The sequence below is a fragment of the Onychostoma macrolepis genome, chromosome 22 (assembly GCF_012432095.1).
Source record: "Onychostoma macrolepis isolate SWU-2019 chromosome 22, ASM1243209v1, whole genome shotgun sequence".
In the NCBI taxonomy this organism is placed as follows: domain Eukaryota; kingdom Metazoa; phylum Chordata; class Actinopteri; order Cypriniformes; family Cyprinidae; genus Onychostoma; species Onychostoma macrolepis.
In genome coordinates, this window is record NC_081176.1 from 32,953,387 (window position 1) to 33,022,811 (window position 69,425).

The 69,425-nt window shown below is 40.9% G+C and overlaps 1 protein-coding gene across 8 annotated transcripts; it reads left to right on the forward strand.

Moving 5' to 3' along the window:
* The first annotated feature begins 8,759 nt into the window (after positions 1-8,759).
* Positions 8,760-59,668, forward strand: LOC131529980 (NACHT, LRR and PYD domains-containing protein 3-like). 8 transcript variants are annotated; one of them, XM_058760030.1, is made up of 11 exons: positions 8,760-8,843; positions 9,099-9,270; positions 9,351-9,455; positions 9,762-9,860; positions 9,966-10,026; positions 11,152-11,344; positions 11,516-13,277; positions 35,868-36,041; positions 55,439-55,612; positions 58,188-58,361; positions 58,446-59,668. In XM_058760030.1, exons 2-11 carry the CDS (start codon positions 9,212-9,214, stop codon positions 58,450-58,452), a joined length of 2,808 nt encoding a protein of 935 aa, XP_058616013.1. In that variant the 5' UTR covers positions 8,760-8,843; positions 9,099-9,211; the 3' UTR covers positions 58,453-59,668. The 8 variants fall into 8 exon arrangements, with proteins under 8 accessions (XP_058616013.1, XP_058616015.1, XP_058616012.1 ...); XM_058760029.1 differs by having other exon boundaries at positions 8,804-8,843; positions 9,204-9,270; XM_058760032.1 differs by lacking the exon at positions 9,351-9,455.
* Positions 59,669-69,425: the final 9,757 nt, after the last annotated feature.

The window sequence follows — 69,425 nt, forward strand, 5'->3', positions numbered from 1 at the left end:
TATTGTGGACTGAATAGTGGCTCAGTGTTTAGTGCTGTCACCTTACAGCAAGAAGGTCCTAGATTTACTTTTCTCATAAATGTGGTTTTCATCTGGGTGTCCCCCAAAACACATGCACCTCAGCCTATAAAGCAGGGCGCTAAACATGAAAACTAACCTAATAACAGCAGGCTCATGGCAAAGCCAACACAATGGCTGACCAACAGCCTCTTTTGCAATAAGACATTTTAGACATATTTCTGTTAAGAACTTGGTAATGTCTTCTACTATAGTGCCACTGAAAGGTTTATGTACTTTTTTAATGTCTTTTTTGATATTGGAATATTTTAAACTCTCAACAATCAATTGCAGTGTTCTAGTTTGATTCGGTCCAACATTTACATAGTAAATTCCTACAAATGTAAAATAATTCAGCTTGGCGTCGCCCTCCGGTCTGTGGCGGGTCTCCTGCAGAGCGTGTAGATTTTCCAATTTCCTGTATGACAGTTAAAAGGCATGTAACATGCGTCTGGGGTTCCTCGTCCCACATTTAAAGGAAACTTTATGTGCAGTAACTTTAGGCAAAGTTATATTGTTATTACTGACACATTACAGTGAAGTTGTGGGTGACCCACAATGATCGAGAGAAGATGTCATCGTCTAGAGCTCACACAATAATGCAGAAGTTACTCTTCAGCTGATATAACTTAAACTACACTTAGCTTTTACTAGTAATCATTACTAGGATGATTTATTTATTTATTTATTTAGTTGTTTATAGTAGTAAAGTAATAAGTAAGTATTACGTACTTAGTAGTAAGTACTTTATGAGTAAACCATTGGTCGGGTTTTAATTGTTGTTCTAACAGTTAAACCATGTGAGTTTAATGGCAAAGAAAGGCATCAATTACAACATTTAAATAAAACGTGATTATTAGTAATGAGCTTGTGAGTTACCTGGACAGTGGTTTGACCCGCGGCCAGTCATGTGACAATGTGTGCATTTTTTGTTGCCATGGCGACATTTCCAAAATGGTGTCCTGTCTGGTTAGCACACGTTACAGTGTCAGTAATTTTTAAAATGCTTGTTTTTGGTACTAAAGGTACGTTTCAACTCATGCGACAATTATAATGTTTTAATAACATATCCTAGATTACTCTTAACCTGATTTTAATACATTTCTTGAACAAATTGATATAAAACATGTTACAAAGATATTGTGATGACATATATGTCACATCGGGCTCGTAATCTTATAAAAATAGGAGGAATTGTGATGTGACGTATTTGTCACATTAAGAAAAATGGTAAAAATGGTAATGAGCTGCTCAATTAATTTAACTGATTCAATTATTTTAGTGTTATATATTTTCTGCTGCTCATTTTGTTTTTATTTTATCTTCCCATAAAAGTAATAATTTTGATATCTGTTGTGGAAAAGCAAATAAACATAAAAAATAACTGTTATTTATCAAAAAAAAAAATTGAGGATTCAATTGAGGAATAAACGCCCAATGTGTCATATGTGTAACATTACAGATCTTTCACAATGAGGGGTTGTATTTTAAAAACAACTGCAGAAACATGTTATAAGTGGTCCATTCGGTCTGTTTTATATGCCCCATAAGTTTTCTATAAGTAGAAATTGGTCCGGGTTCTTATGGGTTTTAATACAGCGCTATCTGTTCAAGAATAAAGTACAGCATAAACATATAGTCTACTAAATACCAATAAAGTGGGGGGTATATGCTTTTATCAGTGTTTTTGATAAAAATGACTCAATATAATAGTGCGACTACACTAAAAAAGCTTTACTGTTATAAAAACACAGATTTGTGAGCATTATTGGAATTGAATTGTTAGAATAAACACACCTCGTGCTTGTCATCACATAATCTAACCAATCAGAATAAAGTGCGTCGTCATCAAGGCTCTCGTAGCTGGTTTTGTCAGGTAGCTGGTTTTGCTCTCGCGGTACTTTGATGGCACATGTGATCGTAAGGCAGCTGCAGCGCCGCTCAAAGTCGGACAAATGTTCAAACCAGAATGCATTGCTTTTGTCAGGCGGCAGGCGATCTTTGCGGCGAACAAGCCTATAGAGCTCCGGCGGTTGAGTCACAATCTAAACTCAGACATTTTGGTAGGCGACCAGGAGAGCGCTAGAGCGGCCATAGCATTGCTATCGACAGTTGTAGAACAATAATTTAAGACCAGACTATTTAGACCTTACACACCTTACACCATTTTAATATGGTGGACAGCTGCTGTGCGCTAGGATGCCAGAACATGCAGAGGAAAGCTAGGGTTGCCAACTGCCCCGTATTAGCTATTAGCCCGAGACGTCCCGTATATTGGGCTGAATTTATGCGTCCCGTACGTGACCCCCCTTGGCCAGTTTCTCGCCCCCTCATGCAGTATTCGTTAAGCAAATCAGAAAGTCCTGAACCAGTGGCAGCTGGTGGCAAATTTTCTAGGTGGTGTGGCACATCCAAAAATTTGAGCATACATCCCGATACGATTTATCAGAATCAGAATCAGAATGAGCTTTACTGGCCAGGTATGTTTACACATACGAGGAATTTGTTATAGTGGAAGAAGCTCACCCAGTATAACAAAAAGAAAAGGATTAAGACATGAAACATTTTAAATAATTTAAAATTTAAATTTCACCAAATTCAAGATTGAGGATGATTCTCACAAAACTATATTTTCTGCAAGCTTTTTTCAAGAAAAACGAAAACATTTTGTTTTTAATTTTAATAATAATTCAGAATTGATTTATACAGCAAAATCTGTGAGAAAAATAAATGTTACACTTGTTTAGACTATTTTCTATACATATATAAATAACTACAAGCTGCAGTACCAAGCAGGACCACACGGAGACGCCAACAGACCACTATCCCAGTCACTTAAAGTTATATAAATATACACGGATCTGTATTCAGAATTATTAAACAGAGCAAAACACAAATTAAAAAAGTAAATAAAAACATGATGAATGTGTTGAGTGTGGTGATCTGAAGGCAGCTCAACATGAGCAGTGAACAGTTCCTCTGTCAGAGTGAATATTGATACACCACTGTACATAACAAACTCCTATAAAAACACCTTCTTCAGCGAGTGTCCATTATAAACACCTGCCAGACATGCGATCATACTGAAATGTGCTCATAAAGCTATCAGAGAGCACACATACATGGTTTGTTTATTTGCACACTAATAATAACAGACTCGCGCGCGTCTAATAATGTAAGTTATGATTCATGTATGTCTGACTGTAATCGTCTTTACCTCCATTACAGTCATCATCCATCAACACTTCTCTGGTAATATACTGGTTTGCTTTATTCAGCCCATACAGACTTCATATTTCTTCTTATTAGCGGTATGTTTGTTCTGACCAACATAGAGATTGCATCGCAGTGCCTGCGGTTTGAAGAAAAAAAAAATGTTTGTCGACATTTTTAGTCTATGGTTTTAGCCGCAGACTCCTGAATATTCATCAGAGGCTTTTGTAGGCTTTTAAAGAGTCTCCGGAGTAACGTTAGGAGGGAAAGTTGATGAGGTAGTTGTAGAAATCAGGATAGTGCAGGTCAGGAAATCCATCCGTTCATATATTAATACATGTTAAAAGCACCCCGGGGGCATTATATGGATCTGTTATGTTTAATCTATTAAGTTTTGCTATGTACAGGTCTATGTCTTTTGAATTAAAGTGCACAGTGAACTCTGTTGCCTTGAAGCTTATGCTGGCGCCATTCATGTCATATTCGCTCCCGGCTGTTGTCGCCTGCCAGCATGGTGTTGTACACAGAACGGGTCACGTGACGTCCAGAGCTCTACTCTCGCGTCCATGCTGCAGCACTGTTGTAGTGAACGGCAGGCATCACAGGATTAAAGCATCTCTGGTTGCGAGCAGGAGCACTTGAAGTAGACCATGATCTCCTGGAGAGAGTGAATGAGTGTGTTAGAGAGATGACATTTAGATATTGATTACACCTGTGATTTTTGTTGAACAAAAAAATAAAAATAAACGATTGCCTGTCTTTTTTTGTAATTGTGTAGACAGCAAGTTTAGTTTTTTGTGTAGACATTGAAAATTTTGTCAGAAGGAAAAGGTATTCATGTTAAATAATTATGTTATTATATTATATATTATGTATACATTGTGTTGTTTTAATAGTAATGGGTTGATATTTTATGCATACAATATGGATATAATTTGTTATAGTAAAGAAGACAAATGTAGATTTCTTTGACTGCCATCATGCATACTGCACCATATTTTATTTATTTCTGTATGGTGTTTCTTGATCATCTTTACAAAATTACATTTTGAAAATACATTTCTCATTCATTTTAATCTTGTTTGTAGTTATTTTCCACCTTTGAAATAAATGAGTAAACACGCATGCAAACTTGCTGCGATTCTTTTTTATACTTTTGTCTTCATGCATTTTTTTTCATTATTCAATTCATTATGCTTTGATTTACTATTTATTTACGACTACATATCTTGGTTATTATGTTAAATAAAAGATAAAATATAGACAAAAAAAAATATATATATATATATATATATATATATAAAACAAAGAAGTACAGAGATAGTAAATAAAAAAATTAAAAAATACGTAACATGCAGCAGATCATTATAGTTTCGCAAATTTGACACTTTTTTTGGTGTTAATATTTTTTAGTGTTATAATTTGGTAGTTAAAGTCACAAAGAAAATTATGTAATTTTGGGGATGTTGAAGAAAATTTACATTTATGAATATAACATTTTCCCAACAAAATAAATATATTTCCTATATATTCTGTGTTATGTTTACAATGAGAAAAATAGCAAAATATATCACACATAGTTAAATCAATGTCTACATTGGATTTTGAAGAAAATAATTTTGACACTTTGAAAAAAAGATGATCAATAGACTCAATACTGACATTACAGAAATTATTCAGATGAGGATTACCAAATTTGGATGTAATCTCATTTGTGGGGTATATACTATGCAAATTCTTTAAATTTATTTCTTTAACTTTATTGGGGACACAGAATTTATAAAGTAAGAGCCATGCTTTTTTTTTTTTTCTTTTTTTTTTTTTTAATTAATCTTATCTATTAAAAATTCCCCTTGGAGTAATTATTTTCCTTGACTGAAACACATTTCTTATAATTTTTATTACTACATTTTGGGTCTTAAATACACTTGTCTTCAACCAAAAAAGTCAGCTCCCTTTTTACAATCACTTCAAACGATAGACGACATTTCATTAAATGAACAAGACCATTAGTTATAGCTTTATAGCTTTAACAATTGTAAGAAACTCCTTATAAACAACAGGAAAATTGTATTTAAACATGAAATCACAATAAAAATAAACATTCCCCTGTGGATCTAGTATATCGCAAAGATAAATAATACGCTGATCTCCATGATGGTGGCATCATTTTAACCAATAAAACATCAACAGCTGATCCTCTGTGATTCTCAATAACAGCAGGTGTTCATCACTAATGCACAGTCATCATTTAATTAGTCTCTTAATTATCTCATTTAACTCTTTGAGGACTTGGGATTTGACTCGAGACTCGCTTGTGACTTGAAAGGAATGACTTGGTTCCTCCTCTGGTGAAATCAGCTGCTGAGTTCATGGCTGGAATAAACACATGGCAGGACTTTTACTTTCTGACCCCTGGACTTTACTCCTCTGTCTGTAATATATCTGCTTGCTTTACACTCTTTGGCCACCAGGTGGTATTGTGAGCAAATGAAGCCTCCAGAAATGAACCCTTTTGTGAACCACTTGAAAAGCTTAAAGCTTCATGAAGCTTCATTTCACCATCACTACTCTGTAGTATGCATGCTGAGCAGTGTTCATTTCATTGTTTCATCTGGGCTGAGCATGTGGGGCCCTCATGAGTCTGCTGGCTGGGTTACAAAACTAGTAGAGCAACAGGAAAAAAATAAAAATAAAAACACTTACATTCTGACATACATCTCTAATCACACTGCACAGAATAGAGAAACGAGACTCAGGAAAATGTGAATTTTGCAAAAGTTACGAGTCATGAAACTCATTTTTCTTACAATATCTGACAGCAACAGAGGAAGATAAGATGATATAGTTTAGTCCACAATTCAGTTTATCAGTTACTCTTTAACTCCTTACAATAAAGAAGAGGTTTCTGGTCTAGGTACGACTAATGCCGAGTTCACACTGCACGATTTTCAAACTCGTCGGATCGCTGTTGTTTTCACACTGCGTGACTATCTGGGGTAGCATTCAGTCGCTGCTGTGTTCACATTGCACGATGGATCGGCGACAGGGGCTTTCACATTGCACGATTTCACAATAGGAAGAATCGCCGACAACTCTGTCTGATCCGCAAACTGCGTTTCTCAAGAAAACCCACGCGAGAAGTGATAAGGAAATAACGCGAGAACCTGTGTGCGTCAGACCGTTGTTCTCGAGCGAGACTGGAAGTATTAAAAAAATGTAGCAAATTGTCTGTGCACTGAAAAACAGATTATGCAGGAGGGAAATGCAGGGAACAGGGATTGTGTTCTGCAAAGAGTGGTAAATAATTTTGCAGTAACTGTTATGCTGATGTTGCGGCTGGTCAAGCGTTTGTGCTTGTTTCTGTATGATATAATTGTACATATTAAAATACTGATATGGTCCATAACTCCTCACTGAACTTCCCTCTGCCCTGTATCTTTGTCTCTCATTGGCTGAAGGTCATCGTGATGTAGTTTTCAGTCAGAAATCATTGCACACAGCGTGATTGTGAATCGCCGACAGCTCCAGATATTTAGCATGCCAAATATTTCGCGGGCGTCGGCGATTCTCTGATCGCGTCTTTGGTAATTCACACTGCGCGATTGTCACCACGTGAACGAGCTCCGATTTGCCTCCGATTAATGCCGAGTTCACACTGCACGATTTTCAAACTCGTCGGATCGCTGTTGTTTTCACACTGCATGACTATCTGGGGAAGCATTCAGTCGCTGCTGTGTTCACATTGCACGATGGATCGGCGACAGGGGCTTTCACATTGCACGATTTCACAATAGGAAGAATCGCCGACAACTCTGTCTGATCCGCAAACCACGTTTCACAACAAAACACACGCGAGAGTGATACGCGAGAACCTGCGTCGTCAGCCCGTTGTTCTCGAGCTAGACTGGAAGTAGCTATTAAAACAATATAGCCCGCAAATGGTCTGTGCACTGATTTCCAGCTACAAAAATAAAACAGATTGCAGGAGGGAGATGCAGGGAACAGGGATTGTGTTCTGCAAAGAGTGGTAAATAATAATTTTGCAGTAACTGTTATGCTGTTGCGGCTGGTCAAGCGTTTGTGCTTGTTTCTGTATGATATAATTGTACATATTAAAATACTGATCTAACTCCTCACCGAACTTCCTCTGCCCTGTATCTTTGTCTCTCATTGGCTGAAGGTCATCGTGATGTAGTTTTCAGTCAGAAATCATTGCACACAGCGTGATTGTGAATCGCCGACAGCTCCAGATATTTAGCATGCCAAATATTTCGCGGGCGTCGGCGATTCTCTCTGATCGCGTCTTTGGTAATTCACACTGCGCGATTGTCACTCACGTGAACGAGCTCCGATTTGCCTCCGATTAATGCCGAGTTCACACTGCACGATTTTCAAACTCGTCGGATCGCTGTTGTTTTCACACTGCATGACTATCTGGGGAAGCATTCAGTCGCTGCTGTGTTCACATTGCACGATGGATCGGCGACAGGGGCTTTCACATTGCACGATTTCACAATAGGAAGAATCGCCGACAACTCTGTCTGATCCGCAAACTACGTTTCACAACAAAACACACGCGAGGAGTGATACGCGAGAACCTGCGTGCGTCAGCCCGTTGTTCTCGAGCTAGACTGGAAGTAGCTATTAAAACAATATAGCCCGCAAATGGTCTGTGCACTGATTTCCAGCTACAAAAATAAAAACAGATTGCAGGAGGGAGATGCAGGGAACAGGGATTGTGTTCTGCAAAGAGTGGTAAATAATAATTTTGCAGTAACTGTTATGCTGTTGCGGCTGGTCAAGCGTTTGTGCTTGTTTCTGTATGATATAATTGTACATATTAAAATACTGATCTAACTCCTCACCGAACTTCCCTCTGCCCTGTATCTTTGTCTCTCATTGGCTGAAGGTCATCGTGATGTAGTTTTCAGTCAGAAATCATTGCACACAGCGAAATTGTGAATCGCCGACAGCTCCAGATATTTAGCATGCCAAATATTTCACAGGCGTCGGCGACATGTCGGCGATTCTCTCTGATCGCGTCTTTGGTAATTCACACTGCGCGATTGTCACTCGCGTGAACGAGCTCCGATTTGCCTCCGATGTGGGGCATTTGTCGGCGATTTATCAAAACCTGTCGGCGAGTGAAAAATCGGGCTAAAATCGTGCAGTGTGAACTCGGCATTAGGGCATTTGTCGGCGATTTATCAAAACCTGTCGGCAAGTGAAAAATCGGGCTAAAATCGTGCAGTGTGAACTCGGCATAATGGGATACATGTGCTCACATATTAATTTGCTGATTTTACTACACTTACATCCTGTTTTTTGATAGGTTTGATTTATATAACTCTTTGAAATAGTTATGTTTTTAACTTATAGCCAGATTATTATTGCTTTCTTTGCTTCTCACATTACTAAGGAAAATAACTGCATGGACACTGCTAATATATTCCACTCGTATCCTGAAGGAGGAGCAAGTGATGAGGAGCTTGACAGAGAAAGTGAAACTATTACAGCAGGATCTGTTTTGTCAGACGAGGAAATAAACTACATGAAGAGAGAAAAACACGGTGAGTATCACGATTTTACAATCATCTTTGATAGTCAAAATCAATCCTGACTGGTTTAAAGTGAAGCACAACAGCGTATCAGATATTTTGAAAGTAGTTTAAATGACATTAGAAGATAAAACACAGAGTCTGTAAATCATCAGATTCCAGCTTTACTTTTATTTTAACACAGTGCTTGTCTGAGTTTATGCAGTTGGTGAATAATTTGATTCTGTGTAAATAATGTCAGGATTAAATAGTTTTTCATGTGTGCAGGTCATTACTGAGGACTGACTGTTGAGACAGAGCTGGATTTGAGAAAATTATTGCTGAGATGATTCATAACTCACACTGAGGATCAACATCTGTATCTGCTTTTAGATGAAACCATGGCCTCCAGAATGAATCTCTCTGAAGAACATCACACACAGATAAAGACAGTCAAGAGGTGAGAAAAACTGAAATGTTTCACTTTTTTTAATGTTCAGAAACAATAAATGCATACTACAATAGCATTTTAATTTATAGTCAGATTCAGGGGGGTGAATCAGATTTAGCTGAACACATCGATGTGTCTGTGAGGAAACATCCTTCAGATCTCTGCAGAGAGGAAGACTCTTCTGTTGAGTCCAGGTGAGATATTATGAGTGTCATATATACTGTAGGTGAGGTGTGTTATTGTCAGCAGTGTCTCTGTTGCTGCTGGATGTTTCTGTGTCTGTCTGTATCTATATGTGTGTATCTGTCTATTTTATTCTACAATACATGAATGAAAAGGGCACATGAGTGCAGATTCCTTTTATTTATATGAAGAGAATACTTTAATATTTCACTCAAGTGAAAGAGATGAACATTAAAGGGAGGTTGAGACAGTAAAGGTGTTTCTGTCGGAGCAGTGTGAGATTTTCAGAAACAGTTTGTATTGCTGTTGTGTTTCAGTCTGTGTGAGAATGAATCTCCTGAACCCAGCTGTGTGTCCATGAAGAGTGACCGATCAATGACTCAATTCAGCTCGGGAGACTCATCTGCTGATCTGAGGTGTTGTTTAGTTTACAGTATAAGAAGATATTCATTCATTTACTGATGTGTACTGAATTCATTAATACATATTTACAAAGATATTCAATATTTGTTTAACTACAGTCAAAAACATGAAGGACCAGAATCACATTCAGCAAAGAAGAAATTAGACTCCATTTTCAAGGTTGGTTTTGTGTGTGTGTGTCTGTCTGTGTGTGTTTTGTTTGTTTGTTTGTTTGTTTGTGTGTGTGTGTGTGTGTGTGTGTGTGTGTCTGTGTGTGTTTTGTTTGTGTGTGTTTGTGTGTGTGTGTGTGTGTGTGTGTGTGTGTGTGTGTGTGTGTGTGTGTGCGTGTGCGTGTGTGTGTCCCAACACAGTCACCGTGATTTTGCGAAGTAAGACAGTTTCCTGGATCAACATTTTTTGCTTATCCTGGATCAACATTACTGTCCAGAAATATAAACTTCCTACCCCTAAACCTAACCCTACCCATAATTTATTCCTAAAATCAAAACGATAACTGATTAACAAGGGTGTATAAGCACCTAACCGCGATCATAAGCCTAAAACAGATATTTCCTGAAAAGATATCCCTCAAATCTGTTTGGTTGCGTGGAATGTTGATCCAGGAACATGTTGTACTTGATAAAATTACGTTTACCATTTCAATTCTTACCAACATAAGATAATTTGTTGGTCACTATAAAGCAGATCAATGATCACTAAAGTAGAGAAGCTGAATCCATATGTAACCTGACTGCTGCACAAGGATGAACATCAATCTAGCAAACAGCCAATCCAGTCAAACTCCCTCTTTTAACCTCAGTATCTGTAGACGCTGATGTTTGAGCAAACAGTGGAAGTTATTAGCAGGTGTGATATAATTCAGTTATGTTTATTCATGCCTTTGACTAATCTTCAAAAAAAGGTCACAATTTATTTTGATAGTCCATTTCAGACATGCTACTAACTATAAGTAACTTTGTAACTATGTGTCAACTACATGTCTACTAACTCTCAGTAGGGTAGGTTTAGGTTTAGTAGAATAAGTTGACACTTGCAAAGTTTCTCAAAGTCAGTATGTTGTATGTTGTGGAGCCATCAAAATAGTGTTTGAAGATATTAAACAGACAATCTACTACTACTCTAATGACTGCTAGTTACTTACTGTTAGTAGAATGTCTAAAGTGGACTATCAAAATAAAGTGTTACCCAAATAAATCACTCTTGACTCTTGTGTGTTGATCCTTTGGTTCACCTTCTCTGTGACTGAATGGAGGTTTATTGTTTGAATATTCACTATGATTTCAGGAGCTTGAGCACAAAATCATTTCTGAGTTGAAAGGTTTTAAGCGACTACTGAGTCCAGATTACCCAGAATGCTCTGAAAGAGACCGTTATGATGACGAGGGTCATAACAGAGTCAGAGAGGGGCTTCTGAAGATCACACTGTTGATCCTGAGGAAGATGAACCAGACAGACCTCGCTAACACACTACAGACCAGTAAGAGCTCTGATCAGCAGATTATAGCCTGTGTTTTTATATGAATCTTCTGTCTTCAGTCACTAATGTTCCTGAATCTCACGACACAATCTAATATCTAACATATCAAACCTAAAAATACATTTCTAAAATATTGTTCTGCTAATAACAACAATTATTTCCTTTGCTCAGAACTGATGCCTGTGTATCAACAAAAACTCAAATCCAGACTACAGGATAAACATCAGAGAATCAATGAAGGAATGTCCAATCATGGAGACTCAACACGTCTGAATGAGATCTACACAGAGCTCTACATTACAGAGGGAGGCAGTGGAGAGGTCAATAATGAACATAAGGTGAGACAGATTGAGACAGTGTCCAGGAGACCAGAGACACAGGAGACACCAATCAACTGCAACAACATATTTAAACCCTCACCTGGACAAGACAAACCCATCAGAACTGTGCTGACTAAAGGAGTCGCTGGAATTGGAAAAACAGTCTCTGTGCAGAAGTTCATTCTGGACTGGGCTGAAGGAAAAGCCAATCAGGACGTTCATTTCATATTTCCACTTCCTTTCAAGGAGCTGAACCTGATACAGAAAAATCTCAGTTTTGTGGATCTTCTAAACCACCTTCACACAGAAACCAAAGAATTTAATTTAACATATTATAATGACTACAAAGTCATGTTAATATTTGATGGTCTGGATGAGTGTCGACTACGTCTAGATTTCCAAAACAATCGTAGCTTGTCTGATGTAACAGAATCAGCCTCAGTGGATGTGCTGCTGACCAACCTCATCAAGGGGAACCTACTTCCTTCTGCTCTCCTCTGGATCACCTCTCGACCAGCAGCAGCCAATCAGATCCCTCCTGAGTGTGTCCACCAGGTCACAGAGGTACGAGGATTCAACGACCCTCAGAAGGAGGAATATTTCAGGAAGAGAATAAATGATCCGAGTCTGGCTGATAGGATCGTCACACACATCCGATCATCAAAAAGTCTGTTCATCATGTGTCACATCCCAGTCTTCTGCTGGATTTCAGCTGCTGTTCTGGAGAGGATGATGGGTAAAGCAGAGTGTGCAGAGATTCCTAAGACTCTCACACAGATGTTCACACACTTCCTGATCTTTCAGACCAAACTGAAGACACAGAAGTATGATGGGAAATATGACATCGACTCTGATCAGGCTAGAAAGACTATTCTGTCTCTAGGAAAACTGGCTTTTGAACAGCTGGAAAAAGGGAACCTGATCTTCTATGAGGAGGACCTGAAAGACAGCGGCATTGATGTCAGAGAAGTGTCCGTGTACTCAGGAGTTTGTACCCAGATCTTCAGACAAGAGTCTGGACTGCAGCTGGGGAAGGTGTACAGCTTTGTTCATCTGAGTATTCAGGAGTTTCTTGCTGCTTTATTCAAGCTGCTGTCCTTTTCTGAACAAAACACAGGACTGTGGAATATATTCAGATCACCAATGACCAGTTTACTGAAGAGAGAAGTGGACAAGGCCTTACAGAGTGAGAACGGACACTGGGACCTTTTCCTCCGGTTCCTTCTAGGTCTCTCACTAGAGTCTAATCAGACTCTCTTACAAGGCCTCCTGAGAAAGACAGTAAGCAGCTCTCGGATCAATCAGGACACAGCTGAATACATCAAACAGAAGATCAGAGAGAATCGCTCTCCAGAGAAATCCATCAATCTGTTCCACTGTCTGAATGAACTGAATGATCGTTCACTGGAGCAGCAGGTACAAACATACCTGTGCAGAACAGATGACAGTCGTCTCTCTGGAGTCAAACTGTCTGCTGCTCAGTGGTCGGCTCTGGTGTTTGTGCTGCTGAACTCAGAAGAAGAGCTGGATGAGTTTAAACTGTGGAAATATTATCCATCAGAAGAATGTCTCTTGAGGCTGCTGCCAGTGATCAAAGCATCTAGAAAGATTGAGTGAGTATTTTACAGTGTCTTTGTTTTTTTGACTTTATTGTGTACAGTAGGCCTGTGTTTCTCTACACTGTTTCTGTATATTTTGAGGTCTTTCTTATTTGACACTCAGCTAACATCACAGAGCGCTCTACTAATGACCTGAAGTGTTGAATCAAGTGTGTTTGATAAGAGAGATTCATCCAAACTGTGCAAAGTTGAGGTGTCTCCAGGAACAGGGTTGTGACTCTCTGATATTACAAATATTGGATTAGAATCAAAAAATGTTTCTTTGAGTTTGTGTGTGTGTGCGCATATGTGCGTGCGTGAGTGTGTGTGTGAGTGTGTGAGTGAGTGAGTGAGTGTGTGTGTGTGTGTGCGCGCATTTTTGTGACAACTGAGGACATAAATATGTAGCTATAATGACATGGGTATGACAGGTATTACAAGGAGAAGGTGATTTATGAGCAGTGTACCCAGAGAATGAGTCGCTGTAGAAACTGAATACTTCAATGTTTGCTGAATAAACAGCTCAAATCGAGAGCCAGCTCCACGTCCTCATGTATTAAAGAAGAGTGGCTTGATTAAGTGCTGGAAATAGCGGAGGATGGGCGCAGAATGATAGCAAAACTCAGAGACAATTACAGTCACACACAGCTGTATTGTGCAAACTGTTCATAGCGATGATAGATAACTAGATAAGAATTCACATGATCACGTTTTTTGAAAATACCCAGCAAGCGATTGCATCCCCGGATGGTCTACTGTTTCAGGCAGATTTTTGAAGTGTGGATCAGAGTCCTGCACGCGGGCGGGTACCCGACAGGTGAACCGCAAAAATTGACGTAACAGGTGGAATAATATTGACGTGTCGGGTGCGGTGCGGGTGCGGGTCGGACTGGTGACAGGCACGGGCGGGTTGCGGATACAATTATAACCAAGACTATTTCGACTTAATCCAGTACACGCTGATAAGCAGCTCCTTTCTTTCAAATTGTCCCGTGCTTGTGTTCGCGCGCTCTCTGTCTGAAGACCGCCCAGTCAACAATTTGACCTCACAGTGATGTCACCATGATCTCCCAGGATACTCGTGATGAGGTCACAATGTGAGGTAACAGTGAGCTAAAAGTGTAACCTCACAGCGCCCTCACTGTGAGCTCATACTATGGTCACAATGTAAGGTCAAAGTGCACTCACTGCAGAGAGACTAGATACCCAGCATGCATTGCAGCATGAAGCTTTTGACAGTCACCATTAATGAGATTCATACACCGATTCTTGATGTCTCTTTTTGTTTTTAAATGACACCATAGTTCAAAATGTTTGTGAGTTATGCTTTTAAAATTACTCATAAATGATTACACTGTTTGACCCTACACTGTATAATCAAAAAGCTGTTATAATTAAAACGTTCAGATTAATAACACTTCACAAAGACTGCATACTGAATCTAGGTGATTATTTTTTTGTTATCAACAACAACAAACCAATATTACCTGGTTGCAGTCTGTTTTCGGTGTTGCTTACCAAAACAAACGTGCTTTACAAACACAGTTCCCTTTCAGTCGGTCACTCCGAGTCACGTCGGATGACCGACGAATTGGGGATCTCGCCAGAGAGACCAATCCACTTCGTGTGTAACTAAACGAGCCAATGGACATTGGCATGCGATCATTGCATCCAGCTGCCGCTGATCACAGCGTGAGTATAAGAGGCAGCGGGTGCACCGCATTAATTCATCCTTTCGCTTCGTAGCCGAGCGGCAGTGAATCACTGCTGCTCTCCTTTCCTGCGAGTGAGAAGAGCGAGCGAGTGCGTGCGTTACAGTGCAGCAGCGGTGGTCGCGGTCTCAAGGGATCAAGAGGAGACGATTCCCGTGAAGACAGTCACACTAGGAGTGTGTGGTGGCCAGCTACCCTGCGTGCTTCAGCACTTAATAAAGAGCAAATTTCTCTAAAAGAGCAACACGGGTGATCGTGTCTTTTTAAAGATGTCTTATCACCCGTGCGTTTCTGGCCTCAGGACGGTCACGATCGCTGCCTCACGTGTCTGGGCATTCAGCACGCTGAGGAAGCTTTCGTGGATGGTTCATGTTCTTCTTGTGGGGACATGACCATCTCGGAGTTGAATAATAGACTCAGCTATGTCAAACACGGCGGAGTCCCTCTGCCGTGATCCAGTATTCATTCCCGGGGCGGCGCTGTATACGTTGGAGTCAGAGGTGATCTGAGGGTGACAGTGAGGGCTTCCCCAAGAGGAGTTACTGACCCCTCAAGCACTCCGCAGCCGGTGGAGCAGCCGGTGGAGCTGCCGAAGGAGCGCGCTGGGTCCTCTGCTGGACAGAGTGCACCACGCGTTTCCTTCGGTGCCCCCTGTGACGACCAGATGTCGGTCGCTGCATCGGAGGGCGAGTCCTCTCTCTCCGGGGATGACGACCCGGCTGCGTTGTCCCCTTCGGGTGTGGTAGCGTTGTCCGAGCCAGACCCAGAGATGACGACTATGCTTTCCCGGGCCGCCGAGAATGTCGGGCTCGTGTGGAATCCTCCACCGCGTCCCGATCCTTCGAGGCTGGACGAGTGGTTTCTCGGCGGGGGTCGTGCTGGTTCTCAGCACCCCCCTCTGGTGCCATTCTTCCCGGAAGTGCCTGAGGAGCTCACAAGATCGTGGAAGGCACCTTTCACTGCCCGAAACAAATCTTGTGGCTCCTCCCCCCTCACCACCCTCGATGGTGGAGCCGCTTTGGGGTACGTGGGCATCCCCTCTGTTGAACGGTCTGTGGCCATGCAACTATGTCCAACAGCCGCTACCACTCTGCGGGGTGACCCGTGTCTTCCCTCGCGGGCCTGTAAGTATTCGTCAGGTCTAACTGGCAGTGCTTATAGAGCCTGTGGGGAGGCGGCTTCTGCCCTCCACGCCATGGTGTTACTGCAGGTCCACCAGGCCAAAGCCCTGAAAGACCTGCACGAGGGTGGTCACGACCTGGCGATTCTACATGAGCTGCGTGCTGCGACGGACCTTGCGCTTCGAGCGACGAAGGTGACCGCACAGTCTCTGGGTCGTGCGATGTCCACGCTAGTGGTCCAGGAGCGCCATCTCTGGCTGTGTCTCGCTGACATGAAGGAGCAAGAGAAGGTACAGTTCCTGAATGCTCCCGTGTCGGAGACCGGCCTTTTCGGGGACGCTGTCGAGAGCTTTGCCCAGCAGTTCTCGGCAGCCCAGAGGCAGACTGAGGCGATCAAACACATCATGCGCCCGAGGAAACCTGCTGCTTCCACTCCGGCTGCAGCCCCTCAGCCTGCTCGTTGCCGTGGGCACCCCACTGCGGCTGCCCCCGCTCCCGCGCAGCCGCAGCATCATGGAGCCGGTTGCAGGCAGGACGCCCAGCCCGTCCAGGCCCCCGCCAAACCTGGCGGCAAGCGCAAGTGCAAGAGGCCCTGAGACGGGCGACCCAGGGATGGAGGAGACTGCTCGTCGGGAGATGGTGATTGCACCACTCCCTCCCCCGGAGGAGGGCCGGGTGGAGAATCTTTTGTTTAGTTTTGTTTTTGTTCCGCCGCTGGCCCAGCAGCCAGCGGTACCCAAAACATCAATAAAATAGCGGTTTCCTCAATCTCTGGGTCTCAAGAGGAGGAAAGTGGTGAACCGTGCATCACGGGATCACTTCCCTTCTCCTCTCTCGCCACCAGGCAGCAGTGGGTTGCCCAAGAGCACCCCTCCTGCCCATTCGTGGAACCAGGTAAGGCGGTAGCACTCGAGTCCCCGCCTAAGTCGCCACACGCCAGGCTGTCACAAGCCTCAAGCCGGGTCCCTGTGTTTCCTCCCTCACGAGGAGGAATCAGGTGAGTGTTACACTGCACACCCAGACCCCGCCCCCGTCGTCACAGGCTCCGGGCCGGGTCCCTGTGTTCTACCTCGCTGCCCCACCGCGGGTATGTAGGTGGCCTCGTTGGTCCCGCTGGCACGGTCTCTCGGAGCCTGGCTAGTGCTCCCCAGTCCGTCTCGGTGGCTCCTGCGGACCATCAGACTCGGCTACGTGATTCAGTTCACCCGGCGTCCCCCCAAGTTCGGGGGCATCCGGTTCACTTCAGTCAAGGCCGTCGATGCCCCTGTCTTGCGTGCGGAAATTGCAGTCCTGCTGGCGAAGGACGCAATAGAGCCGGTCCCTCCAGCCGATATGAGGTCGGGGTTTTACAGCCCTTACTTCATTGTGTCCAAGAAAAGTGGTGGGTTACGACCGATCTTGGATCTGCGAGTTTTGAACCGTGCACTTCACAAGATGCCGTTCAAGATGTTGACGCAGAAACACATTTTTGGGTGCGTCCGTCCCCTAGATTGGTTTGCAGCGATCGACCTGAAGGACGCGTACTTTCATGTCTCGATTTTCCCGTGACACAGGCCATTCCTGCGATTCGAGGGTCGGGCATATTAGTACAAGGTCCTTGTTCCCCTGAGAGAACGTGGTGTGCGCATCGTGCCAACGCAGAGTATCTCTTTTCTCGGCATGGAGTTGGATTCGGTCAACCAGACCACGCCTCACCCAGGAACGTGCTCAGTCGGTGCTGAACTGCCTCAAGACTTTATCAGGCAGGACGGCGGTCCCACTGAAACTCTTTCAGAGGCTCATGGGGTATATGGCTGCAGCTGCGGCGCTAGTTCCGCTCGGTCTGCTCCATATGAGACCGCTTCTGCACTGGCTCCATGGCCGAGTCCCTTGGTGGGCGTGGAAACGCGGTACTCACCGGGTTCAGATTACACCGGCCTACCGCAAAACCTTCAGCCCGTGGACAGATCCCTCGTTCCTTCAGGCAGGAGTGCCCCTGGAGCAGGTATCCAGGCATGCTGTGGTATTCACGGATGCCTTGGCCACCGGCTGGGGAGCCACGTACAACGGGCACGCAGTGTCAGGGATGTGGACGGGTCCCCAACTGCGTTGGCATATCAATTACCTCGAGTTGCTGGCAGTACGCCTTGCCTTGAGCCGCCTCAGAGGTCGCCTTCGGGGCAAGGACGTTCTGGTCCGTACGGACAACACTGCGACCGTTGCATATATCAACCGGCAAGGCGGTTTACGCTCCCGTCGCATGTCGCAACTCGCCCGCCACCTCCTCTGGAGTCAGAAGCATCTGAGGTCCCTTCATGCCATCCACATCCCAGGAGTGTTCAATCAGGCGGCCGACGAGCTATCTCGAGCAGCACTTCCTGGGGAGTGGAGACTCCATCCCCAGGCGGTCCAGCTGATTTGGAGTCGGTTCGGAGTTGCTCAGGTAGACCTGTTTGCGTCTCCAGAAACCACCCACTGCCAGTGGTTCTATTCCCTGTCCGAGGCAACGCTCGGCACGGATGCACTGGCACACAGCTGGCCCCTGGGCCTGCGCAAATATGTGTTCCCCCCAGTGAGCCTGCTAGCACAGACACTGTGCAAGATCAGGGAGGACGAGGAGCAGGTCTTGTTAGTGGCTCCATATTGGCCCAACAGGACCTGGTTCCCGGAACTCATGCTCGCGACAGCCCCTCCCTGGCCGATTCCTCTGAGGAAGGATCTGCTTTCTCAGAGACGGGCACCTCTGGCACCCGGTCCAGACTTGTGGAGACTCCATGTGTGGTCCCTGGACGGGACGCGGAGCTTCTAGGTGATCTGCCCCAGGAGGTAGCTCTCACTATTGACAAGACGGGCCTATGCGCTGAAGTGGAACCTGTTCGTCGAATGGTGTTCCTCTCACTGTGAGGACCCCCAGAGATGTTCGATCAGAGCCGTGCTTTCCTTTTTGCAACAAGGGTTGGAGCGTAGGCTGTCCCCCTCCACCCTTAAGGTTTATGTTGCTGCTATTTCCGCTCACCACGACCCCGTAGAGGGGAGGTCGGTGGGGAAGCACGATCTGGTTGTCAGGTTTCTTAGGGGGGCCAGGAGGTTAAACCCTCCTAGGCCTCCCTCCTTACCCTCTTGGGATTTGGCATTGGTGCTAAGAGCCCTACAAACTGCCCCCTTCGAGCCTTTGCCGTCAGTTGAGTTGAAGTTTCTCTCTATGAAAACCCTACTCCTGACTGCGTTGGTCTCGATCAAGAGGGTGGGGGACCTGCAGGCACCTGCAGGTCGATGAATCGTGCCTTGAGTTTGGGCCGGATGACTCCAGTGCAACACTGAGGCCCCGGCCCGGCTATGTGCCCAAGGTTCCTACCACTCCCTTCAGGGACCAGGTAGTGAACCTGCAAGCACTGCCCCTGGAGGAGGCAGACCCAGCCCTTGCTTTGCTCTGTCCTGTACGCGCACTGCGACAGTACGTGGATAGAACTCAGGACCTCAGAACAGCTCTTTGTCTGTTACGGAGGACAGCAGAAGGGGAAGGCTGTCTCCAAGCAGAGGATGGCCCACTGGATAGTGGATGCCATCACCTTGGCCTATGAAGCACAAGGTGTGCCCTGCCCGCTCAGGTTGCGTGCTCACTCCACTAGGAGTGTCGCATCGTCCTGGGCGCTGGCTCATGGTGCCTCGCTAGCAGACATCTGTAGAGCTGCGGGTTGGGCGACTCCTAACACGTTCGCTAAGTTTTATAGCCTACGTGTCGAACCGGTTTCCTCCTGTGTTCTCACCTCAAACGGGTAGTGGCACTGAGAGGCCAGGCTCAGAGTCGGCTTGCGGCGTTCTTTCGCCTAATTCTCCAGAGAGTTCCTTAACCAGGCAAACCCTGTCGAGTCCTCCAGCACTCCGGCGTCTGGACGTGGCGGAGCGTCCGGCTCCAGGCCTTTCAGCCAATGAATTCTGATTGAAATCTGATGTGAGGCTAGTGCCCATATGAGAGACCCTGCCGGGATCCCATATGTGTATTCCATGGTATGCTTATTAGAGCGGTGTTTCCCCTGGCAGACCACGTTCTGCCATCTCTAATGATGCAGCCTAAGCCATCTCAGAGACTTCTATGTGCAATAGGGACCTACGGGGTTACTTCATATGTCTAAATGCCACTTAACCCCCTCGGGGAGGAGGTGACTCAGCAGTGTGCCTCTTCCAAACGGAAGGGCACGCTTCCCAGTGTTATCCAAAGTCCTACTGTCTGGGTTGCCCAAGGAACAACAGTAGTTGACCTTCTCTGTGTAGAGCCCGGTCCTATCGTCTGCCTTATAGGAAGGATTAGGAGGCCTACACAGGGCACTGGAAGGGGCAGCTCCTGTGGCGTTTTGGTAGGGATCCCAATTCTTCGGTCATCCGACGTGACTCGGAGTGACCGATTGAAAGGGAACGTCTTGGTTACGTATGTAACCCTGGTTCCCTGAAGAAGGGAACGGAGACGTCACGCCCGTTGCCACAGTCGCTGTACCACCGCTGAGCGGCCGGGTCACCGGCTCGGCTCCTCGGCGAAAGCATGAATTAATGCGGTGCACCCACTGCCTCTTATACTCACGCTGTGATCAGCGGCAGCTGGATGCAATGATCGCATGCCAATGTCCATTGGCTCGTTTAGTTACACTTGAAGTGGATTGGTCTCTCTGGCGAGATCCACAATCCATTGCGCTTTAACAAAGGATTTAGTTCAGAACTACAAACACGGATAAGAAGTATTAAAAAACTACTAACTTAAGATATTTAAAAGAAAAAAAGCATGTTATCACACTTAACATTAAAACATTCTGGATAAATGACTACATAAAAAAAAAGATTAACCCTTTTGTTGGTTTACTTATTTTAACAAATAAAACAACCAACAGTGAACTTAAAGGAAGTTATTAATTATTGGTTTTATTTCTTGTTTAAAGTGCTTCCCGACTGCATTCCTCAAGTCCAGCTCTGTTGCTGCCGGGAAGCTGGTCATCACAGCATCTGCCAAATTAGCATAAAAAAAATTAGCATAAGAAAAGCTTTTTTGACAATTTTTACTTTAATTACTCTAATTGTGACACAGAGTCATTCTCTTTTGCTTGGATGCCTACTAAAATCAAAAAAATTAGATATATATTGTGTATCACCATTCAGTGTATTAAAAAAAAAGATAGAAGCTCTCTGGTAAATGTTGTGTGTTTTATATACATACCTCTAATGATCGAGAACAGTGCAGTCTTTTCAAATGCGTCAGTGTACAAGTGTTTACCAACCTTAAACCACACTGATGCCATTGACCTGCAAGTTTTCCGTCACTAACCCTTTAAAACTCTTTATTCCAGCAGTTTAAGTTTTCCCCTGTTAGTGCCCCCCACAATCTGTCTCTGCCTCCAAAACTACTTATAATTGATAACTTTATATTGCCATTTGTATTGTTAAGCTTTACTATCAATTTGGAAGTTTCAAAATAAATCTTATTGTACTTGAACAACAACAAAGATATTCTATTCAACTAGCTCATGCTCTCTCTGTATGTAACAAGCCATTGTTCAGTGATAAATTCAATATAATAATTAAAATAAATGATCGACTTTGTCAAAGATGCGAGCTTTAGTGAGGAAATGTTGTTTTGGAGAGGTTTTTTTTTTTTCTTTTCATTTTTTCCACGGATCTCCTCATTTTCCAACCGCTTTTCCAGATGTTGAAACTCCTCCTCAGTTTGTCCAATTCTTCTGAGTGTGTTCACTGTATAAATTAATATAGATTCATCTTTGTCAAAGCTGTGTTTGTTCTGTTGTTTGCTCTTTCGCCTCTTCTTGTGCTGTTTTAAAATCGCTTGAGTTTGTAAACACGTACAAATGATAAAACTTTTACTCTATTGTCTATTAAATTTAGCAATTAATCCTCTGAACACATGCTGAACCGTGGGCCTAGTCACGGCTCACAACCACGATCTGCTCCCTTCACTAAAATGTCACGGTTCCTAAAAATGATAACAAATAATACAGATAAATAATAAACACATGTAAAAACGAAAACACAGATACTTACAAGACCAGGTAGGAATGTCCTTTATGGTTTGTTGTTCGCCCGCTGATCTCCGGCTGGTAAACTTAGTGCTCTCTCTCGTGTAAAAACAACATTCAAACTCTCGCGCTGCCTCGTGTCTCAGTCGGGCTACAACTGTCGTCTAGCGGTTGGGAATTGTAATTGCATTTTTATTTATAAAATGAAAGACAGTCGAATAATATCAATAATATATTATAGTGTGTATGAATGTTACATTTAACAGTTTATGGGATGCATGTCATCATATTATCAAATGCAAGTAAACTTTAAAAACTTTAAAATTATTTTTGGCATAATAAATAATGCTATTATTTTGTGACACTGTGAACATGACGGGATATCAACCATCTAATGCGCTGCCTGCCAAAAACTACAGTGAATCAGTTTTGACTATAAGTGGTCTACTAATAGCTGCTCTGACTACAAGCTAAACCGAGGCTACACATTGAAAATGTCAAAGAAATGAAACCAAACACCTTGCAATCACTGCTGACTTTGCTTACATGATTGAATATCATACATCTTACAAGGTTTTCTGCCAAAAAATGACATGTATCCAAATTCAAGGTTATTTGGGCTAGAAGTGGGTTACACGTAGCCAGACTATGTCAGGTCTATAGTTAACAGAGACGGTGAAATGACGGCTATTGCTATTTAACTTACAGTTCTCCGTTTAAGTTTTGCTTCAGTTTTCTATTCTATTCTATTCTATTCTATTCTATTCTATCAGTTTAAATGCTTTAGTTTGTTTTGATATTATATTATGTTTGGCCTATATTATAAACCTAATAAATAATTGACCTTGTTTTTTAATGGAGTCTCTTGCTCATCAAGGCTGTATTTATTTCAAGAAAACAGTGATATTGTGAAATATTATTGCAATATCTAATATTGGTTTCCTATTTTAATACCTATATTTTAAAATATAATTTATTGCTGTGATCAAAGCTGAATCTTCAGCATCATTACTGCAGTCTTCAGTGTCACATGATCCTTCAGAAATCACTCTAATATGCTGATTTATTATCAGTGTTGCTGATCTAATGTGCTGATTTACAGTGAAACTGTTGTGCTGCTTAATATTTTTTTTGGAACCTGTTACTTTTTTCTTTGATTCTTTGATTAATAAAAAGTTAAAAAGAACAGCATTTATCCAAAATATTTTTTTTTCTAACAATATAAGTATTTACTATCAATTTTATCCATTTAACACATCCTTGCTGAATAAAGTCTCTTTAACTTTCTTTAAACTTTTTTAAAGTTTCTTTTTTTTTTTTTGACCCCAATTGATTAAAAATATTATAATGATTTGTGAAGGATCATGTGACACTGAAGACAGGAGTAATGATGCTGAAAATTCAGCTTTGATCACAGCAATAAATTATACTTTAAAGTAAATTAAAGTAGAAAACTTTTATTTTAAATTGCAATAATATTTCACAATATTATTTTGTGAAATAATATTCAGTATTTTTTTTTTTTTATCAAATAAATACAGCCTTGATGAGCATAAGAAACTTCTTTAAAAAACTTTACTGATCCCAAACTTTTAAACGGCAGTGTATTATACTGTAAAAGATGTTTTCTCAGGTAACCTAAAGTGTACATCATTTAGTTACATCAAGGGTCAAATCAAATATAAATAGCACATTAGTTAAAAGTCACCCACTTTTTTGTGTGTGCGCTGTACAAGGTCGAAATGCCCGCCCAATAGAGAAAAGTTTTGCTCAGCAAGAAAAAAAAAATTAGAGGAAATATTGCTTATGAAGACATTTCCCCATGTCGCCATTTTTCAAAACGCTTATAAATCATACAGAATTAGGTTTTTTTTGAGAAAGTAAAACTGCACAGTTTCCTGTAAGGGGTAGGTTTAGGTGTAGGACGATAGAAAATACACTTAGTACAGTATAAAAACCATTACACCTAAGGGATGTCCCCACAGTTCACAAAAACAAACGTGTGTGTGTGTGTGTGTGTGTGCATGGGGTGTGATAACTATGATAACAGATTTCTATGTTGATGATGGTTTGGTATCCGTACCATCCGAAGCTGAGGCAATCGATTTGCTCCAACGAACACAGGCTTCACTAGCTGAGTCAAACCTCCGTTTGCACAAGTTTGCTTCGAACTCTCAAACAGTCATGGAAGCTTTTCCGCTGGAAGATTGTGCTCCAGTAATCAAGGACCTAGATCTGAGTGGAGAAACTTCACCCACACAACGGAGTTTAGGTCTGCTATGGGAGATCACGACCGACACATTCACCTACTCCGCATCGACTATTGCCAAACCATTCACCCGTCGTGGAGTCCTCTCCATTGTCAACAGTGTTTTTGATCCTCTGGGTCTATTGGCACCTGTCACGATCCAGGGAAGAGCCCTTCTCAGAGAACTTACCTCTGAACAGTCAGACTGGGACACATTACTCCCGGAGGACAAACTAAGTAAATGGGAAGCCTGGAGAGATTCTCTCCAAGACCTAGAACAGCTTCATGTTCCACGTACATACACAACAACCTCACTAATTGAAGCAGCGCACACAGAATTGTGTGTATTCTCAGATGCATCGACTAAGGCCATAGGTGCCGTGGCATATCTGAAAGTAATTCAGAAAGATGGGCCAGTCGGTAGGATTTGTTATGGGCAAGGCAAAACTAGTACCCCTGTCCGAGCCTACAATCCCAAGGCTCGAGCTGTGTGCTGCTGTCTTAGCAGTAGAGATGGCAGATCTCATTGCGGATGAGCTAGATCTTGAGTTAAATGACATAAAGTTTTTTACCGACAGCAAAGTGGTGCTCGGTTACATTTATAACGAGTCAAAACGATTCTATGTGTATGTTCACAATAGAGTCCAACGCATCCGTCAGTCCTCGAGACCTGAGCAGTGGCACTACGTACGTACGGAAGAAAACCCTGCAGATCATGCGTCGCGATCTTTACCTGCATCTTGCCTGGCACAGACTTCTTGGTTCACCGGCCCCTCCTTCTTGCGTCAGCCACCTGCAGAAAAAACACAAATAACTGAGACGTTTGAACTAATTGAACCTGAAAATGATTCAGAAATCCGACCACAAGTACAAACATGTGCTACTAACCTGGAAGAACCAAAGCTTACCTCTAACTGATTCCAACGGTTCTCTACCTTCACCTCCCTAGTAAGAGGAGTAGCATTTCTAGTTCACATAGCAAAATCCTTTAAGCACACGAACCAAAACAGCAAATGCAAAGGTTGGCACAGATGTGACTTACCTCGTGCTCCAGACGAAATTGACCATGCAAGGAATGTTATCCTTAAAGCAACACAAAAGGCTGCATTTGCAAAAGAACTGTCAGCCCTCCAAGCTAACCAAGCTGTATCCAAAAGTAGCTGCTTGCGGAAACTCAGTCCGATCATGGAGGACAATTTCATTTGTGTTGGAGGACGACTAAAGTACACTGAGGTTGCAACTGCGGAAAAAAACCCAATAATTCTCCCCAAAGATAGCCACATATCCCTATTGCTCATTCGACATCACCATGAGCAAGTGAAACATCAAGGGCGTCACCTGACAGAAGGAGCAATCAGGGCAGCAGGACTGTGGATCTTGGGAGGCAAGTCACTAATCAATTCAGTACTCCACAAATGCATAACCTGTCGCAAGCTGCGTGGAAAGCTCGAAGAACAATACATGGCGGACCTGCCATTTGAACGTCTCAAAGTCTGCCCTCCCTTTACATATGTGGGGCTCGATGTATTTGGACCCTGGTCTGTCACAAGCAGACGCACCAGAGGAGGACAGGCGGAGAGCAAGCGGTGGGCCATCATGTTCTGCTGTATGAGTTCGAGAGCTGTGCACATCGAGATCATTGAGTCTATGGACACGTCAAGTTGCATAAATGCTCTCAGGCGCTTTTTTGCACTCAGAGGCCCTGCGAAACAGCTCCGTTCCGATTGCGGTACCAATTTCATCGGAGCGTGCAAGGAGCTTGGAATGGACAAAACAGTGCAAAGGTACCTCAGTGAGCAAGGATGCAGCTGGGAATTCAACCCACCACACAGTTCTCACATGGGAGGCTCGTGGGAGCGCCTGATCGGCATTGCCAGAAGAATCCTAGATTCAATGTTTCTGCAGCTGAATACTCGCTTAACCCATGAAGTCCTTTGCACACTAATGGCAGAAGTGACTGCTATCATTAATGCACGACCACTCCTACCTGTGTCTGCAGATCCAGAACAACCATTCATACTTTCACCGTCAATACTCCTTACACAGAAGACAGGAGTGCCGCCTCCTCCCGGAGACTTCTCGGACAAGGACCTGTACACAAAGCAATGGAGACAAGTTCAGGCTCTTGCAAACCAGTTCTGGACCCGCTGGAGCCGCGAATACTTACCTTGCTTGCAACACAGACAGAAGTGGACAGTACCTGCAGAAACCTTCAAGTGGGAGATCTAGTTCTGCTCAGAGACAAGCAGATAGCCCGCAACTGTTGGCCCATGGCCAGAATCTCTGCCGTATTCCTGGAAAGGATGGGCATGTAAGAAAGGTTGAGGTCACAACAACTGACCAAGGCAATATTAAAACCTTTCTAAGGCCAATTGCAGAAGTTGTTCTACTTCTACCCAAAGACTGATCTAGAGACTAAGGTTTAGCACGCTCACTGGTTCATAGTGACCTCACATAGGTCAGGCGGGGAGTGTGTTGCCCTTTAAGGAATGTAACTTTCAAATAGTTCTTTAAATATTTTTAGTACATATTCTCAAGTGAATATGCGAAGTTCATAATTACTTTTCCTTTATCTACCTCGTTTGTAAAGAAATTATATTATTTGTTTCATGTGATGACATCACTTCCTGTTTAGTCACTTCCTGTGAGTGATCCGTTCTTCATGAAAACAATGAGACAGACATAGCGTGCTCTCTAATAATCCATTGCATCCTCTAAAAGCATCACAGAGGCAATGCTGTAAGTTCATTGATATTACATTAGACATGTAAAAGATCATATATTAGTAATGATTTTGTTAAAAATATGTTTGATAAGTTGCTAAAACAGTTGTGTACTATTGTGTACAAGCATTCAGTGATACTAATAGACATTGTAACTGCTGCTACAGTGAGAACAGTAGTTTATGCTTATGTTACAGTCATTCATGATGCGATGTTAGTCAAGACACTGGATTCTGAAGATTGTTGTATTGTTTCATTACAGTTTTCACCGCAAATGTTAATGAGGAAGAGTGACAGTAAATGATCAACCTTACTACGACTCTGTCTTCATTGGCTACGGTTTAACTTGGTGTTTAGTCAGAGTTTCAACACACTGCACGAGAACACTACAATCTACTTTTCAGAAGTTAGGTCTACTGTGATGCATTAATTATTACCAGTAAGTTCACATGTGCTCTGATTAACATTTATTATATTCTAATATTTTATTCATATGGTTATTGTGAATATATTTGGGGAAAAGCTGCATGTTAGTCACTGAATAGGGCTTCATGATTTGCTTTTGATTTTTAGGTGATATTTCTTGGTAAGTGAATTATAAACAGTGAAAAAACACTAATAGGTAGTTATTTATGCCGTTTATTTTATTATCAAAGCCTATGTGATAACATAACCTGAGGCTAAAAGCTGTAATATTAATGTTGCCCACTAGAGAGAGCCACATGATACAGAATAGGACTATTTGAAGCTTATTTATAAAAATCAATTTCCATACTTTTGAACAGAAATAAATGCATAGAACACTTTCATTTAACTATGATGTACTGACAGTATAGTTTTATATAATCAGTGTACATTGAAATAGACCCAAGATGGCGGCGCGATCAGACGCGGCGGCTGCTCCAGGTCCCAAAGACGGTGCTTTTTTGTCTTTTAATGTCGTCTGTTCGTCTCCAAATAGTGTAAATTTACCGCTAGTTCATAAGGAAATCACTCCTAAACTCAAATATGTTCGCCAAAGACTTTTGGATATCGGCAACGACATACAAAGACCAACTCGCCGGCGGCTACTGAGAAGCTACGAGGCCTCTGTTTACTGCTGAAGCCGGACCTCGAGACCGCGGCCTCGCCTTACTGTCGCTACCCGCACAAGGCGGCGTCGCAAGCGGTGTGAGAGAGGACGGAAGCGCGGTAAGCGCGGAGGTATACGAAGCTAGGCTGAGGAAAACCCCACAAGACCGGCTCTTCCAACACTCATGCTCTCAAGCGTTCGCTCTCTGGAAAACAAACTGGACTTAATTCAACTCAGTCGATCTACACAGCATGAGACAAGGGATTGTTGTGTGTTTGTTTTCACTGAAACATGGCTGAACTACAACATCCCGGACTCCGCCATTCAGCTGCACGGACTAACTTGCTACCGCGGACAGAGATTCATCACTGTCTGGTAAGACTCGCGGCGGTGGCTTGTGTGTGTACGTCAACAAAGAATGGTGTAACAATGCTGGGGTAGTGACAAAACACTGTTCATCGCTGGTGGAGTTTATGTTTGTGAAGTGTCGACCGTTCTATCTGCCGCGGGAGTTCACGGCCATTGTTATTGTCGCGTATACATCCCACCGTGCGCAAACGCAAAGGACGCGCTCGCGAGCTGTACAGCGCCATCAGCGAACAACAAACAAATAACCCCGACGGCTTTTTCATCATAGCCGGTGACTTCAACCACGCAAACCTAAAGACAGTTTTGCCAAAGTTCTACCAACATGTGAACTTTGCAACAAGGGAAATAACACACTGGACTTTGTTTACACAACAGTTAAGAGCGCATACAAAGCTGAACCCCGCCCCCACCTCGGGTACTCAGACCACATCTCTGTTATGCTAATCCCAGCATACAGACCACTTCTGAAACTGGCCAAACCGGTTCACAAACAGATCAAGGTATGGCCAGACAATGCCACCTCAGCACTGCAGGACTGCTTCCAGGACACAGACTGGAACATGTTTAAAGAGGCGGCCACCTACAACAACCACACAGACCTGCAGGAGTACACTGAAACTGTGACTGCTTACATCCAAAAGTGCACTGATGATGTGACAGTCACCAAGACCATCACCACACGCGCCAACCAGAAGCCATGGATGACAGCAGAGGTTCGTGGGCTGCTAAAGACCAGAGATGAAGCATTCAGATCAGGAGATAAAGCAGCCCTCAAAACAGCAAGAGCCAATCTGTCCCGCAGCATCAAAAATGCAAAACGGTCATATGCTCAAAAAATCAACAATCACTTCACAGACAGCAGTGACACACGGAGCCTGTGGCAAGCTATTCAGACTATCACAGACTACAAGCCCCCGCCACAGGCCTGTGATGACGACACATCCCTCCCAGATACACTCAACCACTTTTACTCACGGTTTGAAATGCTGAATGACACACCTGCACAAAAACTGCCCACACCTCCCAACGACCAGGCGCTCTGTCTGTCTCCAGCCGACGTAAGGAAGTCCCTATCTAGGATCAACCCACGCAAGGCTGCGGGTCCCGACAACATACCTGGCCGTGTACTGAAAGACTGTGCTGCACAGCTGACAGATGTCCTAACAGATATCTTCAACACCTCGCTGAGCCAGGCAGTCGTCCCCACATGTCTCAAATCCACAACAATCATATCGGTACCAAAGAAATCACCTGTGTCCTGTCTAAATGACTACCGTCCCATAGCACTGACTCCAAACATAATGAAGTGCTTTGAGAGGTTAGTCATGCACAACATCAAAACCAGCCTCCCCAACACACTCGATCCGCTCCAGTTTGCATACCGTCCGAACCGCTCTACGAACGATGCAATTTCCTCCACTCTCCACCTGGCTCTTACCCACCTAGAAAATAAAGACTCCTACGTTAGAATGCTGTTCATTGACTTCAGCTCAGCATTCAACACAATAATCCCACAACAGCTCATAAATAAACTCAACCTGCTGGGCCTTAACAATTCCCTCTGCAATTGGATCCTGGACTTTCTAACCGGAAGACCTCAGTCAGTCCGTGTCGGCCACAACACCTCGAGCACTACCACACTGAACACAGGTGCCCCACAAGGCTGTGTGCTCAGCCCGCTGCTCTTCACGCTGCTGACCCACGACTGCACTGCCAAGTCCAGCTCCAACCACATCATCAAGTTCGCTGATGACACAACAGTGGTAGGCCTCATCAGCAACAACGATGAAACGCACTACAGAGAGGAAGTGGCACAGCTGGCTGAATGGTGTGGCACTAACAACCTGTCCCTCAATGTGAGTAAGACAAAGGAGGTTGTGATGGACTTCAGGAGAAACTCCGTGATCACCCCCACTGACCATCGACAGCTCGCCTGTGGAGAGAGTCAGCAGCACTAAATTCCTGGGGTGCACATCACAGAGGATCTCACCTGGTCCACCAACACCATGTCACTCTCCAAGAAGGCACAACAGCGCCTACACTTCCTCCGCCGGCTGAAAAGAGCAAGTCTCCCTCCACCCATCCTCACCACTTTCTACAGGGGCACCATTGAGAGTGGGCTGACCAGCTGCATCACTGTCTGGTACGGAACTGTACTGCAGCAGACCGCAAGACCCTACAACGGACAGTGAACACCGCTGCAAGGATCATCGGTGCCCCTCTCCCTCCATCCTGGATATTTTCCTCACACGATGCTCCAGCAAAGCCAATAGTATCGTGAAGGACTCCACACACCCTCCCACAGTCTCTTCCAGCTCCTACCATCAGGAAGACGGTACCGGAGCATCAGAGCCTGCTCTGCCAGACTGCTCAACAGCTTTTTCCCCAGGCTGTGAGAGCCCTGAACTCAAATCACCCCGCCTCTCTGAACCCCCATACAAACCCCTACCTCCTGTAACATGTAACGTGCAATTCAAGTGTGCTACACACAGGTGAGTGGGCCTGTACAAACCACCTGTAGTAGTACACTCTCCTCCTCTATGCGCACTAGTCACTTTTCACACACACTGCTGTGTGTACACAAATCCCACAAAAGACTCAGTAATATATGTATGTTTACATGCTCATGCACTACAAATCATCCTGCACTGTTCCCCAGCCAGCTGCTTGATGTTTCTCCTTGCACATGTACAGTACTTATCTGAAGCATTCGTATAGTTTGTATAGTTTGTATTTTTTAGTTTGTATAGGTACTTTTTTATAGATAGTATATTTATATTTATAGTCAAAATCTATCAGTAGGATAGTTTTGTATAGGTTTATATTGTCTTACTCCATTGTTGTATGCCTGTATTTATGTAGCACCGTGGTCCTGTGAGGCACGACATTTCGTTCCACTGTATGCCCCCGCATGTAGTGGAATGACAATAAAGCTCAACTTGACTTGACTTGACTTGAAATCTGTGAATCTTGTCCCAAATATTTTCCAAATGTTTTTGTTTTCTAATAAGCTGTCTTACAGTTTTTCTCGAATACTAACAGAATTCATGAAACAATTCACCATTTTCTATAAACACAATCTCTATAAACACATTTGGATTATACTGCCATTCTCTTAGCAATATATGCTGCTTACAAGAGAGCCGTGAATTGGTTGTTCCTGGTTGTTGTTTTACAAGTTATTATACTTCTTATAAATAATATTGCAGTGTAAATTTACTCGTTATATTTTAGTCAAAATATTATGACTGTAGTGGTAAAAACAAGCTTCAACTTTCCAATTTTGTCCCTTGTTTCTTGGTCACTGTGGGAGGTGTTGATGCAATAATCCGACGCGTGCAAAGTAGCATGAATAGATCCAGAAAGACTTGTTGAAGTTCCAAACAATAACTGAAGTTTATTAAACCAAAATTAGCTTACAAATACAAATATCTTAAAGGCTAATTGCAGGCTTGTTGCACCGTGCCATCTTAGCTCCGTGCGCACAGTCGAAAGACTGTATGCTCTCACACCAGCACCCCTCTCCTGTCAGGGGTGACATATCCTTTTAAACATATGTGTGTTAAACACAAGTGTGTGTGTGGGCGCGTTTTTGTGACAAATGAGGACATAAATTTGTATAATGACAAGGGTATGACAGGTATTACAAGTAGAAGGTGACTTTTCAGGACATTACCCCATGTCCCCACTTTTCAAAACCATTACGCCTATGGAGAGTCCCCGTAAACCACAAATACCAACGTGTAAGTGTGTGTGTACTGGTTTTTGTGGTTTACGGGGGACAAAATTTGTATAATGACATGGATATGACAGAGGTATTACAATTTGAAGGTGGTTTGTGAGGACACTGCCTGTGTTCCCGTAATTCAAAAGGCTTAAAAAACATACAAAATGGTGTTTTTTTGAAAATCTAAAAATGCACAAAGTTTCCTGTAAGGGGTAGGTTTAGGTGTAGGGTTGGTGTAGGACAACAGCACATACAGTAAGTACAGTATAAAAACCATTACGTCTATGGAGAGTCCCCACAAGGATAGCAAACCAGACATGTGTGTGGCTGTGTCTCATTTAGAAGGCTGCATCCTCCGGAGGTCGAATCCTCTGGAGGTTGCATCCTCTGTAGGATGCGTAACGTATACGAAGTGTCCTCAACCTAGAATTAAACAAGACGGCCTTCGTAGGACGGGCGGAAAAGAAAACAGGAAATATCACGTTGATTTGCCAACACATTTAGAGCATCGTTGCACTCTCACACTACTTAAATGAAGGAAAAATATTTCTAAATTTGGAAAGTAATTTTTAAAAAAAGCTTGTTTTATTTCGCTCAGTGTTTGAGGAGCTGCAACGTTCGTACAACAGACAGCTGTTAGAGAAAAAAAGGAGGAGGATATTAAGAACAAAGTTTAACTTTTGTTCTTAACCCTCTGGGGTCTGAGGTCATTTTGGGGCCCTTGAGATGTTTTGACATGCCCTGATATTTGTGCTTATTTCAGCTACTTAAAACATACTATTGACCAACATGTAATTTTTTTGTATTCAGCACAAACTGTGCTACAATAATATGTGACCAAGATGGATGTGCATGTTTGCATTTTTTAGAAAAAAAATATTATGCGTGGTTAGTAAGTTTTGGGGAAAAAAAAGTAGCTGAAATAAGGCCTTAAAACCCACACTAAATAGTTGTGAATAAGACTTTTGAGTAATCAGTCTTGTAGGCTAGAATATTTACTTCAGAATTATGTGAAAATCATTCTGCTTACTCATTCACAGAAAACAATATATTGATTTAAAATTTTCAAGACATGTTTTGTGATCGAGGGTCTATATGCGAGGGAGTGGCAATGGCCATGAATATTAAGTGATTTTCACCTGAGAGACAAAGGGCCATCCCCTATGGGCCCCTAATGGCCCATCAGTGTGACTGTGACAGTGAGGCAGGTAAGAGAGAATGTGAGGAGATTGAAAAAAAGGTTTTTTTAAATTATTTGTATTTTATTTACAACACAGTATAACCAAAACATACATAATGAAGGTCAAAGACACATTATTGTGCACACTGATCTAACCACAGAGATGTGAACAGACTTTGAGTCATTCCTGCAACAGATTCTGTTTAACAAGTGAAACAAGTAAATCATACCTGATATTTATGCGTTTTATTTAAGTGTTTCTACTTCTTTCCATGGATTCAAGAAGAAAAAAAAACAATCAGTAGAGAAGGAGCTTGTTTTAACATAGAATATCGGTGTAGTTGAACATCTGATGTTGGTACAGCGCTCTCAGAGGAAAACAGTTTGAAGAGACATCAGGATACATCTGGTGCTGGTATCTGATTCAATAAAATACAAACAAAAAAACATTTGTGAGCATGTTAATATCAGGAACATCTGTATATATATATATGTTTTGTAGCCATAGACTCACACATGCTTTGTACTATCATAAAAAAAAGAGAAAGAAATCTTATATCTGAGAAACTAATTATTATTGTTTAGCACTTTATTAAAATCTATTTCTGAACAGAGTAGGCTATTAATAATAAACATGTACTAAACATACTTAAGACTCATAGCATTCATCATGTTACAGTGTACACTCATATTACTTTTATTGTTTTATATAGAGCATGAAAACATCATCGCTACCATAAGAAATTTAAATACAATGAATTGCCCATCATATTCAAAATGTTTTACACTATTTCAAACACTGTAGTCAGGAATTATAGTTTGGGAAAAACCCAACTATGATTTTGTAGTCATATAGTCCAGTATGAATTATTTTATAGTAGTCTATGATATGATTATGTAGCCACAGACTCAAGCATGCTTTGTACAATAAAAGGATGTACTTTGTATTATAAAAAAATGATATTTTATATCTGAGAAACTAATTATTATTGTGCACGCTATTAAAATATATTTGTGAACAGAGTAGTAATAATAAACATGTACTAAACATTCTTAGACGCGTAGCATTCATCATGTTGTCGTTTGGGAAAAACCCAACTAGTAAAATGTGTTTAAGTTTGTCACAATAAAACATTAACTAATGCAAAAAAAGAAACATTACTTACTCATCAGATTGCTCTCCTCTTCTGGATGAAATCGTGTTCTTCTTCGAGGGAAATCCTGCTTTTACTCAGCGCGTCTTCATCCAGAAACAAACAGTAGCCGCCACGAAGGACCTCCTCTTTGTTTGTGTTGTTGGGCGTTTGCACGCGCGCACTTACCACGTGGCTATTTACATATGAACAGCGCGAGTCGCGCGAGGGCGGGGTCGCATTAGAGATAATGAGTCAGACGGGACAGATTGAACATCGTGTTGATTTCATACAGATTACTTCATCACAGAATGTTTGTTGCAAAGTATACACTTCAAGCTTTCCATAGATATAACCCTCATGTCTGTGTGCTGAGTATTCGCTGAGTTACAGTTCATTTTAGTGACGCGTTTCTAAAAACAGTTCGCGGAGACGGAGAAGACAGAGAGCGCACCCTGTTTGTTTTATTATTTTTCCAAAAGCACAAAGTTGTGTTGTTATTGTGAGTGTACCCAAAAAAAAGTAGACACTTAACAGTTTCGATTGATGTATAACACTTATTTGTGTGACCAAAATCAACAGAGTATTTTTAGTGTCTTTTGCACTGATCTTAAAAAAAACGAGTTTGTCTCGCCGGCGAGACAGCCGACCCCAGAGAGTTAATATCAACCTCAAAGTTTTTACTGGAGGCAATTTAAGTTAAGTTGAAAACACCACGTGCGCTTGTGTGTACATCTGCCGGCACCGGCATTTTTCAAATTAACGACAGTTGTTTATTGACGCAAAGAATTGTGGGTTGTCTGTTGCAGCGAAGGATACACCTGATGCATCCTCCGAATTCCCGTGAAAGAAGGTCGCATTCGAAGGTCGCATTCGGAGTGTCCTACTTGCTTTTCTGAAATGAGACAGCCTCGATGACGTATGCACCCTTCGAATGAGACCTCCGGAGGACGCAGCCTTCTAAATGAGACACAGCTTGTGTGTGTGTGTGTGTGTGTGTGTGTGTGAGAAATAATGTGTGTGTGTGTGTGTGTGTGTGTGTGTGTGAGAGAAAGAATGTGTGTGTGTGTGTGTGTGTGTGAGTGAGTGAGAGAGAAAGAGACAGTTGAGATTCAAATTCATGAACATTCCGCCATTTTAAGTCTATGGGATTTTTTTGCCTGCTTTTTCGTCTGTTGTGCGAACATCGTAAGTCCGATTGCTTAGAAAAGATACAGCACTCTTCTCCTCAACGAGCCGGTTGATTTGACACCTCATTCATGGGTCTGTGATAAATGGTGAATGAACTTAGCTCATCTTTATTTTTTCTGTGTTTTCTCTGCAGTCTTTCCGGCTGTGGTATTACACAGAAAGGCTTTGCTGCACTGAGTTCAGCTCTGAGATCAAACCCCTCACTCCTGACAGAACTGGATCTGAGCTGTAATACACCAGGAGACTCAGGAGTGAAGCTGCTCTCTGCTCTACTGGAGGATCCACACTGTAAACTGGAGAAACTACAGTGAGTCTCTTCACATCTCAGTAACTATAAGGTTTTGAGTAAAAAGTAAAATTATACAAATGTGTTTTCTGTAGCAGTGGTTTTGTTTGTTACCCTCTCACCCTCAGTTCAAACCCTTAAAAAAATAATAATAATAATTTACTTTTGTTTACTGAGTACATTGCAGAACGCATTTAAAAAAATACAGAAAATGTTCTTTTAAAAAACATTATTATACTGCTTGAAAATCCTATTATAACTTACTCTCAATGAATGTAATATTTTATTATATATTGTGAGTGAAATACGATGTTTCATTAAAAATATGGTGATTATCTCTAAGGTGGCCAGTAATGAACTTAATAAATGCTGTTGACTACATGAATATAATCATGCCATGTCAGCAAATGGAAAGTCAGACAGCTATTTATCGCATTAGCTAACAGTACAGATGCTTTTTTACCCCAAATACCATCCTTTTTATATTCTTCAGTCATTAAAAAAACTGTTGAGTTAATGAACTTGAACAAAACTGAAAACATTAACAAGACCTTTGTCTCAAAGTATATTCTGTAATTTTTTGATGCTCATTTGCTACATAAGTCTGTAATAATTTTAAATTAGCCTTTTACATGAGTCCACCTTTAGCCCCATTGTAAACCACACGCGAGTCCCAAGTCGCTCTTTGCCTAATTGTTTATTGCGATTGTGACTGACGATCAGGTCCCATCTACCAGCCGGGGCAATGGGTTTGGCTCTCGGCTCGGGATCTTCGCCTCCGACTTCCATGCAAGAAACTCAGTCCCAGGTATGTTGGACCCTTCAAAATTTCCAGACAAATTACCCCTGTATCATTTCGGCTAGAACTGCCCTCTAATTACCGCATCTCTCCCACTTTTCATGTATCTCTGCTGAAACCCGCTGGTGGTCCGAGAGGGGTGTCAGAGGAGGAGCTGAGCCAGACTCCCCGCCCATTCTGGTCGACGGCGAGGAGGCGATCGAGTGCATGAACTGCTAGACTCAGACGCCGGGCAGTGCCCTACAGTATCTAGTCGACTGGGAGGGGTTCGGTCCGGAGGAGCGATCATGGGTTAACGCAGGTGACATCCTAGACCCCACTCTCACGGAGGAGTTCCACCGATTGCATCCGGAGAAGCTGCCCTCGACCTCGCGGAAGACCCGGCGTCGTCTGCCTCCTCGCCAGGAGCCGCCGCAGGGGAGGGCTCTGTTACGATCGAGCTCCCGCACAACACCCTCTCCGCCACCAGAGGGAGCCATCCCTGAATATTAACTCCCATTCGGACTCAGTTTCCCATCACCCTCATACCTGGGCCTAATCACCTTGCCACACCTGCACCTCATTCACACACCCATACATAAGCAGCACACTTCCTGACACTCATTGCGAAGTCTTGATTTGCCCCGGCTGTCATTCTGAGCGCTTCCATACCCGTGTTTACTTTCCTGTTGTTATCCCGGCCTTGATTCTCGACTCTGTGATCCCTCTCTGGTTGCCCTGATTTGGACTGTTTCCTGGACTCTGATCGTAAGCCGCCTGCCTTGACTATTCTGCCTGTTCTCCCGACTCACGTCTCTGCCTAGCCTTCTCTGTTCCGTTGCTGGCCTATTACCCTGTTCTGTTTGACCATTCTAATAAAGAAGCTGCAAATGGATCCCGATTTGTCTGATGATTGCTCCCAACAGAAGACTTCGCCAAACAGCGATCCAGCAGCATTGACTCAGCTGACCACTGAGCTCACGGCTCAAGCCTCGCAACTTGCTCTGCACCAACATCAGTTGCATCGGCACCACACTCACCGACGAACTTCGCAGCGTTGCAAGGTCTGCGTGGCTCAAGCACAAGCCACTGCCAACCCGCCACCCGTTCCTAACAACCCTCCGGTCATGCAAGCTCCCTCTGTCAACCCACGACTCGCCCTGCCTGAGAAATTTGACGGTGACACCTCTAAATGTAAGGGCTTCCTGTTACAATGCTCGCTCTTCGTCAGCCAACAACCGCCACTTTACCCCACTGAATCCAGTCGCATCGCATTTGTGTGTTCATTACTCACCGGCACGACCGATGGTTCAACCTTCCCTACCTTCGACTCATTCCTCCAGCACTTCAAGGAGGTGTTTCAACATCCAGCTGAGAAAGGAGAAGCGGGTGAGCAGCTTCTCACAATTTCACAGGGTAGGAGAACGCGGCTGAGTATGCCCTGTCATTTCGCACTTTGGCAGCGCAAACCACATGGGTAGAGGATACCCTGAAACTGCTGTTTCGGAGGGGTCTGAACACGGAATTGCAATCTGAGCTGGCGTGTCGAGACGAAGGGAGGACCCTGAGTCAATTCATTGAGCTTTCCATCCACATAGACAACCTGATCTGCTCCCGACGCCTGCACGATCTGCGCCTCGCTCACCACCTAAACCTCACAATGCTGTCGAGCCCATGCAACTAGGGTTCAGTCACCTCACTCCCGAGGAGAGGGAACGCCGCCACGAAATCAACTCTGTCTGTACTGCGGTCAAGCAGGCCATATGAAGAACACCTGTTCCGCTCGCCATCATCAGATCAGCGCTCAGTGAGTGACATTACTCGCTCTATCTATTCAGCCTCTAGTATTATGCTACCTGTTGAACTTATTTCCCGAACCAAGTAATTCAGACAACGGCCCTTCTAGACTCAGGAGCAGCTGGAAACTTCATAGACAGTGTGTTTGTCAGTCAGCATCACTTGAAACTAAAACCCTGTCCTTCCTCCCTGGCAGTGGAGGCGCTAGATGGTCGCCCTCTGGGCAAAGGAATGATTCTCCGCATCACCGAACCCCTCACACTGCACATTGGAACCCTGCACTCCGAACAGATTCAATTCTACGTCATACAGTCACCCAACCATCCGTTGATTCTCGGCCTTCCCTGGCTTCGAACCCACGATCCGCAAGTATCCTGGAGGCAAGGACAGATTACAGAATGGGGCCAGCGTGTCGAGAACATTGTCTGTCCAAACTCACCAGACTACCCAACACAACCACTACTCCCCTCACCGACACTCTCAACTTACCCTCTGAATATGCAGATCTCATAGAAGTCTTCAGCAAGAGGAGGGCCTCCCAGCTTCCCGCTCACCGCTCAGTCGATTGCGCAATCGATCTCCTGCCGGGTACCATTCCACCCAAAGGAAGGATTTTCCTCTGTCCCAGCCAGAGTCAGAGTCTATGAAGACCTACATACAGGAGGAATTAACCAAGGATTCATCAGACCGTCCACCTCTCCGGCATCCGCCGGGTTCTTCTTGTGAAGAAGAAGGACGGGGCCTCAGACCATGCATCGACTATCGAGGTTTGAATGAGATCTCTGTGAAATTCCGTTACCCACTACCACTTGTCCCTTCAGCCCTCGAACAACTACGGCAGGCAAAATACTACACCAAACTCGACCTGCGGAATGCCTACAATCTGATTCGCATCTGTGAAGGGGATGAGTGGAAAACCGCCTTCTCAACCACTAGTGGGCACTATGAGTACTTGGTTATGCCCTTCGGCTCGCTAACAGTCCTTCAGTCTTCCAAGCTTTCATGAATGACGTCTTCCGTGACATGTTAGAAAAATGGGTAATCGATATATAGACGATATACTGATTTTCTCAGATACTCAAGAGGAACACGTACAACACGTCCGATCAGTTCTCAAGCGATTGCTACAACACCAGCTTTACGTAAAGGCAGAGAAATGTGAGTTCCACCAGACCAGCACCTCTTTCCTCGGTTACGTAATCAGTCAAGACGGAGTCGCTATGGATGACAAAAAGGTCCAGGCAGTACTCGACTGGCCACAGCCTCAAACGGTAAAGGAATTGCAACGCTTCCTGGGGTTTGCTAACTTCTATCGACGTTTCATCAGAAACTTCAGCTCCATCGCTTCTCCGCTCACCACCATGACCAAACGCAACACCTCGCGCCTAGTATGGACACCCGAGGCTCTCCAATCATTTAAGGAACTAAGGACTCGCTTTACCTCCGCACCCATCCTTCGGCACCCTGACCCAGAACGCCAATTCACTGTCGAGGTCGACGCTTCTAGTACGGGGGTGGGAGCCGTACTATCCCAACGCCATGGGGAGCCCGCGAAATTATACCCGTGTGCCTTCTTTTCCCACAAACTCTCTCCTGCTGAGCGGAATTACGATGTGGGCAATCGCGAACTGCTGGCCATGAAACTAGCGTTGGAGGAGTGGCGGCATTGGCTGGAGGGGACTACACTTCCATTTCTCGTTCTCACTGATCACAAAAATCTCGAATACCTGCGCTCAGCCAAACGTCTAAACCCCAGACAGGCCAGATGGGCGCTGTTCTTCACACGTTTCCACTTCACTGTAACCTATCGACCTGGCACCAAGAACACTAAAGCAGACGCTCTCTCCCGTCAAGCTGAAGGTGCAGATCTCTCAGGCCCCCTCGAGAATATCATTCCCGGGAAAATTCTACTAGCTCCCGTTCAGTGGGACATTATGACTGAGATCAGCCATGCTAATCAACAGAGTCAACCTCCTCCAGAGTGCCCTGCCGACCGTATATTCGTTCCAGAACCCTTCCGTCAGCAACTGCTCGCTCAGGTCCACACAAACCCCAGTTCGGCCACCCTGGGATCTCGGCTACGGAACAACTCCTGCGGAATCGCTTCTGGTGGTCCACGCTTTTGACCGATACAGCCAATTACATTCACAACTGCGACATCTGCAACACCACTAAATCACCCAGACAACTTCCAGCTGGCCTGTTACAACCATTACCCACGCCTCAGCGTCCCTGGTCTCATATCGCCATTGACTTCATCACGGATCTACCCAACTCTCACGGTAACACCACCATTCTCACCATTGTGGATCGATTTTCCAAAGCCTGCCGCCTTATACCATTACCCAAACTGCCAACATCCCTTGAGACAGCGGAATTACTGTGCAACCAGGTGTTCCGCTACTACGGTCTGCCCGATGACATCGTCTCCGATCGGGGCCTCAATTTACCTCAAGGGTATGGTCGAGTTTCTTTAGGAGTCTTAATGTCAATATCAGTCTCACGTCAGGCTACCACCCACAATCTAACGGCCAAACTGAGCGTCTCAACCAGGAGGTCATTCGCTTCCTTCACTCCTACTGCCAACAGCAGCAGACAGAGTGAGTCGATACTTGATGTGGGCGGAGTACGCTCAAAACTCCTGACCAAACCAGCCACCGGCATGACCCCTTTCAAATGTATTCTCGGATTCCAACCACCAATGTTCCCCTGGTCAGGAGAACCCACCGAGTTGCCCTCGGTCACTGAATGGCTTCAACGTAGTGAGGAGGTTTGGGACCGAGCTCACACCCATCTGCTACGGGCTGTCAGGCGCCAGGAACTTCAGGCCAACCGACATCGATGATCAGGTCCCATCTACCAGCCGGGCAATGGGTTTGGCTCTCGGCTCGGGATCTTCGCCTCCGACTTCCATGCAAGAAACTCAGTCCCAGGTATGTTGGACCCTTCAAAATTTCCAGACAAATTACCCCTGTATCATTTCGGCTAGAACTGCCCTCTAATTACCGCATCTCTCCCACTTTTCATGTATCTCTGCTGAAACCCGCTGGTGGTCCGAGAGGGGTGTCAGAGGAGGGAGCTGAGCCGCAGACTCCCCGCCCATTCTGGTCGACGGCGAGGAGGCGACGAGTGCATGAACTGCTAGACTCCAGACGCCGGGCAGTGCCCTACAGTATCTAGTCGACTGGGAGGGTTCGGTCCAGAGGAGCGATCATGGGTTAACGCAGGTGACATCCTAGACCCCACTCTCATGGAGGAGTTCCACCGATTGCATCCGGGCGGCCCCTCGACCTCGCGGAAGACCCCGGCGTCGTCTGCCTCCTCGCGTCAGGAGCCGCCGCAGGGGAGGGCTCTGTTACGATCGGAGCTCCCGCACAACACCCTCTCCGCCACCAGAGGAGCCATCCCCTGAATATTAACTCCCATTCGGACTCAGTTTCCCATCACCCTCATACCTGGGCCTAATCACCTTGCCACACCTGCACCTCATTCACACACCCATACATAAGCAGCACACTTCCTGACACTCATTGCGAAGTCTTGATTTGCCCCGGCTGTCATTCTGAGCGTTTCCATACCCGTGTTTACTTTCCTGTTGTTATCCCGGCCTTGATTCTCGACTCTGTGATCCCTCTCTGGTTGCCCTGATTTGGACTGTTTCCCTGGACTCTGATCGTAAGCCGCCTGCCTTGACTATTCTGCCTGTTCTCCCGACTACGTCTCTGCCTAGCCTTCTCTGTTCCCGTTGCTGGCCTATTACCCTGTTCTGTTTGACCATTCTAATAAAGAAGCTGCAAATGGATCCCGATTTGTCTGATGATTGCTCCCAACATTTATAAGCTACTGGCCAGGAGTTACTTTAGACGCAGCAGAACGACACTATGAACAAAAAATTACACACATATTTTTATGTTAAGAAATGTATTAAATTACTAAGATTAAATGTTACCTTTGTGATTGATTCAGTTCATAGCTCTACTAATCATCCGTCCCTCTGTTACCGAGCAGACAGATCTTTATTAATCACTTCCCAAGTCTTGAGAACTAAATCATAAGACAGACTAGTGTTAGCATAAATCTGTTGCATTTTCCTCTTGTTATGGTTTGCAGCAGGAGTTGCTGGAATGTGTTGTGGATGTAAAGGAACAAAAATATATTATATTATATTAAACACAGGTTAGGAACGACATGCAGGGAAGTACATAAGTGGTGTGCAGCGAAGCTAGTGTTTGTATCTGTAACACAGCCACGAATAATTTTGTGATTATCTGTATTCGGATAAAACCGGACGTAGGCGGAGCTTGAACCGGAACACCATACAGTTATACTTGATAAGACCATTATGTCTATGGTTTTACACATTGAATTAATAAAGCATTAAAACAGCCTTTCTTTTTTTTTTGGTAGTTATCACTGAACAAATATGCCATGTTTAACTAAAATATATATCTTTAATGATTATAACGTTATTTACATATATTCTTACAGTCGGAGCCAATACCCTTGTATAGGCAGTGCTTCAAGATGCAGTGCGGTTATGCTTCAGGGAACGCGAGTTCGACTCCCATTTTGGGGACCTTTCGTGATCCGATAAATAAATATTTAGGTATCTTCTAATTTAAACAGTAAGGGTTCCTATTAGGGCTGCAACAACGAATCGATTAAATCGATAAAAATCGATTACTAAAAGCGTTGGCAACGAATTTCATAATCGATTCGTTGTGTCGCGCGACGCCGAGACGCTTTGATTATTAAAAAAAAAACTTTAGTTGAGCGGAGCGGAGTGAACACACTCGGTCTCTCGCGCACGGATGCTAGCAGAGTTTGGCGCCTCATAAATAAAAACAAAAGTAAAAAAAAAAAACGAGCGGAGGTAGAGGAAAGATACATGGCGGAGGCAGAGAAATCCGTGCGACCCAAGTCATCCAAGGTGTGGGAGCAGGGCGGCGTTATGCGTATGGCAGAGTATGGCAGTTGCCATACCCTAGCCCAGTCAGGTGCTGTGAAAAATTATCCAAACTTGAGTCGCTTATAATTCGTTTTATTATTTTAAATCAGAGAGTTTTAAAAATAGTAAACCAATTATAAGCATTAAAATAACTTGTCAGTAAAACTGTAACGCCATTGGATCATCGAGCTCTCAGCGAGACCTCGTAACTTCACCCCGCCTCCGTTCAGATTGACGCCACAAGACAGCCTGGAGAAGATGAGATCTCTGCTTTTTCGCAATGCAAGGGTGAATAAATAATTGGTGTTTGAATAGTACAGCGTTTTCTTTACTCAAACACTATGTCAGTAAAGGATAATGTTTTTGTGTGTTTGAAGAGTGGAGAAGAATTAGTTATTTGCTGTCTATATACGTTTTAAATATCCTGTGCAGTATGTGCATAAGCGCTTAATTTGAGATTTTGGCCAAGTGTATTAAACAACAAGAAAAACTAAGCGCCCATATAGCTACAATCAAAGTTATATAACCTGTAAAGTTGATGAAAGCATAATGCACTTAATGCACTTATGCACTGCATAACAGTTACAGCCGTTCTAACGACAGACAAAACACTCCATCTCCGTCATTCTCTGGTCAAAACATTATTAACTCCATTTGAGCTTGATTTTCATATAATGTTAAGTGCAGGTGTCTGATACAATACCAACGCTAACGATGCAGTGTTGTTAAATTATTTAATTTTTGCACCCCAGATGTAAAGCATACATGTGTATGTTTTTGTGTTAGTCCATTTTATTTTATTTTATTATTATTATAACAGCTCAGGGATGTTCAAGGAGCAACATGTTTGTGCACTTTCTAAAGATTTTAGTTCTGTTTTTGAATAAAGGGTTGGAAATGAATGCTTTGTTTTTTTTTTAATCCGATTCATCGATTAATCGAAAAAATAATCGACAGATTAATCGATTATTAAAATAATCGTTAGTTGCAGCCCTAGTTCCTATGCAGTTTAGAAATATGGAAATTGATTTAGGTAATTTCCAGGAAATGCATGGAAAAAGGCAAGAGCAACACTGAGAGCAATACTTCACACACTTGTTACTGTGTTGTAATTTTAGAGCTTTATGTAAAACAACATGATTTCCTTCGGCTCACCGGTTCCTGTGCAGTTTAAACAAGTATTTCACTTAAGTAACTTGCAGGTCTGGAAAAGTATGGAAAAAAAGAGCAGAGTACCTATAGCCTGTGGAAAAATATTTGTGTTTCGACTGTTCTAAAATATAAAATTAATTTCTAAAAAATAAATTGATCATACAAGTAGAGCTTTCATGACAAACGTTTAGTAATCATCTGAACACGACTGAATTAATTTCACTTTTTCATTATGTGTAACTCTTTAAGCAGGCTTTTTTTAACTTTACTAAACAAATGTGTGTGTGCCACGCAAACAAAAGATAAAGAAGCAAACATGTAGGCCTAGTAGAAAATGTATCTGTATCTAAGCTGATTATTAGCCTACTCTTGACAGAGAGCTGGTTTGGTTTTTGAGAGACGTGCAACGCGGCTGTTTGATTGGTGATCACGCTGTGCTTAGTCCATTCATTCGTGTATCATATCGTAGCCTATAAGGTTTAAAATCACTGCCTTTTATATATACACAAATAATAGAACGTGTATGATGTATTATTTTAGTTGATATTACTCTTGCCAAGCTCTGATTTCTGAGAGATGCACGGAGAGTCAACAGCAAGCGGTGTTTGATTTGCGCTCTTTTCATTCATAAAGTTTAAATTCATTCACTTCACACACTCATTATTGCGTAACTTTAGAGGTTTGTGTAAAATATCGTGCTGATCCCCTGCTTACCTGTTATCTAGCAAACACCAGACTGTGCTGCAGCCTCAGCCGAATATTCATGCAGAATTATTCATTATCCGTTATTCGTTTTAAAAGCCATTATCTGTGCCTTTCTGAACAAGGTATTCGGCTTTGGGCACACCCCTAAAGTACATTATGACAATTTTTATTTTTGGGTGAACGATTCCTTTAAGAATCAAAATGTGAATTATCAAATACAATGATTATACTGAATGTGTTCAAGACAAATGTATGTTTGTATATACACGTATAGACCATTAAACAACAAAGTATGTAAGTGTAAGCCAAAATTAAACATACAGATCAATAATTACAGAAATGACAGATTAACAAGTCTTTCTCCAATCCATGATTTACATGTACTTCGTGGCACCAAGTCTTGTACAATTTAATCAGTCTGAAGAGTATTTAACTGTCCCAACACGGGCATAATCTCTCCTGTGTATGTTTTCAACGTGACTCTAGTGATCTCCAGTGGCTCTGTTGAGAACGCAGCTTGGAATTGTTTCTCAGATATGATACTGACAGCTGCGCCGGTATCAATTTCCATCATAATTTCCTTGTCATTTACATTAAACGTATCTGTGAATGACTTTCTGCTGTTTTATCACTTCACAGTGAAAACATGGGCAATTCAACATCCTCTGCCTCCACATACTTAGTATTTTTCTCAGCATAAGGTTTTCTTTTTCCAACTTCCATTTTTCCTCTGCAAGCTCTCTTGATATGCCCAGTTTTCCCGCAGTTATGGCATTTAGCATCTTTGAAATGACATACCTGAGTGCTGTGATTTTTGCCGTGACATCTATAGCACTTCTTCCCTCTTGATATTTGCCATAAACGACCCCGAGCGCTTGTTATGTGATTCGCTCCGCTGTTTTGACGCGCTGCTCACTTAAATGTTGCTGCTGTTAAGACTCGCGGTCCGGATGGATGCCGGGTGCGGATGCGGTCCGCCTTTTGAATATCAGTTATATAAGTATTTAAGGATAAAAGACTCGAGTTGCTTTTAAAATATTCACGAGTTCTTTTCTTTTTCTTTTTTTTTTTATTGCAGAAAAGGGTGACATTCAAATTGTAGGGAGTGAAATTATTTCCTTTACGAAATTAACTCAGGAACTCACAGATACCATGCAATAAAGCCATGAAACTAACCTGGAGAAGAGATCTCCAAAGACAACAAAAGATCTCCAAAGAGAACAGACAACACCACCCTAACCAAACTTATCTTCTTTGATCATTTATGACCCCCTTCCTCACCCTGCCATCTCTGCATCTCCATCTTTCTCCCCAAAAGGGTTCACTCAAAGTTCATTAAGAATATGCAAATACCACATATCATGTATCTTGTGAACCTGTTGTTTTTCCCTTTCATGTTTGGTATCATTTTAAAGGTCTCGGTGCGATGGGTAAACTGGTCTCAATTTCACAGCAGTCACTTATATTATGGGAAATATTGGAAACTTAAGTGAATTCTGTACCTCTGTTGTGGGGGCGGTCTCCTTTCAAAACCTGATAAACATTGCTCTACAGGTGTGACCATTTGGGGCACAAGAACAGCTCCTAGAGAGGTTTCTCATCCCCCATAGATCTAATCTGTTTTGGGGCAGAGAATAAATGTTTATGGGCCTTTTGTTCTGGTAGTATTTAAGGGAAAGTTGCAAATAAGTCGGCGCGATTTGTAGCCAGATCAGCCCGTAGTGTGGAGGGTATTTAATATGTTCCATACTATGTATCTTCTTCTCGAAGCCAGGTAAACATTTTGTTCCTAGATTCATCTTTGAACAACTGTTATGTATTTTCTTATTTTTTAATTGGCTTCTTATTGTTTTATTATGTAATTGGCAAGATACGTTTACCTGAGTAATAATAAATTGTTATATTTGATTTATTCTGATCTCTTCTGAAATCATTTTTTCAAGTAGATTAATGGTAGGGGTATTTCCACAAATCTGCGTTCAGGACAGATCACACCAAATCACTAATGGATGAGCCATGGGGAGCACCATGAAGGAGACTTTGGATTTCTGACTGTCGCTGGCTTAACACGGTGTAGCTCTCGTGGTTATAGGAAAAATACACTCTTTGTTATGCGCATGCAGGCGCAGCTCACTTAAAGGTATTATAATCACTCTGCACCCTCTGTAAGTTCAGAACTGACGAGTTTGTGTCTGTGGATTCACTAAAAAATCGGCTGAAGTGTAATTCCTATGCGATACCTAGTCCCTAATGAACGAATAATTGAAAGTATGGGATTTTCGGAATAATCAAATATCTAAATTAATGTACAATCAATATCTGTGATCAGTTTAATTATAAATATTGTCTAAATTTAATGATCACTTGAAATTGGAGTCAGATCAAGCACGGAGATAGACTAAAATTGAAACTAGATCCTGATAAATTCAGAAGCGCAAGTAAAAGACCGAATACGCGTTCAACCTTCAACCAGGCCGCTGGATTCCGTTGTTTGGGCTAGCGGGTGGAGCCTTACAAAATAAAAACAATACAAAATATAAACAAATAAGACAAAATAAAAAAAATTAAATAAAATAAATAAAAAGCATAGCTCACATTCAATTTTAACGAATAAGGATATTACAAAGCACCAGGGGGATTGAAGAGTGTATCATAGTATTTTAAACATTTCACAGACTTTTTGTTTTTTAACAGTCTTATTGAAGAAATATAAAAGTCAAAGTCAGAACAAAACAAATTTAACATAGGAGATGAATTAAGAAATTTCTGTTTATGTATGTGAAATATTGCTAATAAAATAAAAATGTTAACAATAAGTTCTAGATCCTTATTGCTTTTATTTTCATAATACAAGATAACATGCTTTAAAGTAAAGCAATAATTAATATTCATTAAATTAAATATAAAATCTGCCAAATCAATCCAAAACTTATTTACGACATTACAGTCAAAAAATAAGTGAGTGAGTATCTCTTTCTCATTATTACAAAAACAGCATATATCATCAATATCAGAGAATCTTGATATTAAAGATTTAGAAGGTAAATAGTAAGTAGAATTTTGAAGTGTATTCCTTTTATTTTATTATTAATACAATATTTAAAAGGAATTAACCAAGCTCTTCTCCAGACAATATTCTCAATTTTAGAGTTCCGAAATAATTCCCCTCTAGTAGATATTTTATTTGGTTTTTGGAAAATATTACAAATATGTTTGTTATTGCATTTTTTCTCAGTTAGCTCAACACCTTCTAAAATTAATTTTGGGTTTGTCACAGATAAAGAATTATAACAAATGTGACTTTTGACAAGTTGACGAAGTGTTACAGGAATAGCTTTAATAACTGAATTAAATTCCCTAAACTGTACGAGAAAACTGTAAGTCGACATGAATTGTTCGTAAATTAAAAGATTCCCAGAATTGTCAAACATTTTTATAAGATGATTAATGTCTCTGTTGAAACAATTTGTTAAAAATAAAGATTTATTTGAAGCAGTTATATTTCCAAGAGGTGTGAGGAGAGAAATTGTGACAGTAACAAATTTTCCAAGCGAGAAGGGCTTGCTGATGAAATTTGGATAATTTGAGGGGAATTTTAGAAATATTATAATCACATGTTAACAGAAATTTCAAGCCACCAATTTGATTAAAGAGACTACACTGTAAAAACTAAAGGTTCCTGGAGGCACCTTTTGGGGTTCTTCACTTTGCCGCGCCGGCGGGACCCTCTGTAGAGCCTCTAGGCACCGTTTTAAAAGAGGTGGTTCTCTGAGGATCTTTAATGCTTCCTGGAGGAACCCTTTTATTAAGAATGGTCAGGAACCACCTTCGAGGCACCATTTCCTAATTTCAGTTCTTTAATATTTGCACCCCCCACCCCTCCCACTAGTTTATTGTTCTTTCTATTGACATTTTTAATCATTTTAATAAACAAACTGAAAAACTAAAACAAATACATATCAAACATTGTTTATTGATAAACAACAGCAATATCCGTATTTCAAATAATCTCCTTAAATAGTCAATACTGCACATCACAATCCCATTCATGGAAACACAATAGTGTTAATATTGTTATAAACAAAACATAAAACAAAACTGTGAAGAAATAAATGTGACTCAAATATCTCAGAACTTTAAAACACATTTCATGTACCTCAAAAATAGTACAATTTAAGTTAATGAGTTAAATTACAAATTTAATTAAAATTTGATGTACAGTGCAGTCAATAGTAACAATTTCTTTCCTGTTCTAAATGGAGGTCACTGATTGGGAGCATTCACACAGGACATTTTAAGAAATTGATAAGCCTCAATATAGCTGTATGTAGCTTAATAAACCTTCACATTTCCGGGTTTCTCAGCAGCGGAAGTCGTCATAGTTGGGTAAACTTCGAGAGCAGTGAATGGAAGAGTACTACAAATATATTTTTTGCATTCCCATTTGCTCAAATAGCAAAAGAAAAACTCTGCGATAGCATTTTCACGACTTTCAATCAAAGGAAAAAAATTGTCAGAGACTGATAACAGCAGTCAGAAGAGAGAAGGATGTCAAATTTACCGTCCCTCCCACAGACACTGCGTTAGAAACACCCTTGCATTTGCGTTAACTATTTTTTTTTTGTAATTTGATACAAATGTGATATAATACAAAGTATAGTGCTATAAATGTACATAATTAAAAAAAAAAAAAAAAAAATATATATATATATATATATATATATATAAAACGAGGATTTACGATGCTGATGACCGCTGAAATGCATCATCAGTCTTGTGAAAAGGGTTCATGATCTCCTCCAACAGACACTGTAGAAAAATAGTGCACTTTAGTGTACTTTTAATTGCTTTTCTGTATAATGTTGAATAGGCACTCATAGTAAGGTAAACTCATGTCGGCAGGTTCGTCAGCAAGTAGCTCCTCATCATCAGGAGAATCTGCAGTGCTGCTCTCACCAAATGGGTCTCCTGTTATTACCACAGTTGTTGTGAGATTCTGTGTAGGCTGTTCATTGAAAAAAAGAGGGAATTACATAAAATTAAATAACAAAATATGTGCATTTATTCACTTGGCATGTATTCATTTAAAAATGAGGAACACCACAAGCAATTACACACAGACTCATGGGGACTCGTGTCACGGTGGAGACCTAAATTAGGGTAAACAAGCTAATAAATCACACAGAATGAAGTTTTTTGAAAATCTAAACATGCAGAAAGTTTCCTGTAAGGGGTAGGTTTAGGTGTAGGGTTGGTGTAGGGCAATAGAATATACGGTCTGTACAGTAGAAAAAGCATTACGCCTATGGAGAGTCCCCACAAGGATAGCAAACCAGACATGTGTGTGTGTGTGTGTGTGTGTGTGCGTGTGTGCGTGTGTGCGTGCGTGGGTGTGTGTGTTCACGCGCGTTTATGTGACAAATGAGGACATAAATTTGTATAATGACATGAGTATTACAAGGAGAAGGTGACTTATGAGCAATGTTCCCTCTAAGCTGCGGACACGCAGAAATGAATTGGGAAAGTCATCCAAGTACTCCAGAGTGCAATCTGGACGATTGGGGCGGGGCGACACATTGGGTTTATATGTCCACCCCCGATTCCATTGGTTTATAACACGCCAAATCTTATTGGTGTAGACCCGAGCTTGCGCATTCCTTCGTGCACGAATTTGTAATTGATTTGGCCATATTACAGAAATATCATGTGCTAACTCTAGAATCATAGGCCTATCTTAATTACTATTTGTTTAGTAACCATGGTAATTTTATTCAGATGAAGTCATTGTTTACAAATAAACTCTTGATGACGGCACCTCTTACAGTTTTTAAAGGATTAACATCTGGATAAGGAATGCGTGAATAACATAGGCCTATGTATGAATAAGTACATTGATAATCATTTGTCTTTCTCCTATTTTGCCCCAAGGAAGGCTTTAAGGTGGTAATGATCATGATAACAGCACCTGAATTACACACCTGTCTCCCTACGACTATGATCATAAGACTTCAGTAGATATCAACACATGAACATAGATAATAGACGATAACATTTGACGAAAATGTGTCAAACTGCGGTAGACCAGTAACAAAACATTTTCAAATAGGCCTATGTATAAACATTTATTAATTATTTATAAATAAATTAGGCTATCGATATGAACATGTAGAGTAGTCAACAAAAAACTGCTCCAGTAATGAACAGCTGTATGACATGAAATAAAAATCCTGAACTCTGAAATAATAGACATCTGCTGATCATACAATTATCTACTTTTCAGAAGTTAGGTCTACTGTGCCGTGATGCATTAATTATTACCAGTAAGTTCACATGTTCTCTGATTAACATTTATTATATTCTAATATTTTATTTATATGGTTACTGTGAATATATTTGGAGAAAAGCTGCATGTTAGTCGCTGAATAGGGCTTCATGATTTGCCTTTGATTTTTAGGTGATATTTCTTGGTAAGTGAATTATAAACAGTGAAAAAACACTCATAGGTAGTTATTTATGCAGTTTATTTTATTATCAAAGCCTGTGTGATAACATAACCTGAGGCTAAAAGCTGTGATATTAATGTTGTCCACTAGAGAGAGCCACAGGATACAGAATAGGACTATTTGAAGCTTATTTATAAAAATCAACTTCCATACTTTTGAACAGAAATAAATGCATAGAACACTTTCATATAACTATGATGTACTGACAGTATAGTTTTATATAAAATAGTTTTATGTACATTGAAATCTGCGAATCTTGTCCCAAAGATTTTCCAAATGTTTTTGTTTTCTAATAAGCCGTCTTACAGTTTTTCTCGAATACTAACACAGAAGTCATGAAACAATTCACCATTTTCTATAAACACAATCTCTATAAACACATTTGGATTATACTGCATTCTCTTAGCAATATATGCTGCTTACAAGAGAGCCGTGAATTGGTTGTTCCTGGTTGTTGTTTTACAAGTTATTATACTTCTTCTAAATAATATTGTCAGTTTATTAATTAGCTAATATATTGCAGTATAAATTTACTCATCATATTTTAGTCAAAATATTATGACTGTAGTGGTAAAAACAAGCTTCAAATTTCTAATTTTGTCCCTTGTTTCTTGGCCACTGTGAGAGGTGAATAATCCGACGTGTGCAAAGTAGCATGAATAGGTCCAGAAAGACTTGTTGAAGTTCCAAACAATAACTGAAGTTCATTAAACCAAAATTAGCTTGAATTGCAACATAAAACAAACAAATATCTTAAATGCTAATTGCAGGCTTGTTGCACCGTGCCATCTTAGCTCCGTGCGCACAGTCGAAAGACTGTTTGCTCTCGCACCAGCACCCCTCTCCTGTCAGGGGTGGCATATCCTTTTAAACATCTTCCCTTCACACCCACAGAGGGCACACACTCAGAGAAATAAACAACATTAACAATAAAGCAGCAAACTAATATTTAAATGAACATATATAAAAATGAAATAAGATAGTAAGCATGGCTCCTACAATGATTATTTAAAGAAAATTATGAAATATTCATGAGTTCAGTTATCACACACCATATGTGTGTGTGTGTGTGTGTGTGTGTGTGAGAGAGAGAGAGAGAGAGAGAGAGAGGGAGGGAGTGTGTGTGTGGGCGCGTTTTTGTGACAAATGAGGACATCAATTTGTATAATGACAAAGGTATTACAGGTATTACAAGAAGGTGACTTTTCAGGACATTACCCCATGTCCCCACTTTTCAAAACCATTACGCCTATGGAGAGTCCCCGTTAACCACAAATACCAACGTGTGAGTGTGTGTGTGTACTGGTTTTTGTGGTTTACGGGGACAAAATTTGTATAATGACATGGGTATGACAGAGGTATTACAATTTGAAGGTGGTTTATGAGGACACTGCCTATGTCCTCGTAATTCAAAAAGCTTAAAAAACATACAAAATGGTGTTTTTTTGAAAATCTAAAAATGCACAAAGTTTCCTGTAAGGGGTAGGTTTAGGTGTAGGGTTGGTGTAGGGCAGGGCTATGCAATTCATCTATGCGAATCATCTTCATCCGGCCCGAGGAAGAGTACGCAGGTTGCACATTGGCCTTGAATTGTTCTTGCACTAATTAGTTTGTCCACAAGGCTGGCCCGGGCCAGCCAATAATAAAAGGGAGAGACGCAATAACAACAATCTACCGGAGACTGCAACATCAATAGATGGCAGTTTTGAAAAGGCTTATGTCAGGGAGTTATGAGATATCCACAATTCTAACATTAGTTTAAACAAGTTTAAAGACAGTGTTATCAGTCATAACTTCTGGAGAGAAACAGCGCCGACCTTTCGAAGATTTTTATCAAAGCAGGAAGAATAGTTTGAAAATCTGCGCGTTTGGCTGTTACTCATAAACTGAGCCTCTTCAGACAAGCGCACCAGCTCTTCAATGGACAAAACCACACACAATGATGTAAAAATACATGGTTTTCGCGAGTTACCTCATAAACACAGTCTTAAATCAGTTATAAAATCCTAAATGACCGTGAAGAGTTGGATATGTGTCACATCCGCGTCATGTGCATCAGGTTTTATTAAAGAAACAGTGCTGCTTTTAAAGTGAAACCTGCTGCAGTCTGTGATTGATGTGAATCAAAGAACTAAAGAAAAAGAGAAATCATTCAACTGCTCTAGTCGCTAATTAACTTTTGTAGCTCGAATAAAGAATAATCAATATAGATTATGCATACAATTTATAGTTTATGTGAAGATTGTTTTAAGTTCACTTAAAAATAATATAACATTTCAATTATACTGTAATATTAAATGGCTATAATTAATGGCTAAAATTAAAGGGAAAAAATTGATATAATAGAGACAACAGTAACATTATTTGTATACTTCTTCATTAATAACAGGCTAGTAAAAAAGTTTCCATTAAACACATATTTAAAATATACCATCTTTTTGTTGTTTCTATATTAATTTGGAAGTTCAGTGTGAAAATATGACAACACAAATATATTAATATTCGTTTAGTCACATTTTTTGAATGAATTTCAGAAAAAAGTGTGATTATTTTTTTTTAATTGAATAGCAGACAGCACTAATGTTAACCTTTTATAGATGTTACTGTTGGTAATATTAGTGAATTTTACTGCTGAATATGCATTTAAATTTAATTTCCAATTTTATAAGCCCCCGAAAAAAGATCGGGATGGCCCCCCACCCCCTTGGCTCCCTTCAAATGTTCAATTCGAAAATCCGGCCCTCAAATGAAGTTAATTGAATAGCCCTGGTGTAGGACAATAGCACATACAGTTTGTACAGTATAAAAACCATTACGCCTATGGAGAGTCCCCATAAGGATAGCAAACAAGACATTTGTGTGTGTGTGTGTGTGTGTGTGTGTGACAGAGAGAATGTGTGTGTGTGTGTGTGTGTGTGTGTGTGTGTGAGTGTGTACTGGTTTTTGTGGTTTACGGGGACAAAATTTGTATAATGACATGGGTATGATAGAGGTATTACAATTTGAAGGTGGTTTATTAGGACACTGCCTATGTCCCCGTAAAACAAAAGGCTTAAAAAAAACATACTAAATGGTGGGTTTTTTTAAATCTAAAAATGCAGACAGTCTCCTGTAAGGGGTAGGTTTAGGTGTAGGGTTGGTATAGGGCAATAGCACATACAGTAAGTACAGTATAAAAACCATTACGCCTATGGAGAGTCCCCGTAAACCACTAAAACAAACGTGTGTGTGTGTGTGTGTGTGAGAGAGAGAGAGAGAGAGAGAGAGAGAGAGTGTGTGTGTGTGTGTGTGAGTGAGTGAGAGAGAAAGTGACAGTTGAGATTCAAATTCATGAATATTCCGCCATTTTAAGTCTATGGGATTTTTTTTGCCTACTTTTTCGTCCACTGTGCAAACATCGTAAGTCCGATTGCTTAGAAAAGATACAGCACTCTTCTCCTCAACGAGCCGGTTGATTTGACACCTCATTCATGGGTCTGTGATTAATGTTGAATGAACTTAACTCATCTTTATTTTTTCTGTATTTTCTCTGCAGTCTTTCCAGATGTGGTATTACACAGAAAGGCTGTGCTGCTCTGAGTTCAGCTCTGAGATCAAACCCCTCACACCTGACAGAACTGAATCTGAACAATAATAAACCAGGAGACTCAGGAGTGAAGCTGCTCTCTGCTCTACTGGAGGATCCACACTGTAAACTGAAGAAACTACAGTGAGTGTTATTATATTACTGAACACAAGAACTGTGTGAAAATACTGCCAAACAAAAACATTTCATGTTAAAGGGATAGTTCACCCAAAAAAGAAAACTCTGTCGTCACTTTACTCATCTTCAAGTCATTTCAAAACAGTATGATTTTCTTCTGTGGAACGTAAGAGAAGATATTTTGAGAAATATTTTTTTTGTCCACACAATGGAAAGCTACATTGTTGTTGGCAACAATATTCAAAATCTACTGTGTTTCACAGAAGAAAAAAGGTCACACAGGTTAGGAACGACATGCAGGGAAGTACATAAGTGGTGTGCAGCGAAGCTAGTAATTGTATCTGTAACATTCAAAAAATTATTCGTGTCTGTATCTGTATTCGGATAAAACCGGAAGTAGGCGGAGCTTGAACCGGAATGTCGTACAGTTATACTTGATTAGATCATTATGTCTATGGTTTTATGCACTGAATTAATAAAGCATTAAACAAATGTCTAAGGTTTTACAGCCTTTCTTTTTTTTCGTAGTTATCACTGAACAAATATGCCATGTTTGACTAAAATATATTTTTTAATGATTATAATGATTATTTAAATATCTTCGTACAGTCGGAGCCGATACCCTTGTATAGGCAGTGCTTCGAGATGCAGTACTGTTATGTTTCAGGGAACGCGAGTTCAAGTCCCATTTTGGGGACCTTTCGTGATCCAATAAATAAATATTTAGGTATCTTCCATTTAAAACAGTAAGGGGTTCCTATGCAGTGGTAACGCTTTACAATAAGGTTCATTAGTTAACAACATTAGTAAACATGAACTAAGAATGAACAATACTTCTACAGCATTTATTAATCTTAGTTAATGTTAATTTCAGCATTTACTAATGCATTATTAAAATCACAAGTTGCATTTGTTAACATTAGTTAATGCACTGTGAACTAACATGAATAAACAATGAACAACTGTATTTTCATTAACTAACATTAACAAAGATTAATAAATAGTGTAATGAATGCATTGTTCATGTTAGTTAATACATTAGTTAGTTAATATATACAACAATCTTATTGTAAAGTGTTACCTATGCAGTTTAGAAATATGGAAATTGATTTAGGTAATTTCCAGGAAATGCATGGAAAAAGGCAAGTGCAACACTGAGAGCAATACCTCACACACTTGTTACTGCGTTGTAGTTTTAGAGGTTTATGTAAAACAACATGATTTCCTTCGGCTCACCGGTTCCTGTGCAGTTTAAACAAGTATTTCACTTAAGTAACTTGCAGGTCTGGAAAAGTATGGAAAAAAAGAGCACAGTAGCTATAGTCTATGGAAGAATATTTGTCAGTGTTGGGCAATAGCGTCGCTACAAGCAGTCGCTACTAGTTTAACTACTTTTCTCAGTAGCGTGGTCGTAGCGTCACTGTTTTTTTAATCAAATAGCTTTTCGGTAGCTAAGCTCTTTTTTTGATCAAGTAGCGCGGTAGCGTCAACAAAAGCTAACGTTACATTTTCCAAAGAAAGCATTCTGAAACTCGAGCTCAAATCAGAAATATAACAGCTACGGATCACTGATCCTGGATCAGTAAGTGACGCCACAGATACTAAAGCTCGTAACGCCATTGGCTCCTCAAACAGTCACTCCCGCCTCTTTCTTCAATGAAGTGCAGCGAGCAGTTTAGAGCATCTCAGCTTGTTTGCAGTCTGAAGGTAAATAAAGAACTGTTGATTGAATAAGTACAGCGGTTTCTTTACTCAAAAAACACTATTTATAAAGGCTAATGCTTTTTTTTGTTTGTTTGTTTGTTTTTTGTTTTTGAGGAGCAGAGAAGAGTTTCCCTAGCATTTGTTGTAAAGTCACAGCCAAATAGCTCGTGCGAAGCGCTGAATCTTTCATAATATGATACTTTGGCCAAATAACAGAAAAAAACTGAATGCCCACATAATGACAGAAAACTGAGGAAAACAGGACACGAGTCAGGGAAAAAAAAAAAATAAATAAATAAAAACATTCGCTGGTCAAAAGCTTTGTATTTGAACTTGATTTTGGTGAAATGTTTATATTAATATCTAATGACACATGCAACGATGCAAATAAACATAGCCTATCTGTATGCCTAAACATCTATATTGTAACACTGTACAATACGATTTCATTAAAATACATTTGTTACAGTATTTATTCATCTTTGTTAATGTTAGTTAAAGAAAATACAGTCGTTCTTTGGTAGTTCATGTTAGTTCACAGTGCATTAACAAATGTTAACTTTTGATTTTAATAATGCATTAGTAAATGTTGAAATTAACATTAAGATAAATACTGCAGAGGTATTGTTCATTCTTAGTTCATGTTAACACTAGTTAACTAATGTTAACTACTGAACCTTATTGTGAAGTGTTACCATTTATATAAATGTATCTGTATACAATTAAGCCACAATACCAACTACCAATAGTTTCCGGCTGACAGCAAAAATTTATTTTGCCTATGTCACAATTTGATACTGATTATGTTGCCAAATTGGTTTGGAACAGCTGTTTAAACACAATCTCAGAGATCCTTCATGTTCTTCACTCTCTGCAGGCTGAGGAACTGCAGTATTGGAGAGGAAGGCTGTGCTGCTCTGATTTCAGCTCTGAGATCAAACTCCTCACACCTGACAGAACTGGATCTGAGATATAATGAACCAGGAGACTCAGGAGAGAAGCTGCTCTCTGCTCTACTGGAGGATCCACACTGTAAACTGAAGAAACTATAGTAAGTTATTGATTCAATGCTTTCATTTATTATCTTGTATTAAAGCAGATCTTAGTGTATTTTATCTTTCTCTATATTGTACAGTATTTGACAGTGGAAACTCCACAAGCTCCAAACAAGTGAATCAAAACAACACGTCCTGAACAAGACTGTCTCCTGGACATTAATGCTGATACTGATCCAGCAGTTTCATATGTGAAGGGATTTGTTATTAATTTCCATTCATCCTAGAATTTTTTTCCAGTCCCATGGGAACATTTTTTTAAATAAGTAGATTGGACATACTAACTGCACTGTAAATGTTTAGTGTGAAATTACAGTATATTCCAGGTTAATAATTGCATGACTTTCACAGTAATTTCAGAGTGGGACTTCTCTTGTATCTAACTGCACTCTCAGAAATTTATTGTAAACAAACAGCATCATACTGTGTTTCTACAGTTCATATGTACAGTAAAGGCTCCCAGCATGCAATGCAGCACAAATAGATCATGCTGTAGAGTTTAGTTTTTTTTTTATTCTTGTTGGTTTTATTTGTGCTGTTGAACTTGTTTTTTGGTTCACTTTTAGCAGTTTGTGTTGTTGGTTTATATTGTAATGTTGTGTTTATTTGAGTGTTACCATTGCTGTGTTTTGTATGTTGAGTATTGCTGTCACATTTCTGAATACAGTAATATATTGTAAAATAATACTGTTTAATTCTGTAAATTCCTGGCAATTATTTTTACAGTATAGATAGATAGATAGACTTCCTATATTTTAGGATTTTGTATATTGTGATTATGTAGTTGTAATGAAATTCATGACCATATTGACGTCCCCCACATTATTTTTTGTATCTTCATGAAAGTTTTGTATATTGTTAATATGTAATAGACATGGAAATCATGACATATCTTAGACTTTTTTACTTATGTGGGTTTAACGTATTTTTCTAAATACAGTACATTATAATATAAGCCTGAAGATGACAAGAAAATTCATTAAATTTAATTCTAAATATAGTATATGACAGTGTCATGGTATAGTTTCAGTCCTAATGCAGCCTCAAGAGGGAGTCATGAGATAAGATCACAGTTTACCAGCAGAGTCTCAAGGAGAGTTTGACATAAAACATACTGTAATAAATAAACTAAATTAAATATGTAAGATATGAATACTTTTAAAATAGATCTCTATTTTAAAACAGATCTAACTGTGACCCCTCTGGGATTTCACAAATCTTGGTAAATCTTTGCTTTTAATATTTATTGCCAAGCTTTCTTACAATGCATATCAACATAATCTCACAGAATTCCGTGTAATGTTCACGGACTTAATTAACCTCCGAATCTGTGGTGGCATCACGGAATCGCCGAAAATTCCGTGATGGGCTCACAGAAAAAATTCCGTGATGGGCTCACAGAAAAAATTCCGTGATGGGCTCACAGAAGTGATACCAATGTAAGTCAGTGACAGGCATCAGCCGTGCCCCACGCACGGAAACCCTTAGCATCAATATGCCGACGCAATACTGGGAAATTTATCGTCATCATTGTTCAGAACTGGGTAGGTTTAGGGTAGGGTAGGGGTGGGGTCAGGTACTCCAGTGAAAGTATAACTGCATCGGAGTCACTCTTTTTACGTGGTCCGATGCAGCGCTGGTGTTGAACCAGTGAATCCGTGCGTGGACCACGGCTGATGCCTTCTGTGAGCCCATCACGGAATTTTCGGCGATTCCGTGATGCCACCACAGATTCGGAGGTTAATTAAGTCCGTGAACATTACACGGAATTCTGTGAGATCAGGTTACGAAACTCATTTATATTTATATATATATATATATATATATAAAAATAAAATTGTATTTTTCTTCTGGGGTAACTTTTTTTTTTTGTGATGGAAATTAAAAAATAAAATACTGTTTAATATATTTATTAGGATATATTGGGTCAAATATATCTTTACCTCTGAAAAGCACATTGTAGTTTTTTTTTCTTCTGTGTTTAAGGGATACTCCACCCCAAAATTAAAATTTTGTCTTTTATCACTTACCCCTATATCGTTCCAAGCCCGTGAAAGCTTAATTCGTCTTCGGAACATAATTTGAGATATTTTAGATGAAAACCGGGAGGCTTGTGACTGTCCCATTGACTGCATAGTAAATTGCACTGTCATGGTCCAGAAAAGTATGAAAAACGCAGTCAAAGTAGTCCATCTGCCATCAGACGTGCAATCTGAATTTTATAATGCGTCGAGAACACTTTTTGTGCGCAAAAAAAAAATAAAAAATCGTCATGCTCTGCTAGTGAACTTGCAGGAAGTGTCACGGAGGAGCGGAAAAAGTTGAATAAAATCGATTTTGTTTTTTTTGCGCACAAAAAGTGTTCTCGTCGCATTATGAAATTCAGATTGCACATCTGATGGCAGATGGACTACTTTGACTATGTTTTTCATTCTTTTATGGACCTTGACAGTGCAATTTACTATGCAGTCAATGGGACAGTCACAAGCCTCCCGTTTTTCATCTAAAATATCTTAAATTGTGTTCCGAACACGAATGAAGCATTTATGAAGGGTTTGGAACGACATGGGGGTAAGTGATTAATGACAAAATTAAAGTGTGTCCCTTTAAATAGTTTTGGTGTCTACACATTAAAGTAAGCCCAGAGGAATACACTTACAAAATAAATATTCATAAATACTAATTTATCCCCTGGTCATGCCATTTCCCTAGAAAAATACATTTGTTGTTTATGATTATCAGTTTATTTCCAAAGCATGGCATTTCAGGATACAATGAAAACAAGCAACAGTATCCAGCAATATCCTGTCTTCTGCTTATTTGAAGGGACATGTCTTTCCCGTTTTTATTCTTCACCTGTCATGTAATAAACAAACAAACACAAACATGTTTGGCGTCTACTGAGAAGCATCACAGATCAGAATCTTTGTGAAAATAATGACTTACAACTGTGAGTCAGTCCTAATAATACAAAGACACCATTAGCAACTCTAGGAATGTGGTGACAAGATTTTAAGTAAATTTTTAGAAAATAACATTTCAAATTTAATCGAATGAGACAAAATAGTTGGTTAAAATAGCTGTTTTCCATCACTCACCTTACACTTAATTTGATGGCTTTGAACTTCAGCTGTTGAGGTGTTGTGGCACATGAACTGAGAGATTTTCAGGATTGTGGATGTCCCTCATCTAGAAAGAGTGCAAAAGAGAAGCAACACTACACAAATAGTTACAAACAAATCCACAAAATGTCACTAAGACTTGGATGGTTGACCTCTTATATGTGGGTTACTGATGCTGGTAAATGTCAAACATCCAGGTACGTCCACTGACTTCCAGGTCTCTTGGAAACAATTATTTAGGAGAAGCTGGTCATCCTGCCTCCTCAGAAGTCCTGGCTCCACTACAACTCTTTTGGTTTGAGGGTCATCTGAGCTGCATGAAAACCAGGTTCATCTTGTACAAGGAAATCTAACAGTAACTAACACAAACGGTGAGCAGTGAAGAAGATTTTTATTGTTAATAATCTGAATTAATCAAGTATAATCAAGGTAAATCTTGCCATTTATATATCCTTTTTAATCCTCTATTATGTTCTAAAGGCCTCTGTGTTAAAAGTGCCTATGTGGCTAAAATGTATAAACAGGAAACATCTGGAAAAATATATGGGAGCTTTTTCCTTTACCATAACAAGTCTAGGAAGTCTCAGCTCCCAAGGAAGAGAGAGGTTTGCAAACGCAAGCGAAATGTAGAAGTGTATGCATGAGAGGGGCTTCTAATGTATAGGAAACCCGCCTTAAAAAACTGGTGTATATATACTAAAGCCCAGAGACAATCGGGAGACTTTTCTGCAGAAAGGATCTCGGCTTTATTCTCGCTATGTAGATAATAAAGTCTTTTCTTCTGGAATCAAACTTCAAGACTGTGCGTAATTCTTCAGATAGAGACAGAAGACACTACATTTGGCGCCCGAACAGGGACTGGAACAGAGCAGCAAAGTAGACGACCGCTTGGAGCAGAATTTTGACGAACAGCACAAAAAAGTGGCCACAGGTAAGCATTTTTGCTTATATAATTTTGTGATGTTTGCCAGTCTGCTCTGGGTGGTAAGACACTTAAATTTAGCTCTTCCAAAATTCAAAATTTAAAGAAAAGAAAATATAAAAGGGAGTTTTATTCCAGACGAAATAACTGCATGCATTATCTGGTTTACTGTTTAAGGCCTTGATAAGTAACTTGAACTAGAATTGGAAAGTGCAGGCAGATTTTACATTGCTAGCAATGGTCTGTGTTTATTAAATCTGGGCCTATGTGAGGGAGTGAGCGCGCGAGACCTACGGATACCGCTCTGATTGAGGTCAGAGGTCAGCTTAGGTAGGCATGAAAATTCCTGGCAGAATCTTGTTTTTTTACTGAGAAAGAGAGAATAAAGAGGGATTGCAGTGAGAAAACAAGTATTCTGGAGCAGGTGAATACTCGAGAGGAAAAAAAGCTTTGTTTTGTTTTGAAGAATGTTTGAAACTGTGTCCGTGTCCGAATGCATGTGGGTGTGAAAGACTGAAAGTGAATGAGAAAACAAATAAATTCAGATTGGGTTGGAGGAGAGAAACGTGCCTTTGTCTTAGTGGAGAACGGCCGCAGCTCTTGTCACACCCAAGAAGGAGTGAGTGAAAGAATAAGCCCTATAAATGAAGGGATACAGTATGAAAGAATAAGCCCTAAATAAATAAATAAACATAATAAAGGGACTTGTATGAATGTTATTTTAAAAAAAGTATTCCAAGATATAGACTTTGCCGATTATTGAAATAATAATAGATTAATTAAAATAAGATATGCATTTATTATTTAATGTTAATATTATGTTAATAGATGAATAAAATTATTGCACGTGCTTAAAACTAAAGACTTCTAAAATTTGTATCTTGTTGTCCCTGGGGAGACAGTATGAAAGTTAATCCATTACAGAGTTTCAGAGATTTGGGTTTGAGCTAACTAAATATAACTTGTGTAGTGCAATGTTGAATGAGAGCAAGATTGGGTGACCAAGTTCATAGAAATTTTGAATCAAAAGCTATAGGATATTTAAAAATAATGGAATTTGTTGATTAAATAATTAAATTAAATAAGAGGAATTATTTTTATGTTGGTTGGGAAAATCCATTCAACATTTCTAGATTATTCTGAACCATGCAAATATAGAAGAAAAATAATGATTGATGTCTTTAAGTTACCATACATACTGTTGTAAAAGAAAGGATTCTTTTATTTAATTGTAATACATAATAAAGGTAGATTACTGCTGCTTTCTGCATTTTGCAAAGAAAAAACTGCTTGCTATTTTTCTGCAACGAAGAACTTGCTTTACTAAAATAGAATGAGGGAACTGCTGTTTTTAACCAGATTACCTGTTTTATTTATTTTATTTATTTACTTATTTTTACCTTTTTATTAAAGGGCCATAGAAAGAGATGGTTGAAAAGTGAAAATTAGATAAAGAGCTGATTGCTCAGACACAATTTGGTCACAGTTTACAAAGGTGCAGTTTGAATAATGCGGTCTCTGAGTGTTAAGATTTCAGATGGCTTCTGGATCAGTGCCTTGACAAAGCAATGGAGTCTGTCTAACAAAGTGGCGAAGAAGCAAAGACAGCTGTAGAGAGAAGAAGAGGGAGGGGCTGATGGATTTTCAGCTACCCGCCGAAAAGAGGAGTGAACACTATTGCATGGAGAAAGGTTGACTTAAAGCAGGAAAAGGTGAATCTTTCACTTGAGACTTTTCCTGAGTGTGAAGAGAACATCCTGAAATGCAAAACTCTGGCAAGAACAATCAAAAGCCAGACTGAGGAGAGGCAAAGAAACAAAGGAGATCATACACCACCACAACATCAGGCCTTTGAGTGCCATCACAGATTGACAACCCAGTGCAACAGCCAAACAGCTTCAACAAACCGATGATCTAACCAGAAGGACTTCCATCCTTTCCCATTGTGTGCACAGGTGAAGCACATTTATTTGATCACTTTAGAGACTGTTTCTAATTTTGATCTTGATTATTCACTGGTCTCACAGCAGTTCTTTGAATTCTGTGTTTTAACTAACATTCTCAATCTGCTTTTCAATAGGTACCAGTTCAGCCTTATGTCTTAAGAAATAAGAGATTTTAACAGACAGAAGTGGGTGCTTGACTCACCAATCAGATAAAAAAAAATCGAGCTGGATTTGGCATAGTGAGGGCTATTTCATTAACCAACTAGGGCAAAATGCACAACTGAATTATTGACAACAATGCTGATCTCTTTGGAAAAAAAAAAAAAAAAGTAGACAAGATGTCTAATAGAAAAATATATATGGCTGATAAAATAAAAATATTGGTCACTCCATTTTGTTTAATGGCAATTTTCTAGGGCTAGATTGCATAAAATCATAATAAAAACGCCAAAGATCCAAAATCATGAAATCACCTATGCTGCCATCACTGGGGATAACAAGATAGAAATGTTGATGGCCATGGATCCTAAATTATGCAGAGATCTCTAATCCTCATCTCAAAAGTAGCTCATGAGCAATAACAAAAAAATATGACTAAACTTTAAATTAAACAAACAAGTGGCATTTGAGAAATTACAATTGGCTCTCTCAACTGCACAATGCCTAAGACAATTATTCTAAACCAATTCATGTATTAGATTTTGTTTGAGAAAAAGAAAAAGGAGGTTTATACTGCAGTGTTAAAGCAAACCTTATAGTGACTGACGTTGTCCAGTTGCATAATGACATTTAGACACTATGTTGAATGCTACCAGGTCTACGCTCAGTAGAGTGTAACAAAAAAAGTTCATGTTATATTCAGAATCCGTAGCATTCCACAACTAAAACCATTCAGTTCACAATCTGCTGAAATCTCAAGACAAAATATGTTTTTGGCCAAAAAGGGGGGGTGTGAAAGAGTGTGAAAAAGTATGAATGATGATGGTGTATGGAGTGAAAGAAGGTGTCTGACGAGACACTGAGGCAAATTAATTATTTTGCCAAACAGCTGTATGCAGATTTTAATACAGTATGTGGGCCCACAGGGCAAAGAACGCCCAGTAAAATAAAGACCATGGATGAATTCGGTTAAGTTTCCTGGTCAATACCTAGGTTATTGTTGTGGCAGAAAGAAAAACAGTGCCACACTTGAGCAGCGCATTACATGGGAAGGCAAAGCAAGCAAGCTTGCTCTGTCCACCCCACATCTAACTTTCTTTTCAGCATAACATGATGGAGCTGATTCTGTCTCAAAAGGATAAAATATTGCCTTTCTGACTGTTAACGTAAAGTGGGTTGAGTGTTTTCCAGGTCAAAAGGCCAACGCTACTGAGCTAGATAGGCCTAGGAAATAATCTAGTGATATAGTGGAACTCAGTTTATAAAACAAAGAGATAACTGAATTAGTAAATTGTTAGGAATAAATTTGAAATGAATTGAAAAAATTGTAAGGATGCAGATAACCGAGTAAAACCAAATTCTTTATTATATTATAGAAAATAGTATACTCATTTTATTAACAGCAATGGAGTTGTGAGAGCTCAAAAATGAGTCCAGGACAGCCCTCAACCCACATGAGACTTCCACAGGTCACACCAAGAAGGATAACTATCCGGATGAGCAAATGAGCATGCTTGATATCACTAACAAAAACTCTGAAAGTTTCCATTTACAGATGACAGCAGTTATATCAAGGCCCAGGAATGGTTTGCTCCAGCATTAAGAACCAGTGCATTAAGGGTGTGCAGTTATGGCCTCAAGGAAGAATCTTGCATTGATCAGCAAAATAGTTGCAAAGTGTCACCCAGGTCCACATCTCTCACCTTAAAATACGCCAACCAGCTTCAACAACCCCACACAGCATGAAGTGAGGGATGAACGGCGTGCTAACGACCCTCCCTTGCCAACGAGGGAAAGACCATTGCAACGATTCGCAAAGAGTCACCCTGGTGAAGATGGAATGAATGATGGGACAGCTAACGAGACGATCAGAATACTTGGGAGCCAACAAATGGAAAAGAGGAAGTGGAAAGAGAAGGAAACAGACAAGTGAACAACTCAGGAGAAAGTGACGAGGAGAGACAAATGACACAAGATGAAGGGCAAACTGATGACAAATCAAAAAGAGATAAGCAAGGAGCTCACATTCTTTTGTGAGAGGAAGCAGAAAAGTGGAAAGATATCTGATGATCATCACATGCCTAATGCATATGGAGAGCAATTGGATGCAACGAGCCGAATGACATGGCAAAACAGAATAGCTTTGGACTATTTGTTAGCTGAAAAGGAGGAGTCTGTGTTATGTTTGGGGATCAATGCTGTACTTTTATACCAAATAATACTGCTCCAGAAAGAGCATTCACTGAAGTAATGACCAAATTGAAAAACTTAAAATACAATGTGGGATTGGTTTGATCTAAAGTTAGGAGCTTGGGGAGCATGGTTTGCTAAACTAGGAATGTTTTTAGGAGTTGCCATATTAATAGGAGGTTTATTATTTTGTTGTGTATTACCTATACTAAGAACATTGGTCGTCAATGCTACGGTTAAACAAATGGAAATGATAAAAGTCCCAAACAACCAACGAATAATCACAGAAAGGAACTTGGATGAGTATTATGAAGGATTGCTAAACAAGCTGATCTCAAATGAACAAACTTTGGAGGACAGTTCCAGCGACTCTGATGAAGAGGTGTAAAGAAGAGCCGAATCCTGGGTGTAAGAACTAGCACAACCTTTGCCCATGAATGGCCCTCTACGATGCGCAAGGTATCTGGGCTGAAGATCAACGGATCCAAACTATTTTTCTTGGGATATTCAATGTATTATATTTTGATTGTATTTTTATGTTTTAATATACATAACTGTGACAACCACAGGCAAGCGCTGAACCAAATGCACGCTCATGCTTATAACATTGTTTTCTATATGATAAAAAGGGAAAGGAGACAGAATCTTTTACTCTCTCAGTCAAGTGAAGAGAGAGACGTTTGGTTCTGATTTTCCTCCAGAGTGCTGCTGCATCATCTAGTCATTGATGATAAGACTGTGTGACTTATTTAGTCACTAAATAGTGTTAACGGAAAGGACTAAATTATGAAGTAGCACTCTGGGTAGACATAAGCAATTGTGAGACTTAATAAAGTCTCAAAGGGAGGAATGAAGAAGATTTTTATTGTTAATGATCTGAATTAATCAAGTATAATCAAGGTAAATCTTGCCATTTATATATCCTTTTTAATCCTTTATTATGTTCTAAAGGCCTCTGTGTTAAAAGTGCCTATGTGGCTAAAATGTATAAACAGGAAACATCTGGAAAAATATAGGGGAGCTTTTTCCTTTACCATAACAAGTCTAGGAAGTCTCAGCTCCCAAGGAAGAGAGAGGTTTGCAAACGCAAGCGAAATGTAGAAGTGTATGCATGAGAGGGGCTTCTAACGTATAGGAAACCCGCCTTAAACTGGTGTATATACACTAAAGCCCAGAGACAATCGGGAGACTTTTAAGCAGAAAGGATCTCGGCTTTATTCTCGCTATGTAGATAATAAAGTCTTTTCTTCTGGAATCAAACTTCAAGACTGTGCATAATTCTTCAGATAGAGACAGAAGACACTACAGCAGCCAGCAAAATGTGGAGCTGTGAACTGCAAAAGAAAGGAAAACACTCGGTTTTATCAAGTAGGCGTCCTCTGGGAGGTTGTATCTTGCCCCTCTACCTCCTCGATTGGTATGTTTTGGAAGACAGGTAGGTGGTCAGCTTGCCATAAAAACTATATACCTTCTGCAAGTCACTCTCCTCCAGGCAATCTGCACACAAAACAGAGCATTCTTTCTGTATGAAAACTGGAAGTGGACAGTCTATTTGTAAATGATCAAAAAAAAAAAAAAAAAAAAATATCTTACCAAGAATTCCTGGTACAGCCATTTTGACCTTGGACTGTCTCCTCAGCAGTGCTGATTTCAGGAGATCCTTGGCCAGCTCTTCATAGCATATCGCTCATCCTCCTCTTCCTCAAGAGGACACTCTGGCCCTCCAGCATGTCTAGCTCCTGGAGTTGGATCCCCTTCTCCTGCAGATCCAAGATAGAGGTCATTAGTACCTCAGGGGTTGAGGCTATGAGTTTGACCAGTTCAGCAATGATTTTCAGATATCGTCGAGATTGTTTCACGATGCCAGTCTTTGATGCAGTGTGGATAATAAGGAAGACATCCAAGATGTGCAATTTAATGAATGGGCTCCCAATATGGTGGACAGTCAAAAAGTGAGATTAGATGCAGATTGATGGATGTGACTCAGAAGGAGCAGTAGAGCATCCTACAATAGGAGTTAACCTTAATTAACCTGTTGTTACTCTGTAAACAAATCAACTTATTTTGCTCTATTGCATAAAATGACCAACTTATTGCACAGGTTGTGTGACAGAGCAACACTGATTTACATACATCCTTATCGTTTCAGTTTCCTTACCTGCTAAGTAGCTGTGGGTGCACACACACTGTTAGCGCTCAAACACGCCACATTTAACCCATCGTTTACATCCCTACCATTTGTTACAGACCAAACACACACATAAGGGGCCTATGAGAGGGCCTTGGGTTTACCCATCACTTCGCCCCATGATGGTCATAAATACAGCATATGAGTGAAAAAGTCACATGTCTGAAAAAGATGAATACATAAAATTAGTGATATTAATATATACAAATATCACTGGATACCACATTCCTGCTACAGTTCCTTCAGTATGTGAATGTTAACAGTAAAATAACAGTCTGCAGCATTAATATGCAGGTAATGGAACAGCAATTTGTCTGGAAGTCAAAGCTTAAGCAATAATTTGCAACTCATTACTTTTCTCTGTGAACTAGACAATATGTGATGCATCTCACTTTATCACAAACATGGAAGCAAAATGCCAGGGTTTGTTCATGATGCACAAATATACGAGTCATTGTGCTGCAAGTATAAATTATGCCACTTCACACATGACAGTCCTTAAATTCTAAAATTAAAACAGTTGCTTTGATTAT

Bases quoted from the DNA above. Each gene is read 5' to 3' on its own strand.
- LOC131529980 (XM_058760029.1), top strand. The intron at 13,278-35,867 runs GTGAGTATTTTA...TTTTCTCTGCAG, and splicing joins AAAGCATCTAGAAAGATTGA to TCTTTCCGGCTGTGGTATTA. The intron at 36,042-55,438 runs GTGAGTCTCTTC...TTTTCTCTGCAG, and splicing joins TGTAAACTGGAGAAACTACA to TCTTTCCAGATGTGGTATTA.